Raw genomic sequence first — 72,089 nt, 5'->3', positions numbered from 1 at the left:
GCCCGTGATGATGCCCTTCCTCTAAAATGTGCAAAGAGTTCACTAAGAACATTATTTTTCCAAGTTTGAATGCGAGCACTGATCGAGTGAAACACACTAACAAAGTGGCCGTCATACTTACAGAAACTGTTCATATAATAACCGCTAAGGAAGAACAGATCCTATACAACTTGCAAGTAGTGAGCAAGCACAGAAAGACCTTCCCAGATGCCAAGAAGAGGACCTTGGCAACAACATGTCACAATGAGCAGGTGGCACCAGGGGTGGCATTCATCTTCGTGGAGATAAACCACTGGAGGGTCCAGGGATGGGGTCCAGAGCTCACAAGCCAGTGGTGCAAATTCAATGTCGGTGTGCAACCTCTAACCCGTGGACTGCGACATACCTCATGTGGAGGTGTCTCGTAAAGCTGTGACATACCTCTTATGAGCTAGATTTTCAACTATGCACCGGAAACATACTAGAAGGATCAGTATGACACAAAATTTATGGGGTATTCGGGTAACTGAGAGCTCTCATTCCCATCTCCTATCCTGAGCTCAGTTGCTAAGTTGCACCAGCACCAATGACTCAAAAGTACATGCTGTGACGCAGTTTCCACAATATTATCACCCCAGGAAAGGCAGTCATGAGTCAAAATTGTTTTGAATAACATATAATCAAATGTAAGATCAGTGGGAGGTAATGGAACAGAAGTAAGGTGGTAAATAATGGATGTACAAATAGCACCCTAAGTTCGTATTGTAGCTTGCGGTTGCAACCCACCTGGCAGGCGGGGAGACTGGCAAAAGCCTGGGTGGCACCCAAGAGTCTCAGGTAATGCTGGTATGTGCAGCCATATTCTTTACCTTGACAACATAGGATTCCCTGCTGATATCATTTACAACTGTTGTAAAAAATTCAAATCACCAAACTGTTCCCTGCTCCAACCTGGGATATTTCTTGCCAGTCTGGACAGCAGCTCATTTCTGTACCGTTTCACTACTCTAGTTGAGGAAATTAAACTTCAGTCATAATGTTTTTGAGTAAGTGGTAATTCTACATATCTAAAATTTCAGATACTACCAGATGACTTTATCTTAACTATCATAACAGACTAAACTCTGAGGTTATGGAAGTATAATACAGGGAATAATATTTCCAAATTCTTTGCCTTGGCTTCAGAGTAAACCACAGTACTAGTCTTGAACTTTTGGTAACTGTTTGGTTGGCCAAGTAAGAAATGTCTCGATTTTCACTGCAATAATCATTACACAGTACTACCTAGTAGCCCAGATGAAAAACTGTTTCCACCAGGAGAATGAACTCACGTTATGTGAGTGAACTCAGGAGACATGTAACGTACCTCATATGAGAAATATTTTTACCGACACACCATGAGGTTTCTCACGGGACTGGTGCCATTTTTCATCTCTATTCCCTGGGTGGAGCCATGAAACAAAATAACAGTTGCCACAGTGAACGAAATTCATGCACTTCATGATCCATTTACGAAGGTGTTAGCACCCAAGGAAAGCTTAACTTGTCTTGTAAAAACGTTTTTTGAGGACGGAATCAATTGGATGGCTAACAGTGACGAATGAAAGTGAGGGAAAAATTAAATTTATTATCAGAAATAATGCATCACACACGAGTTACGTTATCTTGAACTATCTGGAAACGTACCTGTACCTTCAGGAGTGAGTCCTGTCCGTGTATTTGCCAGTTTTCTGCCAAATAGGAAATTTCCAAAACGGTAACCCCGTATTTACTGTCAGTTGACCAAAATTATTCCATGGGTGTATGTAATGCCACTTCCAAAATGATGTTCATCTGAAATACTTCTGCAATGGTAGCTAAACTGGTCATATTGCCGCACCACTGAGCTTGCTTAGCACCCCTCCTTGCCTCAGTTCATGGGTTTAATTACATAAACAAGGAATGCATATCGTGAAATACCAGTCAAAAGCAATAATTACTTGGCAGAAAAAAATGAACCTGGTACTAGCAAATATTTTAGCTAAGACATAGACACATTCGGTGTTCAGACAGCATGTTCGACCTTCATTAAACTAATGAGGAAAGTGACTCCTAGTCTCAGGAACATTGTTTGGTATTTCAGCAATCTAATAGTACATTACTCTATCTAGGAAGACCATCTAAAGGATGTAAAGGATTTATATGAAAACTTAAGAGCTCATGGTCGAACAGTAGTCCCTAACAAATGTGTCTTTGTCTTCCCCTCTATCAAAGACTTGGGATTTTCTTTAAGAGATAGCCAAAAAATTTGCCTCGCCTTGAAGATAAAGGTATAACAATTTCAATTATGAAACCCTGAAACCAAGAAACAACTGACATTTATACTAGATTTGGAACCTTTGTATCTCCAATTAATATCTTTTTTAAAGACGTACAGCAGCAACAACCTAAGCTGGAATGAGAAATACCTAAAGCATTTTCAAGCTTTTAAGAGGAGTCTTGTCTGAGTTCCTGTCGTGTGTTTCCCTGATTATTTAATAATATTAAAGAACAAATGCCTCTAACTCTGGTCTTGGAGCATTGTTGCTGTAAGAGTGTGGCAATGAACTGAAGCCTGTGGATTATACACGTAGAACACTACTGGATCTTGAGTGCAGTTACAATGCCATGGAGAAAGAATATCTTGGGTTTGTATAGGCTGTTGGTAAGTTCAGAATGTATTTGTTTGGTAAAGAGTTTGTGCTCCAAATTGATCAGAAACCCGTCTCTTATCATACCATAATGAAAAATTCTTATGAGAGATTAATCAGATGGGCCCTAACACACCAAGAATATTCATTTCATATTGAATATGTTAAAGGATCCCATAATGTTGGTGCTGATATATTAAGCAGATGTCGTTCTGCTCTTAGACTCAGTGCTTAAATGGTTGAACTAGTCGGTACTTACTCTGAAAGATAATTTCAGTTTAACTCTGGGGGGAGGGGGTCTTTGTCAGGGGAAGTACCTAGTAGTGATGTATTGAAATTCCCAGTGCCTCACTTCACATGGCCCTCAGCTGGACCTCTCATTTTAGATCATTTGCTAAAACCGCTTCAGAGAAACTTGGAATATTGTAAAGAGTCCGTAACTTCGTCACTGACGAGCATCTAGCTTTAATTTATAAGAGACATGTGTGCTCTCAGCTTGAATATTGTTAATCCATGGATGGGATGTGGAAAGGCTGCACTAAAACAACTAGACAAAATTCAGAGCAAAGCTGCTAAAATTATTAACAACCCTACTATTACAAATGAACTTCCTCCCCTACAAATAAGAATGAATATTGCCTCCCTTGCATTATTTTATGGAACTTTTATGGCAAATACTTAGACGTAGTTGTTTCCATTGTGCCACCTCTCCATTCCTTTCCCCATGCCACACGGGCATCTGGTGGCTCTCAGGACTGGACTGTCACACTGCAATATTGCAGAACTTCTGCCCTTCAGAATTCTTTTCTTCCCCAAACTGCATCTCTTTGGAACTCGCCTCCCTAGAGCGGTTTCCCCCCAAACTTCTACCTACGGCTGTTCTAGTCCAAGTGTTACAGTTTTTTTGTATGGAGGACACCTGTAATATAGTGTATGAATTATTTTGTAATTTTTTTTTTTCCTTCCTCTGTGCTGTTACTTAAAAATAATACCAAGAAGCTTTGAATGCTAAGAACTGTGCATCAAAATATTTCATAGTTCACTGAGTGAGTAATGGGTTTGAGCAATATTGTATAAATGGTGGGTCGAACTTGTTCACGACTTCACCAATGGTAGGGTGAGGGTTTAGTATGACAGACCTCGTATTGTGCTGAGACATGCCATACTGAAATGTTCTCCCCAATGAAAGTTAACATTTTATACCTAAGGTAGTGATTTGGATTTCAGATTTGTTATTATACTTCCCAATTTATTCCCAGTAGTGGAGACACATAATTGAATACTATGCGTTATTGAAAGACTGATTTCCAGCTTTCTACGTTTGGAGCAGCAGTGTTGCGAGCTGCAGAGGTTGCCTAGGGGACCTTTTCTACCAGTGTGAGAGCTGTCTTGACTCACCAGGGTCTACATGCAGCCTTCCATTGTGATGTGTCTCCAGCATCAGGGTTTAATAACGTTACTGTTTAGTCAGCTGTGAAACCTTTTATGGTCTTTTGTTTTTATGCACCATATTTTTTTTTTTTTTCAAGTACACTGTTTAACTTTGCAAATATACTTCATTATCCCTGATTTATATATCGATTTTCTACACTGGTAATGACGTGATGCTGTGTTTATCAATCCAAGCATCATCATTTTGGCAGCAAATGCTTTGTTATTTGAGACTGCAAGACCGAATATGTACTGGTCTTTGTAGTGTATTTGGTGTCGGATATGGATATCCCAAATGGTGACCCTCACGGCTTCCCAGTTGCCGTAGTGAAAGTGATAATGGACAAGTACTTCAGGGCTAACCGCATTGTGTTCACTGGCAGTTTCTACATGTATACAGTATTGACAGAGCATCTACATGGCCATGGGACAGGAATGTGCGCCACTGTCAGACCCAACAAAAAGCACTATCCTGCCTTCCCCACAAAGACCGAGCTGGGAGCATCTTGCCCCCCCAAAATGGTAATATGTTGGCCAGTCCATGGCTTCATAAGCGGAAAGTCAGCATGTTCATTGCAGTTCATTAATGGTGAGATACAAGCCACTGAGAAGCAGAACTGTAAGACCAAGGAGCCAGTGGTCAAGCCTTATGCAGTCAATGATTGTAACATAAAACATGCCGCTCACTGACATGTCAGATATGCTGATCGGTGCCACTGATAGTTGAAGGAAGTGCTTCATGTGGTACAAGATCTTTGTACACCTTCTTCGTATCACTGTACTCAGTTTGTTCATACTGTTCGGGCAGGTTGTTGGCATAGGTCTTTCCCTATGCAAGTTTGATAATGAAATAGTGCATGAGATGCTTGAATAGTAAGGCCGTGTGCAGCCAGCTGAACTAAAGAGACAGTGCTGCTGTTGTGCCTCACAGTGTTTCCCTGTCAGATCAACTCTCACGCCACTGCATGGTGAACCTGGTGTACACACCTGCAAGGAAAAATCTGTACTGGCAGTATCATGTCTGCCTGAAGAGTCAGGGATAGGAGCAAGTATGTGAGGAATGCACATCCAATGAGTGCAAGATAGCACTGAGCACTGACTGCATCTTCAATTATCACACCGAAGTAAGGTGTTATGCACTGGTATGTCCGACGATTAAAACAGTATAAATATATAGAGAAAATAAGTGTTTTTTTTTCCCCACAGGATGGACTTGTAAATGTTTTCGTAAACTATAATACTAGAAAATATAATGCCGCATACGTGCAAACTGGGTTTGTCGTGATGGTCAACTTTTTAGTTTTGCTAGTTCCTCTAGTGCAGTGAAAACATATGCAAGGAAGTGACTTTTCTCCGGAGGAGTTTAGAATGTATGGAAAAGTGTGGTTATAAGAAAATGAACTCAGGTTACAGGTTGCACAATTAAAGTGCAAATTAATGATACGGTTTTGCAGTACTTGTAGTGCAGTAAGATCTTAGCACGGGTAAAAGAAAACTGCCTCAGGTGACAGTAAAAGTGACCATGCAATACAAATACAAAATAATGTTACAGTATGTAACAATTTATATATTTGTGATAGTTTGTTGTGAAGTAAGGAATGAGCAAAATAAGTACTATAGAAAATAAGGAAAATACCGGTGTAAGAAAAAAAAATCAGGAATCACTTAAGGGACCTCATATGACACAGAAAACATACTCGCAGGAATGTGAAAGTGCTCCTTTGTGACAAACAATGTGTAATAAACTTTGAAACTTCATATCTCTGCCCCATTCCACACACCAAAGTGCAAAGTGTCACTCTGGAAAAGACAAAAGAAGTGGGTAGATACTTCTGAGTTTGCCACGAATACAAGGGGTGATGATACATTCATGTGGCTGTAGCAGGAGCCAATGGAGAACAGTGTTGAGGTCAAGGAGGCAAAGGGTGTTTTTGAGCAAGGAATCTCTGTCTGAATGAGGCAGGCGTCCAACCTGCGTACCATAGCAGTCGACTCATCTGCTTGTATACACAAAACCTCATGAGACTCTATAGTTACCTCCATTCATTACCTCGTAACTCCACAATGTCTCCAACTAGATACCTGGGGTCACATGCAATGGAGAGAAGGATTCGTGAGTATTACAATCTTTAAAAGTTCTAGCTGTTGTAGTTACTCTGCTATTGTAGGTTGAAAACAGACAACTTTTGGAAATACTCCTGCATACAGGAAAGACTCAGTTCGCTTGACAATATCGATGATAAAAAAATAAAACATTTAAGGGTACAAAAATTATATTGACACTCATCAAGTTTACAAAAAAACGACTAGTTTAAGGTGAACGATTTCCTTATTCATCATCTCCATTTGGGATAACACTGTCTTCAGAAAGGTACAAGTAAAGCGAAGATCTGAGAAGCATCTCTCCAAGAATGGAGGGAACCTATAACGCCTTGTAATCATTACTATTTTGCACATGGTCCACAGAACTGATTCCAGCAAGAAACATTTCATGCTGAGTGAAAATACACATACAGCTGATGATCAGTGGATAGAGAGACTTGCAGAAAGAAATCCATCCATAAAACAATCCTACATTGCCCCATGAGGAGCGTAGGCGTCCGGAGCTAGGCAGTTGTTCCCGACATTTAAGATGAGAGTGACCAGCCTCACTCATCCCTGAGTGGCATTACATGAGCAATCAATCCCAACCACCCCTTGGATATAAACCTTCACTGGATGAATCCGACTGGTGCGCAATACTTACCCACAAAGAAAACATCAAAATTTGCCAAGAAGTGGAGGCATTGCCAAATAAAGCTTTGTGCACCCTGAAGTCGTCGTCCTTCTCCAGCCACCAATATTTCAAAAACTTAATCCCACAGACAATTCAGGAGCATATAAGACAAATAACAGGGAAACAAACACTACCAGCAGTTGGTATTTCAAGCCAAACTATTTCAAGAAGCTTTAGCTATGTCCTTGATGTGAAATAAAACTTTTAAGCTCTTGTAGCTTCAGTGTCCTAGGGTGAGGGGTTGGGGAGAAAAGTGATAATGTGGGACTTAACACCAATTTAATATTAAACCAAAGAAAGCCAGTTTGTACATATGTAAGCCTTCTGTAAAACTAGAGGAGTGTTCACTGTATTTCTGGACCATCCAAAAGGCACGACAAACTACACAGAAATATTTATATCATGTAGCTGTGTACCATTACTTAGGTGGGATTAGGGGAAGGAGAAGGAGGACGGTATGTAGAGATTCATGTTTTCCCTTTCGCTTTTAAAGCAGAGAGAGAGAGAGAGAGAGAGAGAGAGAGAGAGAGAGTTTGTAAGTGAAATGCATGGCTTGCCATGCGATGTCAGAGGCCTACTTTAAAAACAAAAAATTGCATTTTTTGTCCATTGCTTAACATTTTAACCGTATTTTTACCCTCCACCTGACAAAGTCAGTGGAGGGTGTTCTTATCACTAGGATCAATAGGTGTCCGTTCGTAAAGCTGGGCGGCAGGGTGGCCGGCTGTGCATAGAGATTTTGTTTTTTGGGCCTGAACTCGGAAAGTATTCATTATAATGTAGAGTCATGAAATTCCACATAGTTATGTGTCTTATAGGAAACTGGTTAATTTTGATAGGTAGAATGCTGTGTCTTAATTAGTTTTTTATTTTTTATGAAAAAGTAAAAAAATATATATATCCAGAGATTTCAATGGGGCCTGTGCAATGAATGTGCAGGGCCCATGTTATGTGTCCTCAAGGCATTCTCCTCATGCCCACCTTTAAAAGAAAAGAATGCGGGGATGGGGTGAGGAATTTTATGCTCTTGGTTAGGTGTGAAGGGAAGAGGGCAGTATGTGCTTGATCAGATGAAGGGTTGCAACTGCGTAGAGTTGCTATGTTTCTATTTCAAGTATACAGTATATATATCTATATATTCTATACATCTGGAGGCTCTAAACATGATATTCACATGACAATTCTAGTGTTTCAGTAGTGCAATATAGACTGCATTGGAGTTGCTGTACAAGGCTGATTTGGAAACATACCTGATAGTAGGCGTGCCCCAGGGAGGATCGAGCATTAACACTGCTAATGATGAATTGAATGGGTAGTCTAATCAGAAAACGTGTAACTCCAAATTTAAGCAGCTATTACACAGCACGTTACACTCTACACTCTTTTATGGTTTCCCTTAACAAACTTGTCTTCTTGTATATGAGATTATAACCTTTATTATAAGATTGTGCTTTAATGCCGCTGTTCAACTGATGCTTCTTTAAAAGATGTTCTTCATGATATTGTATTAATTCAAGAATGAGTAGAAGAGTGTCTGGAGTTAAAAGTGAGAGGTCACACATCCCCTTGCATTATGGTAGGCATACTGCCTGTTTGCCAAGTTCAATTGCTCAGCTGAATCTTTGTAAAGAAAAGATAAGCATCAGTTAGAAAAATAAAAAGGCACCTACAGTATAAGGTTATACTTCTATCAAGCCGAGCAAATTAGATAACTCAAACATACAGTTCGGTGGTAGGACACAACACAAAAACTTAATCTCAAAAACCATTAAAGTTACTGCTGACCTATGCACATCGATGGTTAGTTTATGGAAAAGTAGTAGGTCTTCCATAAGCGACTCTTATATGCAGTGAAGAAGGAACCAAAGGCTAGAACCTCGCAAAGTTGTTCCCTCCAAGAACGAAAAAACAAATTAAAAATTCATTAATTTTGAGATGCCTCGACACGTTGCTCTTAAAAAGCTGCAGTTCTTAGGATGAATGGTATACAGGCAAAAGAAGACAGTTCTAGATTTGTCTTACTGCATACATGAAGGGCTGGGAGTACTGATTAACTCTTGCATTAATAACCGCACAGCTAATGGTTGTGAGTTGCCCCCATATGTGCTCACTGTAATGGGGGAGGGATACAACCATTGAAGTACTGACGGAAAAGAGATAAAGATGCACCATTGCACCTAAGAGAGAGGTTGAAGGGAGTCAGAAAGAGGCGGGGCGTTAATGAGATGAAAAGCCGGTGATTCCACTACTTCAGTTCCACCCCTTTGAGAAGAGATGCACGCAGAAAAGCCCTCTCTCACACAAGAGACTTGTACTGCACACAACAGTTAATAAAACCTTTGTAAAAATTCAAAAGCAGTGCAGAGGCGAAGAAGGCATGAAGTTGCTTAACATCTGATATCTTGCAAGCAGATTTTGCAAGAGAGGTAATATAAAGTTACAATGAAATCTCCCGAGAGACTGAAACCCCAAGATTGTTGATAAAAGATACAGGATTGTTGAATATTAACGAACATTCACGTGGAAGGTTTTGGAATGTTGAAAGATGTATGAGCTGAGTTTTCGATGCATTAAGCAAAATAAAGTTACTTACACCTCAATCAAAAATATGTGCCAAGTCAGAAATTAGGTATACCATGGTTTAATTCCATGTTTATTGAAAAAATCTGATGTGATGGATGGTATGAGAAACAGATTGAAAAGATGGGGACTGGAGTCATCAGCATACAAGTGGACAGTGTTAGATTTACAGCACAGAAGGCCTCTTATGAACTGAGGGGCCGTATGATGGAAGGGGTTCACAGACCACCGGGCAAGCCGGCCGGAAAATGCATTTTTGAATAACACTGTATTCACCCATACTTTATCATGTGGCCTTGGATGAGAACACCTTCTGCCACTGGAAGTATGGTTGAGAGTCCTTCAAAAGGTATTGAACATCATCCTAGTTATTCGCTATTCGCCCAGGACTGGCCATGAGCGTGTCTTGGCTATATGTGCGTGTGTTTGTTGCGGCCAAAGAGAATGTAGCCAGGCCACAGGCCTTACTGATTGGCTGGCCGTATGTGGCGGTGTTTGGCGGGAGTTTTGCCACACCATTCATCAGTCCCTACCGTTGCCCTCTGTTCGAAGCAAACAAAAAGGAATCTCACTGTCTTACACTCATCTTTTGCAACTTTTACGGGGTTTCGTGTGTAAGTATCCCGTCGTGCTGGTAGTGGTGATGAAAGTGTTCCTGGGCACTCGGGATTTGGTGAAATCAGTTGTTTTTATTTTTTTTATATTTTTTTTAAATCCTGCCCATATGACCATTTCAAGGGGGGCCATAACACATTCATATTGTTTAATGGTACTTATTTTATTTTATTTTATTTTATTTTTTTGCTTAAGCAATCATGTTTTGCCCGAAAACTGGTTGAAAGTTCAACAAAATTATATATATATATATATATATATATATATATATATATATATATATATATATATATATATATATATAGATAGATAGATAGATAGATATTATTATTATTATTATTATTATTATTAAAATCTATATAATTATTATTATTTTTATTATTATTATTATTATTATTATTAATTAATATTAATTTCATAGATATGGCCAAAACATTATAAGAATCACAATTTACCTTTCCTAGAAAGAAAAGAACGTTATACTGCACCGTCAAAATTTAAAGAGTTAAGGTTGCAAGAATGTTGCTGAACTTTGAATCTGCTTTCTGGCATTTGACTTGGCGTGAGAACACCTTATGTCGCGCGACCCCTCAGTTAAGGGTATAGAGTGGTGAGAGGACACAACCTTGAGCATCACACTATTGTCAGCTCTAAAGAAGATCGGTTGCAGTCTACAACAGAAGCTATAAAACGACTAGAAATGAAGCTAGAGATGAAGGCTTAGATAGAAGAGCAGAAACAGTAAAAGGGCAGTTTTTAAATAATATATTTTTTACCAAACTCGGTCAAATGCCTTTGAGATGTAAAGTGGAATGGCCAAGCTTTCATCAATGTCCCAAAAGGAGGATGACAAGGATTCTGAAAAAGTGAGATCACAAACTGGGCGTCCCAGGCGGAACCCATACTGGCAATCAGAATGAAGGTTTGATAAGTGTTATAAAATACCTTTGTTAAGAACAGATACGTGAACTTTAGAAACAGAGGGTGTTGCAGCAATAAGATAATAGACAGATGCTTGGGAACGACCACCATTTTTAGGGACAGGCTGAATGAGTGAAAATTTCCACTAAGAAGGACGTGTGCAGTTCGACAAACAAATGTGAAAAAAATAACCTAAACGGGGTGTAAGCACAGATGCACAATTCTTGAAAATAACAGGAAAGGCCATCAGTTCCTGAGCCTTGACAGTATTGAGAACAGTATGGGCAGAAAATGTATCAAGTGGAGAAATTGTATTGTCAGTCATGACGAAGTCAGGTGTACGAACTGGAGGAACAGCACCGAAATTGATCACGCTTTAACTGGAGGAGAAAGTCTAGGCATAGAGTTTAGCATTTCCACAGAAGTAACACCTGCAGAGCAATCAAAGCAGAATCGAGGAGAGAAGGAGGATGAAATAAAGCTGCTAAAAAGTTTTGACAATGTGCACGGAATGGGGAATTTTTTAAATTAAACGATTGAGAGCGTTTAGTATGAATGAAATTATTCTTGGTGCAGCAAAGACCAAGCTCAGCATGATGCTGGGCAGAAAAAGAAGGGAGACAAGATTCACCGGAGGGTTGGCGCTAGTACCATTTTTTGGCCTCCTCTTTGTGTGGAAAGCGTTAGAAGGAGGTTGGTTAAACTAAGGTTTTGTTTCTGTACATTAGCCAGAGGATGAGAGGAAGGAATGTATGTCTTCATACCCGAGGGAATACCTTTTGTAATGCAGGAGAGACAGATGTCTCTCGGCCATGGAATCAATATTCATTCTAGGAGTGGATAGGAAAGACTAGGATGGCGGTGAGAAAATCGTTGGTAAGATTATGCTGTAAAGACGGGTGTTGCAGGTAGGCTTCTAAGATGCAAGCAACAGGTGGAGCAGCAGAAGGGAGTGGGTGAGGCTGATGAACGGGGATGAATGTGGGTGGTGGGGTAGAATGGGATGAGCACATCTTGTCAAGATGGACAGTGTATGAGGATCGGCATTGGTGGTGGGAAAAGAATTGTTTTAATCATTAAGCTGAGAACGTTCTTCCAAATTAATTCTGGCTAACGTCAGACGATTTCATTCAGCTAAGAAGTGAGTGCTGAGGGAATTACGATAAAGCTTCCAATGTGGGGGCTAGAAAATAGAATAGAGCGGGGGGAGACGGGTGAGTGAGATAGACAAGAATGGTACTGGGTGGTGAGCTAGGAAGGGGGCGATGGGTCACTGTAGGTGGGCAGAATTGGGTGTTACGTTGAGTCATAATTTTCTAAAACCAGAAAAACGACTAGAAGAAGAAAGTAATTAGGTGTCCATCTTGTATACTGATATCTGGCAGCGCAAGTAAAACATTGTAATTGCTGTGAGGGAATAAAAAATGATGACTTCACACACATACAACAGCAGCGGGGTGATCGGGGAGTCGGATTTAGGTTCCAGTGTTTTAAACTTTTTGCCTGCAAGGAGATCTCTCATCTGATCATAACTGTCTGATAATGACCTAAACGAGGTCAAGTCATCTGCTCTAAAGGTCAGGAAGTAGGATTTGGCCCTACTTACAAAGAATTCCAGTTATGAAAGTCTTGGGGAAAATAGAATGCCAAGTTTCACTTAACTGATGTAGACAAAACAAGTGTTTGATGTAGACCGACTTGCTCAAAAAATGAATCGGCTTGAGTCGTCTTGGCCTCCACTATCTGAATCCAAAATTTCAGAATGAAATGTTAGCTCAAGGTATGTTTTGAATTAAACTCGTGCATAATTTTGGCCTTCCCTTTTTCAAGCTTTGACCATGCAATATTATTGTGGGATTCAGCGCCTCTGATAGGTGAACCACTAGTAGGGATGAGTTTATTTGAGTTTTGGAAGGCTTTCAGTGCTGGGTAGAAATGGAATTTCAACTTTTTTTTTTTCGGTTGATTTTTTTTTTTTTTTTAATGTGTCCGACTCTGGGTATAGGCTTCACAGCCTGCTATCAAGGCCCAGCAGTCCTCCTACATACCATACACCTCTACACGTCACCACTTCGGCGCTAACACCCACCGTCCATATTGAATACATGCTAGGGCTGTCTCATACAGGACTGGTGTATTGGTATTAGCGGGGGTATTTTTACGACATGTCGGCGGGTCTTCTAGTAGATCAGTAAAGCCTGATTTAATTAAATTCAAATCCTTAAACTGTTCCCTGCCCCAGCCGGGATTTGAACCTGGGTCCCTTGGGACTGCAAGCCACCTCTCTACCTACTGAGCCACCGCCTCCCCCTAGGATCACTTTCAATTAACAAAGTTTTTCTACAGATTTTATATCACTTTTACCAGTATTAAAAGAAAATGATTTACATGTTTTTGCGCTTAAGAAATTTCAAAGTGCTTTTCAGAAGAACTCTTCTTTTTTGGAATGGGGTCCATATTATGCCGGCTTAATTTTAACAAATACCCTGGTGTTAGCCTTGTTGAAATATGGAAGTGCACCAACCGGAGCAAAAGGGTGTCTTCTGCGAGAGCAGAGGTCGCTGTAGGACTGAGAGTCGTAGATCTGGTAGTGAAGAGTGTAGAATAGAGTGCAGTAGAGTTCAGGGTGGAGTTAAAGCAGCCAACTGTAGACAGAGGCAGTGGAGGTGATTTGCTGCCCTTCAGGAACTTGGTGACTGTCAGCCATACAGAAAAGACGAAAGATGCAAGCAGCCCCAACGTCGCACCCTGACAGACCCACGAAAAAATAGTAATTATAAATAAACAAGTAAATGAACAATTCGAACAATAATAAAAAACAACAAAAACATCAATGAAAATGCTGCTGCTACTACTACTACAACAACTACTACTACAACTAATAATAATAATAATAATAATTAATAATAATAAAAATAATATTAAACATGAAACAGGCGTCTACACTGTAAGTGTGGAACGTGTTTGAGCGAGCGAGCGAGCGAGTCAGACAGTCCTGAATATTGACTTGTGTGGCTCATCATCTTCCTCTGATTTCCTGACCTGAAAATACTAAAAAGAACTTATTAGATTACACCAGAAATATTCCCTCACACTTCCTATAACCAATACTCCTCTTGTATTACTTTTAGGTCTATGGCTTGGGACCTAGCAGGTTAGTAATGACTGTATTTTGCTCACTCACAATAATTACTTTCACCACATCTCTGGGTGCGCTCATTTCAACCAGAGATCAGAAATTCAGAGTTTCTTTCGTCGATCAGGGTATTGTATTAGTTTGACTCGGATTCGGTAAAAAAATGTCAAAAAAAGCCGAACAAAGGGTATTATATGTTTTGACAAAGCAAAACCTGGTTGCTTTCAGCAATCATCTGAAAATACTGCTGCGGTACTCATGCAGCCTTAGACAGCTACATCTTGCGCAGCCAGCTGTTACACTAATCTGCCTTATAAAAAATCGTTTCCTCTAGTTAAGAAAAAGCTATTGGGAATTACGGGTTGTCTATGGAAAGAAAACAATTGAGGATTATTATGCGATTTCCAAATTGCTGTGTATATTTCTTGTAACTTCAAAATTTGCTGAAATATCCAAAAAAGTTCGCTAATGTACTACAGAGCTTTCCTCCCTGCCCCTGCCCACATTTCTTGCTAATGCGATAAATCTTTCGCTCGGGTACATATGTCGGTGGTCCAAACTGTGACTAAATTTGGTGTTCTCGGTCGCTTCGCTCGCTCGAACTTTACCAATGATAATAATAATCGACATATTATCACTTCGAATCCATTCGCATATTTACATTTCCTTCTTCCGAACACCACACTATTATATTTACATAACAGAGTGGCTTCTTGCACTAGAAGAGTACAGTATGGCTTTTATCAGCACATGCACCAGACAAAGGTGTCCCTAATTTAGCTAACTTGTTTGATAGCTTGGTAGTTTGATGATGGAAATAAGAGACTGACTAGGAGAGTATGCGAGTGAGATGGAGAGAAGAGTACGAGGAGGATGACCCAATTTTGTGATAGAGAACTGGAATGGAAAGTTGAATAAGAGAAGGGGCGTGAGTTGGAGGGAAAGCAGCCAAATGGCAGAGAACAGATAGGTAAATGGATAGATAAACAGGTAGAAAGAAGATGAAGAAAATATAAATACATCACTGAATGCATGGTTAATACATGTTGTATTGGAAGTAATTAAGCGGGTTCCTTCTTATAATATATACCTATTTTCTTTGACTGAAAATCATAACTTTTATGTGATAAAGTGTTAAACGTTCGCTAGCCGCCCAACAGTCGTTAAGTACATAATGTGTGAAATATTGACAGTCTCAAGCAATAACGGTGAGTCAAATGCTTGATTGAGACTACTTCCTGAACGATTTATTTTGTATATTACACCTTGACATCATCTTATAGGTAATTTATATCGTATTATTACTGGCTTAGTTTTGCATCGATAACATCCTTCAGGACTGGAAGGTGAACATTTCAGAATAAATCTCGAAATGAGAGGTGTAACAAAAGGTCTCGAACCGACTTAGAACATGGGCCGTATTCTGAGAGGCGTGTCTGGTCGCATAGCACGTTCTTTAGAGATATACTTGATATGTTTCACATTAGGCTTCTCTTATATGCCATTTATGTCATTTCATTACAATATTTTGATAATCAGTTTTTTTTTTATGCGAGGAAGAAGGAACCAAAGGCCATGAGCCCGCAATAAGAGTTCCCTCCAAGAGAAAAACAAAATACAAGAGAGAGCCAAATTCAAGATCCATTCATTTCGAGATGCCTGGACACACTGCGTTTGAAAGACTGGAGATCATAGGCAGCAGGAAATACAGACAGAGGGAGACAGTTCCAGAGTTGTATGCAACATAAACTAATAGGGAAGAGGCAGTAGGAAATCACTGAAATTCCAGGTACAGGTTCTCTGCATTGTACTCTACATGGCACAGGACGCGAAACACTTCTTCCCGTGCGAATTGCTTTGCTTCTTATACCTCAGCCTTCTCTTTTAGCTTATTCATTTTGAATTTGAGTTTCCATCAGTAACATAAAGAATCCTGAGAAGCAAAGGGTAAAATAAGTCACTAAAGAAGAGGCGTTACGGTATCACCAAAGCCAACTATGAATTCTGCCCTATATCGGAAAACTGAGTAAGTGAATTAACGTAAATGAGGAGCTGCAGATCATGTTGACGGATGGTGACTAGAACGCAGAGACGACCTGCACACGTTCATTCCACACACACACACACACACACACACACACACACACACACACACACACACACACACACACACACACACACACACACACACACACACAGAATCCCGTTCCCTGACAATACTCTGCAAGTATCTAATTTCCTGAACGTGGTAGGTGGGGGCGCCCATCATCCACTCAGTTTCTGTAACGGTACACTCTGTTAGAGTAGCTCTACAATGAGTGGCAAGCCAAATGATTTCCTGCAAACCAGGAAATGATTTAGAACTCTGGGTGATACCTTCATAACTAACCGAACAGTGTTCGCTACGTGACAACAAGAGGGTTGGCGGAGGGTTAGTCCCCGCCCCTGAAAACAACTAACTGATAATGCAAACAGAAAGCCTCGGACCACGACTGATCAACCGGTGACGACTAAGGACCGAACAAAGAACATGGTACGGATTTCAACATGGAATAAGGGCTGCGAATGATGAGATAAAAGAGATTATTTAGGTGCTTCAGGATGCAAATGTGGACATACGTGGAGTAACTGAGATAAATAAAATAGGTAGGAATGTGAGAGAGTGGGAGGATGGATGGGGTGTATGTGCGGGAGTAGGTGAGAATAAGAGGGCAAAAGAAGGGATATGAATTGCTGTGTGGAAGAGATGGAAGGAGAATATAAGAGAGTATGGATCAGTTGACTCAAGGATTGTGTGGGTAAGATTGAAAGTAAGACTACAAATGTGGTCGACTTTGTGTGTATGCACCAACGCAAGATCGTGCAACTAGTGTGAAAGAAAACCTTTAGGCAAATGTGCAACTGTGCATGGAAAAGTTTGAAAGGACTGAGAAAGTCTTTTTGACTGAAGATATGAATGGAAAAGTAGGGACTGTGAAGGTGGATAGAGTAGTTGGTGAGTGGGGTGTGCCCGCAGAAGTGGATGAGAATGGCAGTGCCCTAGGGAAGAGGTTGGTGATAGCCAATACTCTCTTTAGGCACAAAATGATCCATAGGTCTACGTGATGAGTGATGAGAAAGGTGGGTGGGGAAATGAATGAAAGGAAGGCAATGATTAATTGTGTTTGTGGATGACAAAACGAGAAGATACTGTAATATATACAAGAGCGTACGGACGTTGAGGAACTGGACTTTCTTATCACCACATGGTGGCGGTGAAAGTCAAGGTTCAAATGCAGTGAAGGAACAGTAGGACGGAAGGACAGGAGAAAGTAGTTCAAATAAGGAAGGTTCAAAGAGTCCAAGAGGTTGGAAAAAAATAAAAAAAGCAGATTATAAGAGATGTGGTGTAGCGATTGGGTTAATATGATTTGCAGCAGAAAGAAAAGACGAAAGAGGGTGCAAGGAACAGCATGGTGGCCTGAAGAGGCGAGAGAAGCTGTGGCGCAAAAGAAGATAGCATTAGTGTGTGAATGGAAACCAGGGGCGCAAACGAAGTTGAAAGGCGGAAGAGAGTTTTATGTAAAGTTGAACAGAGAGGTGAAGATATTAGTAAGAGTAAGAAGAAGGTGGATGAGGAATTTGGAAGGAATCTGTTGAGATCGAAGGAATCTAAGAAAATGTTGTGGAAAGAGGTAAAGAGAGTTTGACAGGGTGATTAAAACGTTAGTTGGAGAGTGAAACATAAAAATGGTAGTTTGCTGGTGGAGAAAGGAGAAAAAGTGAGCAGATGGAGAGAAAACTTTCAGGAACTGTTAAACATAGAGAATGAAAGTGAAGCGAGTATATGTGCCTGGGGAATGGCTGGGAAAAGGAGAAAGGTGACAAGAAAGCAAGAAATCAGTAGGTTCGAAGTAGTGGAAACAACGAAGATAGGCAAAATGTGGAAAACCCCAGGATATGATGGTGTCTGTGGTAAAATGCAGAAGCATGGGGGAAATATAGTAGTAGAATGGATATGGAAGATGTGCAGACTGGCCTGGGAAGAAGGTAGAGTCCCGGAGGATTGGAAGTCAGGTATAATTATTCCCCTGTACAAAGGAAAAGGGGAATAAAAAGTGTGTGGTAATCATAGGAGCATGTTTCTTCTTAGTGTAATAGGAAAGGTATATGGTTGGATACTTGTTGACAAAATTAGGGAAATAACAGAGGACTTAGTTGGGGAAGAACAGGCAGGTTTTAGGAAGGGAAGGGGTTGTGTAGATCAGATATTCATTCTTAGGTCTTTGGTGGAAATATTTTTAGAGAAGGGAAAGAAGTTGTATGTGGCCTTCATGGATATGGAGATAGCATATAACAGGATGGATCGACGAGGAATGTGGAAAATATTAAGAATATAGGGTGTACATGGGAAGCTGTTGAATTACGTGAAGAGTATGTATGAGGGGGCAAAGGCTGCTGTAAATGTGGATAATGAACTGAGAGAATTTTTCTGTCTGAATGTTGGATAGAATCAAGGATGTGTCATGTCACCATGGTTGTTCAATCTGTTTATGGATGGCGTTATACCAGAGATACAAGGTAGGGTGGTGGACGTTGGAGTGGCCCTAATTAGAGAGGGCAGCGTTTGGAAACTCCCTGTGCTGTTATTTGCTGATGACACTGTACTGTTAAGCGAAGATGAAGGGGAATTGGAAGGCTTGGTGAATAAGTTTGGAGGAGTGTGCAAGAAACATAAATTAAAGGTGAACGTAGGAAAGTGTAAAGTTACTGTCTTAAAGAGAATTGAAGCCACTGGATGTACAGTGAGGTACGTTGATGACCAAATGGAAAATTTGAGTGTGTTTAAGTACTTGGGTAATGTGATGAGTAAGGATGGAAGTTTGGAGGGTGAAGTGTTTGAAAGGGGACAACAAGGAAGAAGGGTTGATTCTTTGAAAGCAGTGGTAATAAGTAGGGAAACAAACTTGGAAATAAAAAAAAAAACAGCATGCCAGCATTGTGATACCAACTCGAACGTATGGATGTTAAGCTTGAACCTTTTTGGAAAGACACAAATCAAGAATGAGAGCAGTGGAAATGAGTTATCTGTGGACTTACATGGAGACACAAGCTGACAAAAGAGGAAGTGATAGAGCGTTGTGGTGTGGATGTGGATGTGATAGAATGCGTTGGGAGAAATACACCGAGGTGGTTTGGTCATGTGGAGAGGATGGAGAACGAGAGACTAACGAGGAGAGTGTATGTGAGTGAGGTGAAGGGGGGAGAGAGAGGGGGAGGCCAAGGACTTAATGGAGGGATGAAGTGGAGAGGTATATGAGAGAGAAGGGTGTGAGCTGGAAGCAAGGCAGTGAAATGGCGGGGGACAGGGCAACATGAAGGAGATTTATTTGTGGCCACCCGTTACGGGATTAAGGCATCTGGCAATAGACTGACAGATAGACAGATTTTCTGAATGTGTAGATACATCTTTTATTCTCTTTAACCAACATCTCAAGGAAAGGGACCGTCTGTACGGAACCACGCTGCTGTCTCGCTGTTGACCAAAAGAAGGACGATGCCAGAAATACTCTCTCTCTCTCTCTCTCTCTCTTTCACCGTCGATACTGAATCACACCACTACCTTTCCATTGACCCAGGGTAGGAAGATGCCAGCCAAAAACGTGCCCGCCAGGGGTCCGCCCAGAGCACCACTGATGAGCTGAAGTAAGGGAAAGATGTTGCCCAGGATGCTCATTAAGAGACCCGCGCCCACCGATATCACCCCGACCAAGGCAGCTGTGGAAGAACGACTGTAATGAGTAAAGACTTTGCTGTGCCAATAGCTATCGGTCTTTTTATCTATCCATCTATCGATCTATCTGTATGTATGTCTGTCGATCTACTTATCCCCCTGTGTATCCATCTATATCTAGTTGTATGTCTGTCTTTCAATCTATCTGCCTATCTTTCTATCTATCTGTCTACTAATATATCTGTTTATGTAGCTAAACACACACACACACACACACACACACACACACACACACACACACACACACACACACACACACACACACACCTACAGCCGGAAACGTATATTCGTGTTAGGCCGGTAGTTATGATAAAAGCCTGAGAGTCTGGCAATACTGTATGGAGAAGAGTTGACAGATAAACATTTAATGGCCTATGTTTATGTTTAACATTCGGAGATATATATGTTCGGAACACATTGTTCTTAACAGCTGGTAATACATTCGGAGATATATATGTTTGGAACACATTGTTCTTAACAGCTGGTAATAATCATCTGAAATGAAGAATGCAATAAACTTATGTTATGAAATCCCGCATGAAAATATACTACACTCAGTGCTACTTCCCTTCTGGTCTCTCTCTTTGACGTGCATGTAACGCCATTGTGATGTGGGTTTGTATTATGGAAGTAGTCAGTCAACCTTTCATAATAATTACGTATCGTACTCTAGATATACTCAGATCAGTCCATTCCTAAAGGCCCAGCAGTAACCGTTTTCGTGGTGCGCTAACAAAGTGAGTTCACATGCCACACGTAATATACACATATGCCACCAGCTGTAGCTTAATTGCCGCATACCCACGATGTTCATGAGACAGGGAGATCTAATGCAGTATGAAGTAGTAATAATAGCAAGGGTGTTTTTATGGCAGGACAATTACACTTGGATTCGAACCTGCGTTATCAGAATGAGTATTTCAGTACCATGACCAATCGGCCACACGTCCCTCTGCAGTATATACGCGTAAGGCATATGGTTGAATCAAACATCTCTCCCTTCTCATTCATTTCCCACTGTTTACTTACTCCAGCTATTATCAATCATTATCAAGCAATATTAGTGATGCTTCTGTGCCTTGAGTCACTGAAGTTGATAACCCTTACAGAGATGTCGATCACGGAGTGTTTCTAAGTCAATGTGTTTTTTATTCCCTTACTAGAAGTGTCAGTAAGAAGATATAGACCAGTATTATGTTTTTCTTGTCGAACTGTTTGCGTCCGGAGTTTGTCACTTTGCTACTGGGAATATAAACTCGTATTGTAATAATCTGGTTTTAATATGGATCGTCAATACTTAAAGATTATGTAGACAGGGATGTTGGCGTCGTAGAATAATGTAGCTAGCGAAACGAATGGAAAGGAGCGATCTGGAAGAGAGAGAGAGAGAGAGAGAGAGAGAGAGAGAGAGAGAGAGAGAGAGAGAAGGGAGAGAAGGAGAGACGGCAGGGATAGAGGAAGGGGGAGGGATAATTGTCGGGGGAACGACAACTGTTGAGAGAGGAGGAGAATATTATTGAGAGTACGGATAGGGGAAAGGGTAGTGGAGAGGCCAGAAAAGAATTACACCGAGAGTATAGGACTATGGGTCACAAAAGTATCGGTGCACAGGGGGTCCGATGCCTACAGCATACATTCGTAGATTACCAACGTCTCACTGTCTAAGAACGAAGTATGTTTATATAAAGATATCATTTGCTGTATGTTTGCAAAAGGATATTGCTAGTTGGCGATATATAACACCTCCCGACATCAGGGTTACCAACGTGTGGTAGGTCGGACGCTAATATTTCAGTGACCTTTCTTCTGTGGTCCCAAATGTTTCACGCATATTGTGTACCGATATTTTTGTGACCCATATTTCATTCTCATACAGCATTTAATAGCATAAGTTTATACATTCTGCGTTACTGGTGATAATTATCTACAATACATAAATAATACTGGGTTCCGAGCATAGTTTATCTCCGAATGTTAAACAAACATAGGCCATTAAAATGTATGTCTTTCAACTTTCTCCATACAGTATTGCCAGACACACAAGCTCTTATCACAGCTGCTGACTTAACGCGATTTTATGCCTCCATCTGTACATCTAATGGAGGTGAGAGAACCAATACCAACGCCAATATATTACAACTGTTGAAAGATTACAATAATAGATCCACAAGTAACGTAAATATCCTCTCAAAAAAAAAAAAAAAAAAAAAAAAAAAAAAAAAAGGCAAGCAAATGAGGGCAAATACCAAATTCCAATGGTCATTTTTGGGTTGTTCATTACAGAGAAGACTATGAGTATGATATCTAACGATTGAGATAAGGATAGCAAAGCAAGAAGGCTCCTCACCCCCAGGAAACCTAAAGAGAATTAGGAATAATTAGATAATCATCAGAGCAGCTCATGGCAGTGTCAAGCGATTCATCATTATCATCATCATCATCACCTTCTTCTTCTTCTTTTTCTTTTCTTTATCTTTCTTCTTCTTCTTCTTCATTCATTCATTCATTCATCATCCAAACCTACATTGCCCCATGAAAAGCGTAGGAGTCCGGGTTAGGCAAATTGATCCTGGCATTTAAGATGAGAGTGACCAGCCTCACTCATCCCTGAGTGGCATTACGTGAGCAATAAACCCCAACCACCCCTTGGATATAAACCTTCACCGGTTCAATCCGATTGGAGTGCCGTAATTACTCACTAAACCACCAGGCACCAATATTTGGTTATATGCTTACCACCCAGCGTTGCAAATTGTTTCCTGGTGCATAGGAAACCATTTGGCTTGTCACTCGGTGTAGAGTCACCCACAGGCAGAAGGAAGAGGAAAGAATGAAGGAAAGAAAGACAGACGAGGGAGTGTACAGTTTGGGCAGAAGGACTGGGAAAGAATGAAGGAAAGACAGACAGAAGATGCTGGAAGGAAATAAGGATGGAGGAGAGGAAAGGGCAGACACCCGAGAGCAGCACTACATCGAGTGAGTGGATGGTGAGCGCCCCCACGTACAATTATTATTATTATTATTATTATTATTATTATTATTATTATTATTATTATTATTATTATTATCATCATCATCATCATCATCATCATCATCATCATCATCATCATCATCATTTTTTCTTCTTCTTCCCGGTAACTATTGTCAGACACATCATCATCATCATCATCATCATCATCATTTTTTCTTCTTCTTCCCGGTAACTATTGTCAGACACATTTGTGATACTCTACCAGTAACTTAAAAATTTATATATATGCCACACAAACCATTTCAACCGCAGTCGTTGACAACTTAAATGTCGCCAGGAAGAACAATGTGCCTGGGAAAATTTTTCAGAAAACAATGCAATGACATTCAAAATCTCCCTACGTGTTAAGTGAGGTCGGTGGAGAACTAATGCCCCTCCCTGTAAAACAATTAACTCTAAGCCTTGGCCACCCCGTTTGGGATTCATGGCGTCTGGCAATGAATGATTGAAAAACATTCTAAAACCTTTCAGTCCGACGACGTCTTAGTACTGTTCGTGCCATTTCTCGACAATTTCATTGAATGTGGAATGCCCCTATTATTGAAGGCTCTGTCTTACCCCTATGATTTAAGGGAGTGGGTTTAGAGATGAATAAAATCGTCCTAAGTTGGCATAATAGAATAAAAGAGACACTAGCTTGTCACTATCCCCGAGGGAATGCAAGATCTCCTCCACACAGATACAGTACACTGACATGGTTTTGTTCAAATTTCCTTAATGATTATTAAATATACAAAAACATAGTCTCTCAAATCTATGTATATATAAGATTCAATATTTGATCCTTAAAATTCCTTTAAAAATGTTTGAATAAAAACAAACATGTTTGGTGCAACTGGGTCAAGGAACAAATGTGCTAAGCTTGAAGCGAACTGTCGAAAAAAATAAGGCAGTGACTCCAAGATGAAAAGAAATGTTTGGTGGAAAGAAGAAAATTATGGAGGAAATACAGATGCTCTAAGCACTTCGATTTAGGAACCTGAAAAGTTAGCACAGTGAAGGGCTATGAGAACACAGTATACGGATCCAAAAACAAGAAACGGTGCCAAGGCACAGCAAACCCGTCCCTGGCAACCCTTTTCATGCTGACGTATGAACACAACAGGATATCTAGTCAAAGATGTCACATATCAAATATCGGGTAATCTGGGTGAAATTAACAATTCTATACCCATTTGAAATTTTAGGCCTGACCCACCTGACATTGACTTCCCTACCGCTAAGTGGGAGGTGACCCCCCTGATGCAATAAAGCATGTTATAGGATGCAGATTTGAAAGATGCACCTTTAGGTTTTGTTTTCATGTTGATATAATGAACCTGAAAGGCGTTATGGAAAAAAACAATCTTTTTTAATTTTTTTTGGGCCTACAGCCATGGCCTTGGCCCAATTTGGCCCCAAATTTAATCAGGTGATTAGAATGTCATAGCCCATCATCCCTGTAATTTTAGTCAAAATCGCACCAGTAATTTTCGCGTAAATTTGTTAACAGACAGACAGACTAACAAACAGACAGACAAACCGAGTGAGAACAATACCCGTCTCCGAGCCCCTCCGGGGGCGGGAACGGGTAATAGCTTACTACTTACACAATAATCTGACAACGTTGGTGGCAGCTGTGTTGCTGAGTTGACTGAAGTAAGGTCTGTGTTTGAGCACGTCCTCCCACACTGTGCATGCCACGGAGTTGAAGTAGGAGGACAAGGAGCTGAGGAGGGAGTAAAATAGTATAAGAACGTACAGTTAGAAATAAAATTCCACTTAATATTTCGTCTCCTTTGCTATTCACTTTCCTGGCTCATATTCTTATGCTGATTGTGGCTCCCCCCCCTCCCCCACACACAGACAATTCTCTAAGATGGATTAAATTCTTTTTCTTTCCACAGACGGTTTTGTTTGGCATGATTTATCAAAGAGGAAAATGGCTTACACGGGTGAAGAGAATGCAGTGGAACAGAAGAGGAAAGTCTGTCGCTAACTGTACACTTGTGATCCATTGTTTCTAACCATCCTCCTATCGTAATCCTAGGCTAAAAAGATGCCACAGGGAGGTGTGCTGACGGAATGAACGTTTCTTATCGGTAGTTACATTTTTTTTTTTATGGACTGCACATTGCAAATGGCTCACCGGGCAGTCTAGCCAAGATTCGAACTACCGCTGAACTACTGTACTCCCAATATGTATTTTATATTCACTCACCACAGTGAGGGGATACAACTGGATAATTCTGTTCAGCTATGAAGAAACTTTTTAAAGGGAATGAGTTCAATACTACTTGCATTAACCCCTTCTACATGGAAGGCCTTTCCAAAGGTTAATGAAAGGGACACAAGTGCAGCCAAAACTTTAAGTCATTACATACACGGCACTAACGTTGCAAAACAGGGCTTTGTTCTGTCTCAAACTATGGCTATGATTATCCTTCACCAAAGAGAAGGACTGAAGGGCATATAGAAACTATTGTTCACTTGTACACAGCCAGCCAAATAATAGTCATAATTCATTGTCATTTTCCATCCTAAAATAATGGATCAAGAGCTTTAAATCATTGTACTGATATTCCACTTCACTCACCTTATACTAATTTTCATCAAGACAATTGTTAAATAATTCTGACATCAACTCGAGGTTCTATTCACTCGGGTTTGTTCAGAATTTGCCCTACTTGCCCTCAAAAAGCACATGAAGTTCATTTGAAAATGGCATCTTGAAAAGAGTGGCTACAGAAGTACTAGGGAAAAATAAGATATCTTAGTGAAGCACTTAACCCCTTGTACCAGAAACCTTTTTTTTAATGTATTTTAGTTGCCTTTTTGTAATATTATAAGTGTAACAAAGAATTTGTTTATTCAATTGTTTTATCTTGATATACTTAGTTTTCCACGCTGATTCTAATGGTGTATGTTTTGTATGTCTATCTCAAGGTTTTCGTCAACAATTGGCAATTGTTACTTCCAGTCTTGTTACCGCACGCTGATGTAATGGCTGACGTATCGCTTACCACGTCACATACACACACACACACACACACACACACACACACACACACACACACACACACACACACCATGTACTGTGGTGAGACTGAAATGATCTAATGCAAGGGTTCTTAACCTGGGGTCCGTGAAGGTCAGAATTATTATAAATTATTGAGAACACACACACACACACACACACACACACACACACCATCTGCGTCCATGCAGATGTTACTGATAAGACCATTATTGCATCATGCAACGTGGAACGAGTCACATCATTCGGTGAGCTAGTCTCACATTGCTAGTCTGGCTGGTCGACGTGTTTTTGAGCTGTTCCTAAAGGTGTTTCTAGTGATGAGAATGACCAGTAGACGTTCTTGCAGGCTGTCAGGCGATACATTTTGTTATGTATGTGGAGAATATATTGGACCGAAGATTATCAAACAAAAAATCCACCTTGATACAAAATTTGCTAGTGCATACAAAGCATATTTTGGCGTGGCAATGGGTGATCAATATAAGGATTGGGCTCTGCATTACACTGCTGGTAGCTGTCGTTTTGTGCCTGAAGCTTAGCCATGAGGAGCGAGAAAAAAGATGCCTTTCACAGTTCCGAGAGTGTGGCGAGAGCCTTTGAATCACCTCGACGATTGTTATTTTTGCTTGGTTGATATAAGTGGTGCAAAGAGCATTAAGGGCAAAAAGAACACAGTATATCCAAATTTGCCTTCTTTGATCTCTCCTGTGCCTCACAATAATGAGCTGGCGATTCCTGTCCCTCCTGTGGACACGCAAGTTGTCTCTGACCACGAGGATATCGCCGATGATGGAGGGGAAAGTGATGATGAATCGTTTGATGGAGAATGTTCCGGAGACACTGCACAATTTCCCAGTCAGCAAGAACTAGATGATTGGGCCGAGATTTAGGACTCACCTAATCCAATGCTGAGCTGCTGGCGTCATGTCTACAGTAAGTGAATGGAACTTGTTGGATCCCAGCTGCAAGTTGAGTAACAGGAATCGCCACGAAAAGTTTGCATTCTTCTTCAAATTTTATAAAAAAAACCTCGTTGTGTTATTGTTTTGATGTTTGGGGTTTGTTCCAAGCCATGGAAGTGGATTACAAGGCCTCAGAATGGCGACTTTTCGTAGACAGGTCCGTGAAGAGCCTAAAAGCTGTACTTCTGCGTAACGGCAATGAACTCCCATTAATTCCAGTTGCACATTCTGTGCAAATGAAAGAAGGCAATGAGAATGTGAAGACTTGTCTGACAAAGATCAAGTACTCAGATCACAATTGGCTGGTATGTGGGGAATTCAAAATGATTTCATTCCTACTTTGAATGCATGTCGGTAATACGAAGTAATGTTTTTCATGCTTGTGGAACAGCCGGAGCGATGCAGAACATTACGTGAGGAAAGACTGGGCTCTCAGAGAGAGTCTCAAACCAGGCTCGTGCAACGTTCTGTGAGCTTCACTGATCTCCAGTGAGAAGGTATTACTACTGCCACTACACATAAAATTTGGTCTTGTGAAACATTTCGTGAAAGCCATCGACAAGGATGGTGATGCGTCAGTCAATGTTTCCCAAGTTGTGTGTGGCAAAAGTGACAGCTGGCATATTCACTGGGCTGCAAGTTCAAAGGATGCTTGCAAGTCGTGAACTCCAGGGTAAAATGACCGATAATGAAAAGCGCACTTGGAATGGAGGGGTTGTGGAAGGTTTTCTTGGCAACCACAGGAGACCAGATTCCGCACATTTCGTTGATGACCTGATCGGCGCATTCCACAGGCTTGGATGCAGAGTGTCAATCAAATTGCACTATCTGCATTCCCATCTTGCTTTCTTCAAAAGCAACTTGGGTACAGTCAGCGAGTAGCATGGCGAACGGTTCCACCAGGACATTCTGTTGATGGAAACCAGGTACCAGGGCAGGTGGAACGAGGTGATGATGGGCGATTAAGTTTGGGATTATTGAACGATTGTCATCACAGCTACAAATGAAAGTCAAGATCAAAACTGCATTTCTAGATACTATGTGCCCTGCATTCCTTGTGATGTTACTGTTTGCTCATTTTCTAGTTATAATCATGATATACACCCGACAATATCTAATTTTTTGACATTCTCAATATTTTCGAAATGGTAACAAGTTGCAGTTCCTGCTCTTGTATGATACATCACTCCTGTAACTTTAGATTTACACAAAAACAAATAGCATATACGGAATCCACGCATTGACATTGATCAGAAAAAGCGTAAAAATCAACATAAACAAAAAATTGGTTTAAGTTTGTTACACAGTGTTATCCTTTCATGCTGCATGACTTAAATATAAATTTCAGTTAATTTCTATTAGGTAGCAGACACTGTAAAGCTACGAGTAAATTTAATCGTGTGGAAGAAAAGCAATATTGAAAAAAGTAAATCTCCAAGATGCATATTTTACACTCACCTGGGGACAACAGTAAGGACAGGTAACACAAAGGAGCCATGCATGAGTAAGACAATGTTAATAGATTTTATCGTCTGAAGTGCCTAATTCCCTCTCTCCCCTCCTTTTTTGTTGTAGTTGTTGTTTATCTTCCTCCTAAAAACGTATGCACCGCGGGAGAGACTAGTCAAACTGAAGGAGTTAGATACTGATTAAATGACCTCTCATTGCTAACCTTTCGTTCCAAGCTAAGTACACAGGTGCAGTGACAGCAAGAACTGGATAAATTATACATTGTGCCCTTAGGCTGAAAACTTTATGGAGGATGATGGAATGACAATCACGCGCACATAAAAGTGTCTCACACCAAGAGCTACGTTAGTTGCGCTGCGAACAGTTATGTTTACAACGTATATGATGCATCTCAGCTTACTGAGTGGAGTAATTCACACCAGAACCTTTGCTATGTGGCGCATTTAGTGTAGCTGTTGGCGTGATTTACCTCACTAAGTAAGGACAGTACTCTAAGTGGCATTAGATATATTAAAACTCCTCTTCCTTTATGATTTATTTTGCAATTTTCACCTTAATATCCTCGTGTATGTTGCTGATGTTAAGCGATGTAAATAACATAATTATATAAATAGTATACAAGAGAATGTTTAGGTGCGAAACACATAATAAATGAAGAGGTGCTACGAACCCACTTACATGGAACAAAGTTGGGATCTGCAAAGGCCAGTTTAGACACCCACCTGAGGACAGCACTGGTGACAGCGGCCACAAACACTCCAGGGACGCCAGGCACCTGACGCAGCTTGTCTATCACCAGGTAAGGCAGGATCTGGCCCAATATTTAGCAAGGGTTTTATTGTATACTACTCAAGGTCGCCTATTACAACTTTCCTCCTGTACACTTTACCTTCTATTGATACGTTAATATATTATAAAAGATAAGAGTCAGGTGTAACAGCAATAATAAATCCGCAAGAAAATAATGTTAAGAAAACATTGGATCCTGCCTAAAATACGACCCCCAGCAGAACAGACATACAGAGTTAGTAAATGAGCTGAGCAGACATACATAAATTTTAAACACATCCTCAAGTATCATGCTTTATCCACCACTCAAAGTGGAAAAACACCAAAAAATTGTATAACTTATTTTGGATACGCACATGACTTTTTTTTTTTTTTTCTTACAAGCAACATCTTTGCCAAGGCACCTTGTGAACTCATTGCGCTAAAAGCACTCACAGGCAATACCTGCGAAAAGAATATCTGAAAGCTGTCTATAAGCATCTCTTTTAAACTACATTGAATGTAGCTAACACAAGGTGAGACAACTTTATACATAGAGACGGATAAGTTACATAAAACACAAAAAAGTCTTACGGATGTGAAGAAGATACACTAACACCAAGAAAATATCACTTTCATTCAGAAACAGAAATTTCTAACACAGGATTATACAGACACAAAAGGCACACAGTCTCTTGTTTTCAGCAGCCATTTGGCTGCTCTACATCTACTTCAGACTCCTCTCTCGCTTGTATCACACCACTGCATGCCTCAGTCTCATCCTTGGTCTCACGCATCCCCGCTCCCCCTCCACCTTACTCATATATATCCCCCATTGGAGCCCAGTGTCCTCAGTATTGGACAGAACTGGGAATTTTCAAACTTTAATAAAGTAGGGAGCCCCCGGGTATGGACCTATGAGCTTCGGGACTATGAGCCGATAGGCGGAGGGTGGTACGCTTAGTACCCTCACAGTGCAATGCCTCCCCCAGCAACTCTGGGATCCAGTGGGTTAATGACTGGCAAATCTATCAGTCGTTTTAACCCATTGGAGCCCAGTGTCCTCAGTACTGGACAGAACTGGGAATTTTCAAACCCAAATAAAGAAGGGAACCCCTGGGTAGGGACCTATGAGCTTCGCGGCTATGAGCCGATAGGCGTAGGGCGGTACGCTTAGTACCCTCCCAGTGCAATGCCTCGCCCAGCAACTATGGGATCCAATGGGATATTCTTCCAGATACTATCTGTCTGTCTAATGCCAGACGCCATAATACCGTTAAGGGTTGCCAGAAACAGTTGTCCACCATGTTGCTCTGTCCCCCTTCATTTCATTGCCCTGCTCCCAGCTCACACACCTCTCTCTCATATACAGCTCCACTTCATCCCTCCATCTCATCCTCGGCCTCCTTCTACCCCTCCCCTCTCCACCTCATTCACATACAGTCTCCTTATTAGTCTCTCGCTCCCCATCGTCTCTACATGTCCAAACCACCTTAGTGTACTAGTATTTCTCCTAATGTATTCTATCACATCCTCATTCACACCACAACGCTCCTTCACTTCCTCATTTGTCAGAGTCTCCATGTAAGTCCACATGCTTCCCTCAAATAACTCATTTCCAGTGCTCTCACTCTTGACTTGTGCCCTTCCAACAAGGTTCAAGCTTTGCTTTCATACGTTAGAGTTGGTATAATAATACTGTCATGCAGCGAATTTCTTACTTCCATGCTCACTTCCCTGCCCCTTATTCCTTTAAAAGAACCGGGAACTTATTTTCATTGTTGTACCCGTTCAGGCTCTTCATCCTCCAAACTTGCATCCTAACTCATCACACTATCCCAGTACTTAAATGCAATCACATATATTATTTCCTCATCATCGAGCCTCACTGTACATTCAGTTACTTCATTTCTCTCGAAAACCATAACTTTAACTTTACTCATTCCTACATTCACCTTTAAACTTCGTATCCTAAACACTGTTACACTCTCATTCACCAACCCTTCCAGTTCCCCTTCGTCTTCACTTTAGTATCATCTGCAAGCAACAGTACAGGGAGTTTCCAAAAGCTACCCAAGATACACCTGTCGAATAAATAAATAATTAAACAAGAGGGCATTCAGTGAAGCGCATCACTCAGACGAGCAACGGAAGTTCCAAGCCGCTGTTCGTATTGGGTTAGGTTTTCTTACCAGTGATTAAGGTTCGACAATTTAGTTTTTTTCCTGATCCAGAATCTATAATACGATCCAGATCAGTTCCATAAGTTAACTGACTGTTCCCTGGGACATAGGCTATCTGCCAACCAAATTTGGTCCAAATGTCTCTTTTAGTTTTGGGTAACCCTGCTAACAGACAAGCAAACAAACAAACAAACGGGCGAAAACATACTCTTCTTCTCCGAGAGAATAGAAAGCGACGAGCAAGTATGGTGAGCATCTTCGGCCCCTTTACTACACCAATATTTAATATATTATTCATAGCACAGGACAGTGAAAGAAAAGCATTGCAACATGACTCGTTACATTTGTCCACTAGTTCTTGGTCATTTGCCATGGCTTTCAGCGCTGTTATTATATGATTTAGCTTGCGGCTTGACAACTTTTCAAAATACGAGACAAGTGCAGTGTCGGTTTTCTATACCTGTCTGAAAGCCGTTTCTGATCTTCCGATTTTTTTGCAGTTTCACAAATGTTCCGTCTCCCATGAATAAAGTCCATTGCATCACCTGTGACCTCCATAGAGGATTCGGTTGATCCCAATATGGGAATAGTGAATAAAATGACTGACCGGAAAAAAAGAAAAAACAAAAAAAAAAAAAGAAGAAGGACTTGAGACTGCTGTGCGGGATTATTTAGCTTCCTTTGTAACTCACCGCAATTTACTAATCTGCTATTTTGAAGAAAAAAAAAAGATTGTCTCATGGATAAAATGTGTTGCAAGCTGTATGATGATCCACATACTCATCGTTACTAGTGGTGTGAAAGGAATAATTAACAGAGGATTCCTGGTATTCGAAGGTTTATATTGTGTGCTCTGGTCGATGATTGATCTTTGCAAGCCATATTCTGTCCCCTGCTGGTATAATGTGATCCACTAGGCTGTCTGGAGGAGAATAGTGCTGTGATGGCCTTGTTTATGGGAAGCTCAATAGATGGGAAATCGCAAGAAAACAGTTATCACAAACCGCAATTGGATGAACAAAGGCAACCAACGCTGCATATTTCGCATATTTTTGAAAAACTGTCTGGAAGCACGCTTAACCATAAATTGGAAGTGCTGAAAAACAAAGCTGAAAGATAAAGTACTCTTTAGTAAATCAAACTGTAATAGTTTTATTTCATATTCTTTCTGAACAATACACTGCATGTTATGTCCGTGTACAGGATGGCATTGTTTATCATACTGACCACATTAATGATCTATTTTCTTTCTTTGTAGTAGGCGTAGAATTTCAGAATTATAAAACATGAGAATAGCACAGATAAAGCCGTTCGGTACGAGAGGCGTTTCCTAGGTTAAAATTTTTAGTGATAATTGCCATCATATCGAGTGTTTCTCGTGAGCTGAATAATATTACCAGTTAGTAGAAAAAGTACCATACAAAAATGGTCCCTATGTTGAAGGAATTAAACAGAGGCAAGTTGTGCTGGCTCTATGAGTGAAGATAAAAATATGAATCTGCAACCTCAGGCATAACTTTGTTATTGTATTCTAACTGACTAAAGTGATTTTAACACCTCTTTCTTACAGAATTATTTAGCAAATTACACATCGGTAGCCTTCTCTAGATTATTAATGAGGGTTATACAGTATCTACATTTGAGTGAGATGAACAGAACACAATTGGATATTAAGATCTAATGGGGAAAAGTAGTTGCTAATGTGATCTTTGTTGGAACTTTCATTCTTTTCCCCTTCTAGCAGCAGCAGCAGCGGCATCGGCGGCGGCGACGGCGGCAGCGGCAGTGGAAGCAGCAGCAGCAGCAGCCAGTATCAACACGTTCAATCGAATGGTTTCCAAGCTTGGGTCCATGGTCTCCTGGAGGACCACGGTGCATTTTCAAGAGGCATGGGTTAACTTTAAGTAGCTGAGGCCACTGACGATAGAAGTTTATAGTATTTTCAAGAGTCTTTATTTGTGACAATTTTTTTTTTTTTTTCTGCCACCCGTCTTTTGCAGAGTGTACCTTGAGGCAATAAAAGATGAAAACGTCAAACACAAAAGCGATTACCATACACTGCAAGGTAAAGGAAAGATTGCCAGTTTGGCTTTAGCAAAGTGGCTCATTGAATTTTTTTTTCAGTCATCTTTACCTTTCTCTTCAAAACTTTTTTTTTTTTTTTTATCAGATTAGTTTAAGCAACTGCCATAAAAAGCATAACGCATGCAGTGGATATTTATAAACTTCTTATGTCTCAACCACTGATTCCCCACTTTCTAGCATCAATGCAGTTTCAACCGCGCCACTAAGTTTTCAGTTCACTTATAAGGTGTTTATTTTGGTGCATTTATTTATTTTTTTTTTTTTTAGCACTCGAAGAGTAATAATCTCAAACCCACTGTGCTCATTAGAGTGATGCTGCTTTGTTTGCTTTTTTTAATTGATTATATAGATAGGGGCCACAAAATTACGTTCATAATGCCGAGGGTGGCCAACAGATGTATTTATTTGGTGAAGCGGAACCACAACGAAAAAGTTTGGGAACCACCGACTGATCATTTAACTTATATTGCAGTACATATAGTACAATATGCAGTAGTAATGGTAGCAGCAATATCATTATTATTATTATTATTATTTGTAGTAGTAGTAATGGTAGTAGTGGTAGCAGTAGTAGAAGTGATGGTAGTAGTAGTAGTAGTAGTAGTCGTGGTGGTGGTGGTAGTAGTAGTAGTAGTGGTAATAGTAGTAATATTATTATGATGATGATGATCTCAACTATGAGAGCATCTGTGGGTGTGTGTGTGGGTGTGTGTGACGGTTTCATATCCTTAATCAGTTATGGAGAAATAAATGAAAGGATAAAAGAAATATATACGGAAACACTAGTATTTTTTGGAATTTTATATAAAAACAGAAAACAAAATTATATCAACAAATCGCTATGATGAAAGCGATTATTATAATTTTGAAATAGTATCATACCCAAATTCGTCGGGAAACAAACCTAGAGTTCCAGGTGTATATGTGTTCCAATTGCTACGGGTCACAGAAACAAGTACAAATTTGGAAGACTTTAGTACAAGAATCCCACAGATCATAAGAAAATTATTCAGTAAAGGATTTTCAAAACAGAATTACGCAAGACATTAAAGAAAGCGTATCATCGTCACTATAACTCCTTCAAACACCTGCAACGAGAAATACACTGTCTTACACGAGAAATATTTGACACTGCCACGGATACAATAGTATCCAATGGCCGTCGACGAGCACGAGCACATAATGCTCACAGGATTCCCCCCCCCCCTGGCTCTGTAACAGCTTAAAATCGACTATAAAAAACAATTATACCTGCCAATCTGGACCCAACTGGATGCGACTCCATCGACCATAACAACAACAAACTATTCCTCTCACTTACAACAACCAATTATCCCTACAAGTTAAGATTCAACTGGTTATGACGTAATCGACTATGACAGCAACAACTATTCCTACCAAACCGAACTCCACTGGATGTGGCATATATGTCCTTCTTTTCATTATGTGAGTGTATGTTTACCGAAATAAACAGTTTTTATCCGATTACAATCACACTTGATGGAAGGGTTTGGATTGAGAGTCGGCCAATGAATGTACCCATTGAATTTTTAGAAACATAGGTCAAAATCACAGCACTCGGCAAAATCTGACTAATCGAAATGAACTTAAATAGTTTTTATCTGATTTTGACTAAACATCGGGGATGGACTGAAGAACGGCATGAATAAAGAAATTAAGTTTTGAGAACAGTCAACCATGGGTAAAGATAACAGGATATGATAAAATTTTTACCTATGTCTCTATGTGTGAGCAAAATATATAAAACTGTTATGATCATATTTGGATGAAACGTAGTGGATTTTGAGAATCCCCTAACAGACTGTCCTTTTGTAGATGAGGACAATAGATCAAAGATCAAAGACCTATATCAAGTTTAACTTAACAGTATATTTATGTCTTCTGATATCTACGCTACAAAGTTTTCTAGCAGGGTTGACAAGAAGACAAAAATACGAGGTTTCGATCTTGAGAACGAATCAAAGGTCAAAGTCACAGAGAAAGGTCAAATGACAAAGTTAAAGGGCAAGGTCAACTCAAACAGTATTGATCTCATTTGGATGTAACCCGGTGGAAACGTTAAGGGTTAGTCGAGAACAGAGGACTTCAAGTTTGAGGGCAATCAGTGAAAAGTTCAGTTCAGATGGCGAGGTCAAAGTTGGACTCATGTGTCGTGAATAAATAAAATAAATATTAGATAAATGGGTCAGTATATAATTCATATGGGAAGATCAGTTTTAACAGTCTTTAACCCCAGTAAACTAAACAGTGATTAAGTATTCACTCGAAGACAAGGGTAATTAGATTTGATTTCTGAGAATAATCTATCAACGATCAAGGTCACTGGGAAAAACTGAAACTGAAAATCACTAAAGAATGTTACCTCAAACAGTTTTGATGAGATGTGAAGGAAACTTGGTGGTTGGGTTAGGCACTGGATCTCCAATTATGAGTCGTAGGTTGCAAGAGGAATTTTGATGGGTTGTGGAAATATAGAATTTGCCTAATGCTTTCACTGCATATTCTTTGCCTAATTCTACCTATCTATCTATAGCCCGACGCCCTTATCCGGCAAAGGGTGGCCGCAGACAAAACGCCTCCAAGTCGCTGTCACCCACCATTTGACTACCCTCCCCCCAGCTCACCCGCCATCCCTCATATACCTCTCAACTCCATCCCTCCACCTCATCCTCGGTCTACCCCTCCCTCTCTCTCCCTCCACCTTACCTACATACACTCTTAGTCAGTCTTTCATTCTCCATTCTCTCCACATGTCCAAACCACCTCAGTGTATTTCTCCTAATCTTCTCAACCACATCCACATCCACCCTACAACGTTCCTTCACTTCTTCATTCGTCAACCTGTCCCTCCAAGTCACTCCACATCCTCCTCTCAAGTAACTCATTTCCACTGCTCTCACTCTTGACTTGTTCCCCTCTTGCAAGGTCCACGCCTCGCTTCCATACGTCAGGGTAGGGATCACAATACTATCATCCAGTGACTTCTTAACTTCCATACTCACCTCCCTATTTCTCTTCACTACTTTCAGTGTACCAACAACCTTCCTTCCCTGCTGTACCCTTTCACGCACTTCATCCCCCAAAGTTCCATCCTTACTCATCACACTACCCAAGTACTTGAACGCACTCACACTCTCCATATCCTCACCTAATTAATATTATAATTATCATTCTAGTTCATCCTGCGACCTCCTTGTGACTGCACATCCTAGTGAACTGCTGCTCCGCCCAACCTCACTAAGTTGGAACCTACCCAATGCTTTCCTTGTCCCTACTGCTTTAGGGAGTACATAAGGATATCCTGCTGAAGGAAGACGATATGTTTAAGTGCTGCCTACTGTGTAATTAAAGACTACGCTCAGTTTAGTGATTAAAAGTAACAATGAGGCTATTACCATGTTCAGTGAAAGAAAGAAAGGGTGGGAAGATGAGACTGGCCAAGTCAGCACAAAGGCAGTTTACGTTGAGCATGTGGGAGCCGAGGTGCTGGGCTAGGCTGACAACTTAGAGACAAGGATGGTTAAGGCAGAGACCTGGCTATAAGACTGTGATGGCTTCCAAGTAGTTAGGCAAGGATACAAGGCTAAGGTGGATTGCCAACAGTAACAGGAGTGTAACTGATAGGAATTAGCTTCCAAAGTTTGGAAGCTAAAGTGCAAGAAGAGCCTAACATCACACTCCTAGGTGATTCATTGATAGACATCAGAAGTTTTGTACAAAATGTTCCGCGAGGAAACATTTTTTGCTGTCCTGGGGGTTGGATGCAGGACGAGTTCAAGAGAGTTGACGACTTAGCAACACCTCAGAAGATTCAGTCTTTGTTGCTGTGGCAGGAACTAATAATGTAGCTTCAGGCAAGTCAGCAGAGATACTCAGGAAGTACAGGGACCTTATCTGGAAGTTGGGACCTTATCTGGAAGTTCAGAAAGTACTTATCTGTGAGCTACTCCACAGGTTTGATACTGAATCTGTTATTCTTAGTATGATGACTGGAGTCAACAGTAGGTTAGAGGGTCTGAGTAGGAAAGACGGTGTATTGTTTGTTGATGTATGATACAACTTTAGCCATGAGAGGAGAGGCGGCCTTCGTCTAAACAGGGTAGTGAATGCTAGGTGAAAAAGGTAGTTCTAGAGGAGTTATCCTTGCTTTTAATAGTGATAATGATGCAAATAGTGAGGCAGTTAATGGCTCCCTTGGTCCTACTACAGGAAGGTAGGTGAGGTGATATCAGATCACAAGTCGCCTCATATAGATCTGACTTCACCTCGGGTATAGACAGAGTGTCAGGGGATTTCTGAGGAGGGGAGGCATGTCGCGTCAGTGAACTGTAGCAGTGTTGTAGTTTCTATTGAGGATGTGAACCATTAAACAGGGCCAAATGCAGTGTGTCTCACAACGCTTCTGGAACCTGCTGTACTATGAATATCATGTGTAGGAATGGCTATCTATCTACCTGTCTACTGCCAGACGCCTTAATCCAGTTGTGGCCACGAATAAATCGCCTCCACGTCGCACTGCCCTCCCTCTATTTCACTGCCGTCACCCCAGCACACACACCCCTCTCTCATATGCCTCTCCAGTCCATCTCACTCACATACACTCTCCTTGCCAGTATCTCGCTCTTCATCCTCTCCACATGGCCAGACCGCCCTAAATACATTTCTCCTAACGTTTTCTATCACATCCACATTCACACAACAACAACGCTCCTTCATTTCCACATTTGTCAGTTTGTCCCTTCATGCAACTCCACATGCTCGTCTCAAATAACTCATTTCCACTGCTCTCATCCTTGACTTGTGTTCTTCCAAAAAGGTCCAAACATCATTTCCGTATGTAAAAGTTGTTATCACAATACTATCATGCAGCGACTTTTTTACTCCTACAGGTATGTTCACTTCCCAAACACTGCCTTCGTTCATTCGGTCTGGTACAATATTCACTGACGTACCTTGTATCTATTTAAAAATCCCAGTCATATACAGATTGGACAACCATGGAGACACAATTATCACATCGCTGTTTCGATCCAATAAGGAAATGGAAGAATTCACTTAATTTACCGTCCACAGGCACTGTAGCCTTAGCACCCTCATACATACCTTTCACGGAATTTAACAAATTTTCCATTTACGCCATATATTCTTAGTATTTTCCTCATTCCTTGTCTATCCACTCTGTTGTATACTTCTTCCAAATCCATGAAGCCAGCATACTATTTCTTTCCCTTCTCTAGAAACTTTTCCATTAAAGACCTAAGGATGAATATCTGATCCACACAGCCTCTTCCTGCCCTAAAACCTCCCTGTTCTTCTTCAACTATATCTTCTGTTATTTCCCTAACTGTCAATAAGTATCCTACTATATACTTTTCTTATCACACTAAGAAGACAGATTCCTCTATGATTACCATTTTTCCCCTCTTTTCCTTGGTACAGGGAAATAACTATACCTGACTTCTAATTCTCCGTGACTCTACCTTCCTCTCAGGCCGATCTGCACATTTTCCACATCCATTCTATTATATCTCCCCCATGCTTCATCACTTCACCATATACTTCATCAATTCCTGGGGCTTTTTCCCATTTTGACTTTCTTCATTGCTTCCACTATTTCCATCCTACTGATCTCTTCCTCCTTTCTCACCACCCTTCTTCCCCCAGCCATTCTCCAGCCATTTATACTCACATTACACTCATTGTCTATGTTTAACAGGTCCTTAAAATGTTCTTTCCATATGCTCACTTTTTCACCCTTCTCTGCTATCAATCTATCATTTTTATCATGTACTCCGTGGCTAACTTCTTTATCATCCACTCTAACTGTCTTTACCTCCTTCCAGAACATGTTCTTACATTCTCTCCACTTTACTGTACACTCGAATTCATTCCAAATTCCTCATCCACTCTCTTCTTACTCTTTCATACTAATCCTTTCATCTCTCTTTTGATCTCAACATATAACTCTCTCTTCAATCTCTCAATTTCCTCCATACCTCCGTTTCCCATCCACTCATTATATGCTATCTTCTTTTGCACTACAGCTTGCCTCAACTCTTTATTCCACCATGCTATTCCCTGCACCCCCTTTCGTCTTCTCATCACCCCGCACACCACGTCACATGCTGCACATGTTTCTTCTGTGAAAATCTTGCACACACCTTCCACATCCTTCGTCTGCTCCAAATCATATTTACCCAATCGCTCCTCTACTTCTCTCTTTTATTCTGCATTTTTTCCTTCATCTTGCAACCTTTCTACCCTCTTTCTATGGACTACATCCTCCTGCCCTTCCCCCCCCCCCTCTATTCCTCCACTGCACTTGAACCTTGACTTTCACCTCCAAGTGGTGGTCTACTCTCCAAACCTCCGTATGCTCTTGCATCCATTACATACCTTCTCATTCTGTCATCTACACCCACATAATCCATCATTGCCTTCCTTTCATTCAGTTCACCCACCCTTCCCATCACTCACCACATATACATGTGGATGATTTTGTGCCTAAAGAGGGTATTGGCTATCACCAACCCCCTCCCCAAACAGATGTCCACTCGAGCACTGCCATTCTCATACACTTTTGTAGGCACACCCCACTGACCAACTACTCCATCCATCTTCACATTCCGTACTTTAATATCTCCAGTCAACAACACTCTCTTATTCCTCTTAAACGTTTCTATGCACACTTCCACATTTGGCCAGAATTCTTCTTTCACTATGCTTACACGATCTTGCTTTGGTACACAGACACACAATCTCCCACGTTTGTATTCTCACTTTCAGTTGTACCCGCACAATCCTTAAACCTACTGTTTCATTCTCTCTTATATTCTTCTTCCATCTCTTGCACACAACAATACAGACACCCTCTTCCGTCCTTCCATTCTCACCTACTCCCACGCATATATCCCATCCATACTCCCATTTTCTCACTTTCACCTCGCAGTTCAGTCTCAGTTGATCCACATATGTCCAAATTTTCACCTTTAAGCACCTCGACAATCCCTCTGTCCTTCACCTCATCATTCGCACCCCTTACATTTCATGTTGCATTCCACACCATGTCTTTTGTTCGATCCTTGGTCATCACCTGCTGGTTCGTCCTGATGCGAGGCTTCTTGTTTGTTTTTTTTAGTTACCGGTAGTTGTTTTCCTGTGAGGCGCACTAACCCTTGGCAAACCATTTGTTGACACGTAGGGAACACGTATTGGCCGGTTATAAGGTTACCACTTAGCGCGTTATGATTTCCTGGTTTACAAGAAATCATATGACTTGCCACTCAATGTAGAGTTACTTGAAACAGAGTACCGTACCACTACACTGAGTGAGTGGATGACTGGCGCCCCAACAGAATGCAATTAGTACAATTTTCAAACAATGAAGATTTGTTATACTAATGCTTCCACCGAAAATCCAGACATGATTTTATTTACAGAATCGTAGATAAACTCTCGTGACAGGCACCTCATGGGACAAGTACAGCTACAAAAACTTGAAAAAAAAAAAAAAAGTGACTGCATAAAGCCGGCAGGGGTGTTATGATATTCGTAAAAAAATCACATAAAAGAGTTCAATGAACTTTTGTTGAATCACAGGATTCCTTGCACGTCCGACTTTTCAAGCAGGCAATTTCTCTTATAGATTATAGAGACCATTAAAGAAAGACGAGGATAATAATAATTTAGTGTACGGTGGGAAAATATCAGCCATAAATAATATGTAGGCCTACGGCATTATCTTAGATTTCAGTAATCCAAAGATCGATCGGAGTGATTCGTGTACAGTCAAAGAAGGAAGCAGGTTGTTAGAATTGGTAGATGATGCATTTTTACCTTAGGCAGTGAAATCACCAATCTGTGGTGATAATATATTCGATCTTGCCCTAAAAACATACACTGGTCCGTCAATATGTGCAATGGTGATGTATATTATTGTAACAGCAACAAATATATCATCAGATCTGAAATTAATAAAAACTGCAAGACCAGTATAAATAGCCTCTTTGTTCCTATCTTCATAAAAATCACAGTCGACAATATAAGACGCAAAACTAACCCGATTAACTAATTTCAAGTAGATAATATCGAAGATATGTGGAAGATTTGCACTAATAAACTGATGCCGGGCGAGTGAAAAGTTTTGCCGAGAATAACGCGTAGAAATATTTGCAATAATATGCCGGTTTGCGTGTCAAGGCAGGGTGCTAAAATCATTGTTCGCAGGAGAAAAGCATATAAAAAATGTTGACTGACAGGAAATCACGACGATGATACCGAATAGGCCTATTTGAAACGACAGTGACAATGCAAGAAAATGAAGTCGTTAGGAAAACTAAACGGAACGATAAGGCAAAAAAAAAAAAAAAAAATCACACGAAGCAAAGTCAAACCCGAAGAGCCATTTCCATTATGCATGGAGTAAAAAAAGATATATATATATATATATATATATATATATATATATATATATATATAGAGAGAGAGAGAGAGAGAGAGAGAGAGAGAGATATATAGATAGATAGATAGATAGATATATATATAGATATATCTATCTATCTATCTATCTATCTATCTATATATATATATATATATATATATATATATATATATATATATGTAAATGATGGCCATCTACTTAATTCAGAATGCAGTGACGTTCATGATATTGAAACGACAGAAACTATATTGAACTGTCCATTTAACAGCGTTTTCACATAAGAAAATAACGTAAATCTGTCAGTCCAACGATCGATTTCCTCAGGCTCAGAAGATGTTGAGCTATAAGTCAACGAACTGACAGGACAAGAATAATTAAATTATCTTATGTAAATCGACCAAAAGAAACCAAAAGGCCCAAACAGCGTATTACCTCGTGTGATTCGATAATGTTATGGGCAGTTAACCTTCCTAGTACAAATATTTTAATAAATTATTGAGCAAATGAGGATTACTTAGTCAATCAAGGCTTGCTAATATATCAGTTGTCTTTTAAAAAGGCGGAAAGTAATATATAGTAACAGAATGTGCATAATACGGAACCTGATCTGGTATAATTATCTTGCCAGCACTGAGAGGGTCACACTGGCTGTATGTGGCGTAAGCTACAAGACCCGAGAAGAAGAACAGTGTCCACACACAAATCAACCCACCGAGGTACGACCATGCTACTCTGGAATGTGTAAGGAGTTGCTATTAGAATCATAGTGATGGACAGTGTCATTATCATCATTTATATGAAACTCAGAGTGTATCATCATCATCGTAACAACAACATCTGAATCATCATCATCATCATCATTTACATCATCATTATCATCATTATCATGGTAATCATTATCAAGAGAGGCATGGCAGCAGCAGCAGCAACAACAGCAACACCTGAAACAGCATCATTGTCAACCACTGAATCACGATTATCGTAGTCAGCAACTTCATTTTCTTATCATGGAAATGATCGTTATCATAAACCTTATCAGAAATATCACTGTCAGTATCTTTCTGCTTCTCCTCCCTTTCCGCCTCCACATCCTAATCATCCTCATCATCACCACCACCACCATCAATATCATCGTTATCACCAGCAGCAGCCTCGCATATCCACGTTATATTATGCCATTCCACCATTTTCCCTACTGTGCTTTATTATTATTATTATTATTATTATTATTATTATAAGCTGCGCTACATCAATGGCGAAGCCTGTTGGTTTCGTATATTCTTCTTCTTCTGTTCACTTATTTTGCTTAGGTCTTGATGATATTATACGGGAAGGTACCTTAGGGTAACCCAAGTACTTGTGCCAAATATAAATGATCTTGACCTGTTTTTGAAGGTCATATACTCACTTTTGGTGCAAGAATTCCATCTTTGAAACTGAAATATCTCACAAACTGAGATGCAGCTATTTCGCTAAATATCCTATGGTAAAAAAGGTTGCTGAGAATTTTGGCTGAATATTTTGTCATTTAGCCTAGTGGAAAGTACAGAATTCAAATCTGCTCAGTGTTTTCTTTGTCCCACGAATTAGAGAAAGCCACAAAAGCTTTAAAGCTGCAACTGTACAGAAATATAGCTGTGGTCTCTCTTACTATCTAAAACAATATGGTTACAGTAAGCATACAGTTAGCCAGTTATTTGGACATATGTAAAATGTATTCATGCTTTCTTCCACACCTTTGTTTTCAGATTTTGTTGATATTACACAAGAAGCTACTTTAGGTTAATCTATGTTCCAAATATGAATGACCTTGAACTAGTTTAAAAGGTCACAGATTTGGTTATGATGCCAAAATTCCATACCTTATATACTATAAATAGTTATGCTGAAGCTTCCTTATTGTGGCTACACAATAAAAAAAAATAGGAAATTAGTTATTATTATTATTATTATTATTTTCTCTCCAATTTGTTCAGCTTCATAACTTGACAAAAGAACTGATGGTTGCCACTGTATATTCAGACGGAAGGCATTAATCATTCCAGCCGGATGACGATTTCTTGATTTTATTCTTGCCACTTCCAGATACTTTCTTTTAGTCTGTTTAAGAAACAGTTTTTAAACTAAGGGTGTTAGATATAGCTCTCACTGACTGGTTACTTACAAATCATCTCTCCTTAGATGAATAAATTCGTCTATAAGTTGTGAGAATATACCAACAGAACACGTCATATGACTAGAGGAACTGTTACAGGAGACGACATGACTTATTCTTCATGACAAGAGGATAAAATCGGTGGAAGGAAAACGAAAAATAATACTCTCTAGAATCTCACTATGTATTTCATTTTATTCTTTTTATATTCCTTCTGATCGTTTTAACTTCAGGTGATCAAATATTGAGGGGGACAGATAGTCTTCACTGATCCCAGCACCACCCGATTTGGCCCCGTAAGGTAAATATATCGTCTTAAGGAACATGATAAGTACTGAAAAATATGGTCCTCTGTTAAGAGAAATTTATCAGTTGTATGTACTCCATCCCATCGTATCTAAATGAGTGTACCTCTGTGAAACAGCGAGTGAGTGAACGGAGATGAGACGTTGATGCACGGGCTGGAAGAATGCAAACGTGATGAATGAGTTGGTGAAGCCCATAACCACGGTGGACCAGAAGGTGTGGCGGATGTACGGGCTGGTGTTCATGCTGTACAAGAGAGGGAGGAAGGTTTTCGTAAAGACAGACCGAAGCAGATACTGTACTACTCTACCCTCGACCCTAGGAGTTAGTGATACCAGAGTATGTGAAATGTTGCTAAACGCTTGCCAACTAGCTACACAGACAGGAATCACTTACCTCCAAGTCTAACCAAAGAATCATTGTTAAAAATTTTCATATATTATTTCACATCTTAAATTTGTTTCCAACTCTTTCTTGCAACTGATGAGAAGCGATTTTCTCTAGTTGGCAGCTGATTTAGCTTCTAGGATGAAGACAACTTATAGGTGCACTTTACCACAACCCCCCCTCAAACTGGTATCACTCATTAATAACGCAAAGTATTGGCGATGAGAAGAGGATGTCAAAGGGGAGATATGATGGTAACCACAATCACGTACAGGTTTGAGATATTGGTAGAATATGGGTGCGAAAATCAAGAAAGAATGAAAAGAGAGTGCATACGTGTACTGTATGTTTATGCTCATATTAACGTCTGTAAGAGGAATGCATGAAATTATACTGATGGTGCATGGGCATGAATTAACTAGAGTAGCCTATGATTAAAATTAGTACTCATAACGTTGGTGAAACCTTATATCAGATCGTGTGACGGAGGTAAATGTGGGGTTATGGGCGTTAAGAACGTTATACTTGATCAATATTTACATGGTCTAAAACCTGCAACTATCTCTGTCTTGACCAGTGAGTTGTTACACGAGTTTACTCTTCGCTAAAACTGTTGTCTCTCCATCTTAATAAGTTAGCTGTAACAAGACATTCATATTCACCAAATACTGCTCTCTCTCTCCAACTGAATGCTATGATATGAAATCATTAACACTAGATGCCAGAGTGTTCAGTCTGATTCGGAAAATTCCTGTCTCTCCATCTCAGTGTTGTTCTATAAGAAGACATTAACACTGGAATGGTGCATTGTTTTGTTCACATTAATTTGACCTTAGATTGCCGTCTCTCCATCTTGGATGCCAGACTTTAGCTAGAGATTAAAATATGGATATGGTTCTATTCACGAAAATAAGGATGTAGACCCACAGTGTTATACTATTCTGCCACTGAGCTACGAGACGTAAGCTGCAAAATAACGAAAATATCCTCCCAAGTTAAGGTGGATTGACTATACCAGCAGTATTAAGTGATGAAGTAAGCCTGGACTGTAGGAGATAAGGTATATTAACGTATGTGTGTAAGATATTGCCAAGGCATGAATATGAAGAGAATTTCGAGGCTAGACGGTTAATTGATTACAAAAGGTAGCGTAACATTGAAGGATTAGACGCAGAAATACCCTTGAAAACAAACTCTAAAACACACACACACACACACACACACACACACACAGTCAAAAAACGCTATAAAGTCACACACAACATTACTAACTTGAAGAGCTGTAGACGCTGACCGTGGTCTGCAACTGCCCACACATGGCCCAGACCGCCCAGCTGCACACAACACAGCACCACCAGCGCCAGCACTCCACCCAGCATTACGATGGTTTGCAGAACATCGGTATACACCACGCCCCGCGCGCCCCCCTGTACCACCCGTAACTTTGTCAGTATGATCACATAATTATGTAGCCTGTTCTTACTCCACTGCTGAAGAGGAACTCCTTCACAACCTACCACAAATATGATTCAGCAACGAAATCACCTGGTTATACGTACAGTCAAAGACAAAAGTCGCGTACTAAAATCTGGTGAAAACATCTGCTGAAAAACTCAGGCTTTGGTGCGCTCTGTTTTGCTTCATACGAGCGGTTGGTAGCACTGACATGACTTGCCATTTGCCACAGGTGATGAGCCTGTGGCTGTGAGCATATTTTTTTTTAAGGTAAATAAATGAATATAGTTGTGTCTTTCCGACTGCTAATATTACTTTATATATATATATATATATATATATATATATATATATATATATATATATATATATATATATATATGAACGGTTTCCTATCTAATCTCGTATTTTATACCATATTAGGAACACTACGATTCAGTTAGATAAAGACATGTCCGGATTTTGGTTCTACATCTTTCTTAATTTAACTTCTGTTTTGCTTAAGTTGGTTATCAGGTGTGATTGTCATTACTCATCAAACAACGGGGTTACATATGAGGATCGAGTTAGTGTATAATGATAATCAAATGTTTTCCTATGAGTTGAGAAATGAATCCCACAGGCTGGAGTTTGAACACATAATCCAGGAAACCGTAGTCTATACTCAACTATTCGTGTGTGTTTTTTTTCTAGGTTAAAAGTCACCTCTTACGAAGTAAGCACTGTTTATAGGTGCAACCTTCCATCGTTGTGATTATTTCCTGGTCCTGTATTGGTGAGGTAACACAAGTGCACCTTGAACGACGACCCGCTGTCCGTTGTACTTTCCTCCCGAAAGTGCCTAAGACACCTTTCTGCATCTCTGCTGACACCGAATGTTTGCACTATCTGTTCGGGATTCTTCCCTCCTAAATAAAGGTATATTTTGTCCTCTCTTAGCTTCCCAGTAGCTGGGCGCATGTTGTTTGCCCACACAATACCAAGATATATACTAGGTCTGCCTGTCGTTTTATGGTAAGCTGTAAGATGTAACGGCCAGGCAGTCGTCGCCTGACCGAATATGGTACACACGTCGTCTCTCGGACACAGCAATTCTCGAAAGTGGATATTAAGGCTTCGGAATTTCCTGGGTTCTTTTATACTGACATCTCACCAGCAGCAGATATGAAACCTGAAAATAGTCAGGCTTGCCAACCACGAATATGTAGCTGTGGTAGAGCTCTCATAATGTTCATGTGTTACTTTTAATCTTCGACCAAAACCGGGACATGACTTTTGTCTTTGAGTGTACGTCCCTCAACTACCTTCCTGGACCCGAAACGACGATGGTGGACTGCATGAGCAGGCTAGCTTTAGCCTACAGTCCACCCGGTTCATATTCGGTTGAGCCTGAGGCCACAAAAATAACGTCCTAGCTGCTACAAGATGATTTTGTTCATCTTAAGAGAAGGCTCTGAAAGTGAAAGGGTATTATAAAGACTGAATAATTTGTCCCAGTCCAAATAAAATCGTAAGGAATTTGGTAATTATCAGTGTATCTACGCGAAATTATTATTAACACTACACAAACCTACCCTAACGAAGTATAATCAAATCAAGAAAGCCATGCTACGTTTCCATTACAGTGAACCTAATAACCATATAAGGTGAATATTGCTTTTGTGATACTGAAAATGTTACATAAAGTTGGTATGGGCTGATGACACTAATGTCAGTTGTGGTTTGTTTATTAGCATCAATGTCTTCACATGAATAAAAAATATATTACTCGATCCACCTCTCAATAAAAAAAAAAAAACTAAAATCAGAGTAATAAATATTGTCTCACAAAATATATTGTACCATGTTATAATGCTTCCAGCGCCGGTTATGAACACTTCCAGACATTAGGTAGTCGCTTCATTATGATAAATAAGAATGCAGTGAGCAACGAGTTTTGAAACCTAGTATTTCAGTTTTGGGAACTCAACAAATTCTTCAAAGTCAAGTGTAAGAGTTTCAGTTAAGTGCGAATTGATCATAACCTTTGCAGCTGTAAAGTTGTAGACTTAATTTTCAGTTCACTTTCGTACGCGAAATAACGAGGAGGTGGGAAATGTCCATCGAAACCAGGTGATGGGATCATCAAAGCACAATAAACATCAGCTAAAAGGTGAATCGATAATTCTTTCCTGAATTGTACACAATTGCCCAGTGACCATGGGACAAAATTTCTGAAGTGCTAAGTCAGTGTAAGTCACCTAGAACTAATAATATTTAACCATTTTTATAGGTTAGAGGGCTAAACACGTACTCCCATGGGCATCAAACTCATCGGTGTTCTTGCCAGATACGGAACAATCAGATTACACTGCAGTCCTGCGCTCTGTTCATATCTGAAATAAGTATAGATGCTTTTATGCAAATAATTTTATGCAGTCCACTTTTGCTATCCATACACACAAACACATGAGCGAAAAAAAAAAAAGATCAAATCGCCCTCAACAAGCACAGGGTATTCCCTTTGTATAGCGTTTTGAAGTCGTATGGTCGTCCGCTGTGAAACTGTCATGCAATCTCATAGTCAATCACTGACTGTGTCTACCAAGTTTCCTGCCTTGCAATCTCCTTAAACGACTGCAGAGAGGTCTTGTGTTACAGTCATACTGGCGGTGACACAGTATATAATTAATGACTGCCAACATTCCCAACGGAATGTAAGGTGGTCAACTCATGAAAATCTCTAGCACTCAAAAAGGTGAATGTTTCCACTCCTATTCGCAAAAGCTGGTTAACTGTACAGATTCGTGTTGCAACATTTCACTAAATATGATTATAAGGTTTGGCAGATGATCTCCATAACTCCTTTAAAAGAGAATATAAAATCAACTGATGAAGAAGGATGAATGAAGGTATTTGTCCAATATTCTAATGTAGTAAAAAGATATGAATGAAGAAGAAAGACGTTGAAAAAATACAGTGCAGGAACTGAAACAAAACATGGCCTGGCACCATCGGCTATACATTTCACTGTGAAAAACAGCGCCGAGATTTAAAAAAAAAAAAAAAAAAGGCTGGATCTGCCATATTTCTATCAACAACGTAGATGACACGGTTCAGGGACAGTGCAGTAGAAAGAATGGAATAGGTGCTATACGTCTGAATAAAAGAATAGACCTAGCAACGCATGCCTTTATTTCAAGCCATCTTTTAGAAGGCACGTACAGTCGACCAAGTAGAAAGTGCGAAAAAAAATATTGGGGTATATGGAGGCATCTGGCATTTCCCGGTAGTAAGTCCACGTATTTTTATGAACGGATCGCTCAGAACCTAGAGCCTGTGTAAGGTGGACCGTGATTGGCTGAACTTTTGAGTGGTGTGAAGCAAATATTTTCATCATGTTATATGTAAATCAAGGTTAATTAATAAGTGGCAAGAAACAATGTATAGATAATACTACAGTATTTAATGATCGAACATGGAGGATAATAGAGTAATAAGCGTCAGCAATCTGTAAAGCGTAACTGGCAACATAGCACGGAAGAGCAGCATGTCAGCTGGTAGTTTCGTTTATTCATAATATTCGAAGCAGTGGAAACGAAGTCTAGTGACTCAGATTAACAGATTCTGACCTCTAACGAAGAGAACCGGCAATGCTTTCTTTAACAAATGTGATATTGGTATTACATTTCATCACTTTCAAGGGTTATTATGCTCTATGACACATGATATCTGTTAATATGCATATGACAGTAAATTAATACGAAACTATTTCTTGTCTAACAACGTTTTATATTTCACCAAATATATTGAAATAGGAAGAGAGAAGACTGTACTAAGCCAGTAAGACCTTGTAGCACAAGGGAGAAGGAAATAGAGAGGGACAGCAAGCACGAGGAAAAATGAAAAAAGACGAGCGACAGTTGAAGAGCTGAAAAGGATTGATTCGGGACCATAGGGGTGCCAAAACCCTGTATCTCCCAAGTCTCTGCAGATAATACCCCCTCACGGGACTCATTCTCAGTATAAATGCATTACATTAGAAACGCAAGAATATAGTAAGATAATCAACAACTTTTATATATTATGAGACGGTTACCTTAAAATTCTTCCTAGCAGCTCCACTTAATTATTTTCACGTCCATGAGGTGCATAAAACATCGTTTGTAATGTCAAACAGGGACTAGGTAACCAATTATCCAGTTTTAATTTGCAGCACCTAACCAGCACCGATCCCTCCCCAGCAGTGTTTGGAGAAGATGGTAGGAAGGAGACAACAATGAAGACAGTGGATTGAAGAGGCTACCAAATGAATAACTAGCATCAGTCAACACTGGCAGCCGTGGGGTTGTTCTCTCATTATAATAAATAATTATGTTGCTTGACGTTAGTCAGTCCCCGAATATAGGTTAAGTTGCTAAGCCCCGTCCACAGTCTCGCCTATCGGGCAGAAACTGGCAGACTGTGCCCTCATCGGACACAGTCTGTCAGGCATAACTGTGATGTTGTCCAAACTGCTGAGTAGCTGGTCAGGCAGTAAAGTCGACCTCTAGTCGGTAGGTGATTGGCAGCGATTGAGTGCGATATGACCATGCGCAACGCAGTTGAAAAGAAAAAGAAAGAACTCAGTATAGCATATAAATTGGTGCAATTGTAAAAAAAAAAAAAAGAAAAAGAAAAGAAAATGAAGAGTGCAGAAAAACAATATGGTTAAAGAGGAAACTTTTTGAGGATGGCAGGGTCCTTGGCTCATGCCCGGCGCCATACCACCGGGAAATGTCTGATGAGATCCCTCAGTTACGGGCACTGGCTGTCCTAAGGTTTGCCCATCAAAGTTGCCACAAAGTGTTCGATGACGGGCTTTAAGTTCATATGATTCCTTTGCCTTTGTTTGTGTATCGCTTACCGGCATCACTACCGAATGCCAGGATGTTTACCGTGTGCGATATAGCTGCGAGATGAGCATGGCGCTGATTCCAACACATATCTCACAACGGTTTTATCTCCTTTTATCTTTTCCAAGATAATTCATCGCAATCATTAAATAGGACATGTTTTCTAATGTGGTGAAAATGAATACAGGGACGGCATAGTAATAAATTATGATAGTTTGTTTTTGCCTAACATATATATGTCACAAATGTTGATAATGTTTCAACTCTACTTACCTATGTATCATCACCGGTAGGCAGAAAAATATCATAATTTACAGTAAGTTTATTTCCTGACAAAATATTCATTCCTCATAATATTATAAAATAATGTTCTCTCCGAAATAACGTGTGATCTTTGTATGACAAATAAATGATACTCCTGTTTTATTCAGAAAACTGTCCAAACGAATATAATATCATGACAACATCATTGGATGAAATTATTAACTCATAAGAAATCTGCCCCTTTAATTGCACTCAATACTTTGTCCAGAGACAATTACTGGTAATCACATCGTGAAGGCGGTCAGGTAGTGACGCCACATGATTGTGAATGATGTGAGACTTTCTCCTGAGGACCTCCCACTCCTTCATCATGTGACGCAACAGCCGCTGTGGTGTCCTTTCCTTGTTGGACTCCCAAACATTAACAATATTGGCCCAAACGTTCTCACTGGGATTTAGCTCAGAGCTGTTGCTAGGCCAAAGGAAAAGTTCTAGGTGGCGCTGATTCTCCAACCATGTTCGAACAACTCTCGCAGAGTGCACGAGACAATTATCGTGCATGAAAATGTTGTTCTCAGGATACGGATGGGTGTATGCACTGACAGTAGGCAGCATCACCTCCTCTAATACCTCCAGATGGTGCTCAGCCCTGAACCTTACCTCTATCTCTGTGACCTCACCAACACCATGGAGACCAATCCACCCTCACACGTTACATGTTACGTGACAACTCCGTGCCTATGCGTAAATGTGCTCCCGAACATAACTATAAAACATTATGCCCTTGTCAGTTTTGATAATACATATCAATTACATCAATTTCTGTCTTTATATTGTAATATACATTCCATAAGATGTACGTATTTGATTACACATAACCTGTCTTAAATAAAAATTCTCTCTCTCTCTCTCTATGCTTATATCTAAATCTATATCTCTGTCTATCTCTATATCTGTATCTCTGTCTCAATACCGATATCTCTATCTCTTTACTGATATTTCTATCTCTATACCGATATTTCTATTCTATACTGAAATTTATCTCTATATCGGTATCTCTATCTCTATACCGATATCTCTGTCTCTGTCTCTATATCGATATCTCATTCTCTATATGTCTCTATATCTCTATCAATCACTATATATATATATATATATATATATATATATATATATATATATATATATATATATATATATATATATATATATAAAACTATATCTCTATATTGATATCTCTATCTCTCTTTATCTATCTGTGTTTATCTCAGTCTTTATATCTCTGGATCTCTCTCTCTCTCTCTCTCATCTATCTATCTATCTGTCTGTCTATCTATATATATAAAACAAAATATATCTATATCTATCTCTATCTACCTGCCTTTATCTATATATCTATCTATCAATCAATCAATCTATCTATCTATAGATAGACAGATAGATAGATAGATACAGATATATTCACTCAGCTACAACTTGTTCTAAGTACCGGAAAGAGATAAGACCACTTCCTTGAATTATTTATGATATGAACGTTTGGTAAATTGGACTGTTTCAGTTTCAATGAGACTCACCTCGTGTTGTTAAGCCTGTAGCAATGAAGTTACCCATGGTAGGTTGAGAAGGTATTCTCATCAGAAAAAGATGACTCTCCCCCAGTAATCCTGGTAAGGAAACAAATACTGACCGTGTACTGTTACATGGTGTGGGCATGGGAGAGAGAAAGAGAGAGAGAGAGAGAGAAAGAGAGAGAATTTTTATTTAAAATAGGTAATGTGTAATCAAATAAGCAAGTAAATCTTATGGAATGTATATTACAGTATAAAGACAGAAATTCATGTAATTGATGTGTATTATCAAAACTGACAAGGGCATAATGTTTTATAGTTATGTTCGGGAGCACATTTACGCATAGGCACGGAGTGGTCACGTAACATGTAACGTGTGAGGGTGGATTGGTCTCCATGGTGTTGGTGAGGTCACAGAGATAGAGGGAAGGTTCAGGGCTGAGCACCGTCTGGAGGTACTAGAGGAGGTGATGCTGCCTACTGTCAGTGCATACACCCATCCGTCTCCTGAGAACAACATTTTCATGCACGATAATTGTCTCGTGCACTCTGCGAGAGTTGTTCGAACATGGTTGGAGAATCAGCGCCACCTAGAACTTTTGCTTTGGCCTAGCAACAGCTCTGAGCTAAATCCCAGTGAGAACGTTTGGGCCAATATTGTTAATGTTTGGGGTCCCAACAAGGAAAGGACACCACAGCGGCTGTTGCGTCACATGATGAAGGAGTGGGAGGTCCTCAGGAGAAAGTTTCACATCATTCACAATCATGTGGCGTCACTACCTGACCGCCTTCACGATGTGATTACCAGTAATTGTCTCTGGACAAAATATTGAGTGCAATTAAAGGGGCAGATTTCTTATGAGTTAATAATTTCATCCAACGATGTTGTCATGATATTATATTCGTTTGGACAGTTTTTTTTTTTTAATAAAACAGGAGTATCATTTATTTGTCATATATAGATCACACGTTATTTTGGAGAGAACATTATTTTATAATATTATGAGGAATGAATATTTTGTCAGGAAATTTGTTCTATGCCTACCGATGATGAGATATAGTAGAATAAACTTACTGTAAATTATTATGATATTTTTCTATGTCTACCGGTGATGATATATAGGTAAGTAGAGTTGAAACATTATCAACATTTGTGACAAATATATGTTAGGCAAAAACAAACCATCATAATTTATTACTATGCCGTCCCTGTATTCATTTTCACATTAGAAAACATGTCCTATTTAATGATTGCGATGAATTATCTTGGAAAAGATAAAAGGAGATAAAACCGTTGTGAGATATGTGTTGGAATCAGCGCCATGCTCATCTCGCAGCTATATCGCATACGGTAAACATCCTGGCATTCGGTAGTGATGCCGGTAAGCGATACACAAACAAAGGCAAAGGAATCATATGAACTTAAAGCCCGTCATCGAACACTTTGTGGCAACTTTGATGGGCAAACCTTAGGACAGCCAGTGCCCGTAACTGAGGGATCTCATCAGACATTTCCCGGTGGTATGGCGCCGGGCATGAGCCAAGGACCCTGCCATCCTCAGAAAGTTTCCTCTTTAACCATATTGTTTTTCTGCACTCTTCATTTTTTTTTTTTTTTTTTTTTTTTTTACAATTGCACCAATTTATATGCTATACTGAGTTATTTCTTTTTCTTTTCAACTGCGTTGCGCATGGTCATATCGCACTCAATCGCTGCCAACCACCTTCCGACTAGAGGTCGACTTTACTGCCTGACCAGCTACCCAGCAGTTTGCACAACATCACAGTTATGCCTGACAGACTGTGTCCGATGAGGGCACAGTCTGCCAGTTACTGCCCGATAGGCGAGACTGTGGGCGGGGCTTAGCAACCTAACCTATATTCGGGGAGTGACTAACGTCAAGCAACATAATTATTAATTAAAATGAGAGAACAACCCCACGGCTGCCAGTGTTGACTGATGCTAGTTATTCATTTGGTAGCCTCTTCAATCCACTGTCTTCATTGTTGTCTCTTTCCTACCATCTCCTCCAAACACTGTTGGGGAGGGATCGGTGCTGGTTAGGTGCTGCAAACTAAAACTGGATAATTGGTTACCTAATCCCTGTTTGACATTACACGTTGCCCTCATCCGATTTTTTCATTCAACCTGAGTGTTCCTTGTTGTTTTTGGTGTGATTCGATCGATTTTGACCTTCATTTCTAACGCAAGTCGCTAGTTTTTGTTGAACGCCACTAGCGACTTCCGGTGGAAAGGACCGGTCCAAATCAACAAAAATCACACTAAAAACAACAGAAAACACTCAGGTTGGATGCCTGTTATCACGTGAAATGTATTTTTTTGCGGTTCTTCCCCCTCCCCCCAAGAATACTGGGGGACCTGTGAGAAACCGGGGTGTTGGGTGGGGGAAAAACGCAAAAGCGAGTGATTTCTTACTGGAACTGTTATCAAAATCAAACGAAGAACACTAAAATCCTTCGGAAGAAAATAATTTTAAGCTTCTTAGGGAGTTCAAAGCCGGATGGGGGCTTCTGCCCCCCAGACCCCCCAACCCTGGCCGTAAGTTTTGGATGGGGGCTTCGCCCCAGACCCCCCATGACATTAACCAAACCTCATCTAACCTAACCTAACCGGGTGTAAATAAGAAATAATGCATTTACCTAGCAGTTTACAGTTCCTCGTCTGCATCTGAAGAGTCGTCTGTAGCTGTAACGGCAACTGGTGACTGGCGACAGTGCAACAGTCTGATCCTCACGTAAAATGAGACTTTTGCCTTGATTTGGGTACTTTGTTCCTGTTGAAGGTAAAACACCATGCGATCGCACAAAGGCTACGGTTTTATCTTCTTGCAGGTAGAACAGCGAAATACCAGTGAAGTAATAAATTTTGCAGGCTTCCCAGTCCATGGTTGGAGACGAACTGACATTCAAATCTTGCGGACCCTAGCGTAGGGTATTTGAAATTCTACTTTGTGACTGGCTGATTCATGTGCCACGCATACGCTTTATCCACCCACACTCATGACACGCACCAACGAACACACGCAACTGTCCGACCACGGCAGGGAAAATCTCTCTCCCATAGAAAATAAGTGTAATAAATTGCATAACTCATCAACGGTTGATTTAAGACGGAAGTGTCATAGAAGAAAAAATGTTTAGAACTGCGTAAAGTGTAAGGTGAGTTAGCCACTTTTGTTGTCAGTGAGTTGGGTGTAAGTACGAAAAAATACCAATCTGTGATGGTGATTGAAGGAAGTATATCGCGTGTAACTCGTTTATTATCAATTTGCAAGAGAAATGTCATAGAAGAAAAGATTCTTAGAGAGACCAATTCTACTAGAAAATATTAAAGAAAAGTCGAAAATCGGATGAGGGCAACGTGTAAAATTTGACCGTTTTATGCACCTCATGGACGTGAAAATAATTAAGTGGAGCTGCTAGGAAGAATTTTAAGGTAACCGTCTCATAATATAAAAATGTTGTTGATTATCTTACTATATTCTTGCGTTTCTAATGTAATGCATTTATACTGAGAATGAGCCCCGTGAGGGGGTATTATCTGCAGAGACCTGGGAGATACTTACAGGGTTTTGGCACCCCTATGGTCCCGAATCAATCCTTTTCAGCTCTGCAACTGTCGCTCGTCTTTTTTCATTTTTCTTCGTGCTTGCTGTCCCTCTCTATTTCCTTCTCCCTTGTGCTACAAGGTCTTACTGGCTTAGTACAGTCTTCTCTCGTCTTATTTCAATATATTTGGTGAAATATAAAAGGTAGTTAGACAAGAAATAATTTAGTATTAATTTACTGTTTATGCATATTAACAGATATTATGTGTCATAGAGCATAATAACCCTTGAAAGTGATGAAATGTAATACCGATATCACATTTGTTAAAGGAAGCATTGCCGGTCCTCTTCGTTAGAGGTCAGAATCTATTAATCTGATTCACTAGACTTCGTTTCCACTGCTTCGAATATTATGAATAAACGAAACTACCAGCTGACATGCTGCTCTTCCGTGCTATGTTGCCAGTTACGCTTTACAGATTGCTGACGCTTATTACTCTATTATCCTCCATGTTCGATCATTAAATACTGTAGTATTATCTATATATTGTTTCGTGCCACTTATTAGTTATTAACCTTGATTTACATATAATATGATGAGAATATTTGCTTCACACCACTCAAAAGTTCAGCCAATCACGGTCCACCTTACACAGGCTCTATGTTCTGAGCGATCCGTTCATAAACATACGTGGACTTACTACCAAGAAATGCCAGATGCCTCCACATACCCCAATATTTTCTCGCACTTTCTACTTGCTCAACCGTACACTTGACAGAAAAATTGCATGGATGAGACTAACACCACCCAGGTGTCTGCCAGACATAAACTGTTTAACCATTTTTGAAAGTGAGCCAGTCTCCACAGTATCTGGAATACGAGGGAGGCAGTTATTGCAGATACAGGGGCAGCAGGAAGACTTAATAGACTGAAATAATACTACCAAAGAAAATGGATACAGTTCAAAAGAAATTTTTATAAAACACACACACACAGACACACACACACACACACACACACACACACACACAAAGAGAAGACCGTGCTCATATTCAAGGTAATAAATGATCATTTCACCCTCAAGCAGCGGGAAAAATACTGAAGGCGACGATGTAAAAACCTCTCATCGTTTACCAGCTGTTAGCACTGCGTATCCGGAGGTATTATGATGGGACAGTTCCGTGTTGTTTGGAGGTCCAACCGTTAGTCCTGCGTGATATTAGCTACGATGCGGAACTGCGTACTCGTACATCATAATAAATTCTTCTCTTGCATTATATATAAAAACAGAAAAATATATAGTCTATAAATTCCGGCTGCTGCTGGACAGTGCTCTAGGACACCCACCATCCATCACCATGAGGTGCATGAACTGAATAAGGAGCTGGCGTTTTTTCCCTCCGAAAACCACGTCTCTGCAGCAACTAAATGACCAAGAAAGAATTGGTACTTTCAGAACACCTCATGTAATGACTGATCGAGATAACCGATGGTGCAAAGCCAACAGTTTGAATGTACATGTACTTGCGAAAGTACACGGCCAAAAAGGCAGCCTTCAACATGGTGATGTTTATAAGAAGTTAACACCGGAAACAATGAATGCTCTGCGATCTAATGTGCAGCTGGAGTGCGTACACTAATTCCACGGCTTTCCCTCAGTGCCAGGAATAAGAAAGGAAATGGTTTGATTTGCAAGGAAAAATTGGACGACACCGAGGTTGAGGTGCTCCTCAGGTTACATAAATGAAGTAAATAGTGAAGAACTAATAGAGTTTGAGCAGTTTCGTCATGTAGAAGCAGGAGTATCACCGTGCAAGAAAGAGGACAAAGGATCTGCAACCTCAACTCCCTTTCCTGTTGTTCTTAAGAAACTACTGTCTGCATGTGAGGCTGTGGTGGACGTGGTGTTGAATGTGTACCACATCCTTGATAGATGTAACACAAACAGCCACGACGTTAAGTGAGATATACGGCCATGCTAATATTTTATGGAAGGAAAAACTTAAAACATGCCCACCAACTGATTCTTCACACCTTTCTCTGGACCATACTTTAGCCTCCGGTGCAGCCACCACTCTAATGACTTTGACCTACAGGGCGATATTATTTTACAGTTATTCAAGACCAAATCGACCAGCAGCAGCAGCAGTGAACTCCAGTCTTCTACCAGCAAGGAGATCACACTTTCCACACCAGTACAATGTCTGATGGAAGTTGAGAGTGGTGCAGAGACTGGCGCCAATATTCGTGTCGTGTTGATAAGGAAAGCTGACTACCCGTTCCAACACTTACTTCTGTAAATCTGCAGGTCTCATTTTAAAACCATGTGAATGCATGGCCATCAATATTGCAGGACAAAAGCAAAGTGTATTTGAATATATACTCACCGACAGTGATAGACAGACAATGATTTTCGGACATGCCCAGGGACTCCTGCCCACAAATATTTAATAATTCATGTGATCATACAGTTTATTCATATGCTTTTGAAATGTAATTGTTATCCATCAACAGTTTTAACTGGTTTATGATACTATTATGCATACTGAGGAAACTGTGTGGTAAAAATTGGTGACCCTGTTGACATACCCCTTCCCTCCATTTAGATGAAAGTTTGATGTAGAGCTTGTCTGCCATAATTAAAGCCTTCCTGTTTTCCATTTTTTGTTGTCTCGTTTATGATAAATTGCAATGCACATTTGTTGTCCTTGTTAAACACTAGGCAGAATTAAATCTAATGAAATCAAACTCTATCCACCGTACATTTAGTGGCAAGTAGTGATATTATTAACCTCGTGCATCTAATAACATATTTTGTATTCCAAACTTACTAAAAGCTCAGATTTATATTCAGCTTAGATGTTACTCCTTAAACCACATATCTTGCCCTCGTGTTCCTGAACCTGAATCTTCTGAATTCCGTTCTCTCTGGCTTCGGCTTTCCTCTCATTTTCTGACCAAATATACCTGTGCTGTTTACTTATCTCTTAATTCCAATGACTATTAAAAATTTCTCGACTATCTTACTTTTAAGACGAAACACGTCTAATCAATTTCTCCTTTCTCTGAAAAATCCATTCTAGGAAATTTCAATGTTCACCACCACAGTTGACTCTCTTCCCTTTTCACTGATGCAACTGGTGAACAAGCCTATATCTTTTCTATCCTTAATAACCTAGAGCAGCTTGTACAGCACCCTACCCGTATCCCTGACTGCCTTGGAGAGAGTTACAACATACTTAACCTCTTCCTTCCAACTAATCTTTCTGCTTGCACTGCTAATCTTTCCTCTCCATTGAGCTCCTCTGATCACAACCTTATCACCTTAACCTGTCCTATCGCTCTAGTGAGGCCTGTGGGCCCTCCCAAGAAGCATCGGTTGTGGCACATAGAGCTGCTGAATAAGAGGTCCTCAAGCAGTACTTTCTTAATTTTCCCTGGAACTATTGTTCCTTCCATGGCCGAGAGCCATCTGTATGTGCCTTGCGCATTATGGAGGTTATTCTCTCAGACATGGAAGCATACATTCCATTCTCATATCCTATGACTAATGCAAGAAAAAAAAAAGGTTTAATCACGCTTGTTCTAATGCTGTCCACAACAAGAAGACCTACAAAAGGTACCAGAGCCAACATACCCCTGAATCCCATCTCTTATATTTCTGCCTGGAACTGTGCTAAGTCTGTTCTTCGTTCTGCTAAAAAAAAAAAAAAAAAAAAAAAAAAATGTACTAAATGCTCTGAACTCTCTAATTTGAGTTCTACCCGCTTCTTCTGGCACCTTGCCAAAAATCTTTCTAACAACTTTATCTCATCATCCATCCCTTCTCTTCCATTCTGATAGCTCTGTAGCTATTCTTCTACTGAAAAAGCAGAACTATTCGCTTAGAGATTCTCCTCCAATTCCACTTTAGATGATTCCAGTGCTGTTCCTCCATCACTTCCCTCTTCTGACTTTCTCATGGCTGACATTATAGTTTCTTCAATTGACGTATTTTCTATGATCACTGGCATCAATACTAATAAGGCATATGGGACTCATGGGGGTCCCTCCTGTTGTCCTCAAGAACTGTGCGTCTGTGCTTACACCCTGCCTAGGTTAACTCTTTTGCCTTTGTCTGTCGACTTGTACCTTTCCTTCTTGCTGAAAGTTTGCCCTCATTCAGCCTGTCCCAAAGAAGGGTGACCATTCCCAGCCTTCTAAATCTCGCCTAATTGCGTCAAGATCTGATATCTCTAAAGTCTTTTAAATCTATACTAAAAAAAAAAAAAAAAAAACACCTTTCTTATTATAACCTTTCCATTCGTCAGTATGGATTCCTCCAGGGATGTTCCAACGGAGATCTTCTCACCTACCTCTCAGACTCCTGGTCATCTTCTTTTCGGGATTTTGGCAAAAGCTTTGTCATCAAAAGTTTTCGATCGAGGCCGGCATAAGTCTTTAACTCCAAAGTCTTTAATTTCCAAACTGCTCCCTTACAGATTCTCTCCTCCTATCTGTGTCTTCATCTCTAGCATCATTTTTGGTTGCTCTGTTGCTGCTGTTGTAGACAGCCCCCATTCTTCGCCTAGGGCTGTCAGTAATGGTGTTTCTCAGGGTTCTTTCTTATCACCAACTCTCTCTGTTCTATTCATCAATGACCTAAGCTGGACATCTAACCCTATTCTCTCATACAGTGATGACTCCCCCCCCCCACCCTTCATCATTCCCTTCCCTTCCCGCAGTGTCCATATCAGCAGTTACTTCAACAGACAAGGGATGAGACTATAGCACAGTTAATATCTGACTTGCCTCATATCTCTGATTTGGGTAAGAGTAATCTTGTTGTTTTCAATGTATTAAAATCTCATTTCTTACAGCTTTCAACCCATCAGAATCTCTCACAGGTATATTCTCTAATTTTTTTAGACACTCACCTCAATCCAGCATCATCTTTGATCATACAGTATGAGGGGTTCCAATATCTCAGGACTTATCTTGGAAAGACCATATTACTTTTTTGTGTGTGTGTGTAAAATCTGGATCCAAGAGATTGGTTGCGGAAAGCCAATTCATTGTCTTCTTTACGCCTGCACAGTTGTTGACTTTATACATGGGTTTTATTTGTCTCTGTGTAGAATACAATTCTCATGTGTGGGCAGGCTCCCAACATGCAGCTCTTCTCAGCAAGGTGGAGTCAAAGGGGTTTTGTTTAAACACTCCTCTTCATGCCGGCTCATTCAGCCTCTATCTCTTTGCCGCGCTGTTGCATCTTTGTCTCTGCTTCATCGCTTCTTCAATGGTCACTCTTCTCCTGAACTGTCTGTGTGTATCCCTCCACCGCTACAATGGGTGTATAGCACCTGTCTAGCAGCAAACTATCATCTCTTGTCTGTCCAGTGGTCTGATGTAAGAATCAACCATTACTCCCAATCTTTCATATATGCAACACGTCAACACTGGAACTGTCTTCCTTTGTCTGTATACTCTACTGCCTATGACCTTCAGTCTTTTAAATCCAGTGTGTCAAGGCATCTCGAAATGAACGGATCTTGAATTTGACTTACTGTAATCTTTCTTATATTTTTTCTTGGAGAAACAATTTGCTGGCTTCTAGCCTTTGGTTCCATCTTCCTTGCATAAACAATGTAGCATTCATTAACCCGTGGAGAACGATGATCGTTCAGTGGGTACCTGCTGGGAAGCGACGACTAGGCCGAAATTTCGAGTCTTACAGAATTGAATGAAACATGGTCATCACCATCTTGGACATGTTTGCGCGCATCTGACAATATATATGACCACATAAAGTCACGTCGTGGTGAGATAAAATGGCCAGAAGATGAACAGCTGGTGGCACGAGCAACTCACCCATCACCCGTGGTGAGCGAGGTAAGGAAGGGCATTGTCCGGGAAAAACAGCCTATATTTACCATGGCCTTAGGCAAAATCATGTGATTACTGTATCATCAACCCTCTCTCTCTCTCTCTCTCTCTCTCTCTCTCTCTCTCTCTCTCTCGCTCTCATCTTCTCAGAAAAATGTCCTTTATCTCTCTCTCTCTCTCTCTCTCTCTCTCTCTCTCTCTCTCTCTCTCTCGTGTGTGTGTAATTCACCGGGTCGATCAGGATCACGTGATGGTTTTGTGATCATCGGCATTTTACCCTCCCGGAAGAGAGCTGAGAGCTCATATAGTCCGATCTAAGGTCAAAGCCTTGACCTTCACACACGCACACACCCATCCTCTTGCTCAAGGAGGACAGTGACCACCCGCTTTGTCAGTGAAACTTTTTCGCATCCCGAGCAAGTGTGTGTGTGTGTGTGTGTGTGTGTGTGTGTGTGTGTGTGTGTGTGTGTGTGTGTGTGTGTGTGCAGATCCCCTAGCGCCTGATGTGTGGTTGGCGGCGTCACGAGAGGAAAATGAGGAAAATTTAAGTGCGTGCTCCACTGTGTCCGTGCGCGCATATTCTGAGCGTATATGGGGCACTGTGGGGCAGTGCTGGGTGGTATTGAGAGTTGCCACCTGCCCCTATTTCCCAGACAAATTTCAGCCACCTACTCCTCGTGGTGCGGTTTTGGTACGCCTTTGAAAATCGTGCTCATTAGAGGCCTATCGCTTTTGACTCTGATAAGACCCAAATGAGGCCTATCTCTCTAAGCAGGTTAAACCCATCACTGGTGGACATTATTTAGAAGACAAAGGAAATCATGTTCAGGTAAGAAGAATGCTACAAAATGCACATATAATGGGACTGCAGGGGTTAATAATTAAACTACATATTCTAATGGACAACCTTGGGGAGCTCCTCACAAGCAGAGCTGCTAGTTGTTTGTTCACTTAATGAACCAGCCAAATGACGGTATCGTTAAAGATAAGACGAAAAAGACCCAAGAACCTACTAATTAGTAAGGGTCATTTATGGGATATGAGGTTGCTAGATTTGGTGTGCCTGATTTCATAATTATATAATACAGTTAGGTCAACTACATAGAAATCAGCTACATTATGTCTTTAACAAGTGCTTCAGCAAGTATTTTATAAAACTGATATTGGACTTACCCTTGTCTTTTAATTATTAAGAATTTAAATATAATCAATTAGTACAGAGAGAAAAGGCAGGCTGACCAGAGTTGTGTAGAAGGTGCAGATGCTGGCGAAGACGACGATAGAGTAGGTGCTGGAGATGCTGGTGAGGGTGGTGATGGCCACTGAGGGTGCATACACTATCACGCCCATCAACATCACTGAGTTCAACACAAGGGTAAATGTAGCCAGCAGTCGTAGAGGTCTGGATCCATAACGTAACTCAAGGTACTGAAATGTCAAATGTCGTATATATATATATATATATATATATATATATATATATATATATATATATATATATATATATATATATATATATATATATATATATATATATATATGATACGAGGGCTGTGAGAAAACGATGTGGAAGTCTGTCAGATCATATGATTGTGGTATGCAAGATCAAGCTGAGAGGAGTGAGGTGGATCAAGAGACAGAAGAGCAGTCAGTTGAGAAGCTGAGGATCAAAGAAGTGGCAGATGATTACAGGACCAAAGTAGAGGGCAAGTTAGAATCAGTGAACTGGAATGAATTGGATCTGGACAGCCTGTGGAATGCATATAGGGATTGCTTAGGTAGGAATGCTAAAGCTGTGTGTGGTGTGGCAAGAGTAACAACAAAAATGAAGTGTACGGCATGCTGGGATGAGGAAGTTAAGAGAGCGGTGCAGGAAAAGAGGAAGAAGTGGCTAAAGTGTTACAGGATAGGGGTTCAGTTGAAATAAGAACTGAGTATATCGAGAGCAAGAAGCACGTAAAGAGACTAGTGAACAGGAAAAAGGAGGAGGTAAATGATGATCTGGGAAAAAAAATGAATGCGAACTACTCTGAAAATAGGAAGTTATTCTGGAAAGAGGTGCGGAAATGTAGAAGTGAAAGTGAAAAGAAATGTGATAATGTGAAGGATGCAGGTGGTAGGTTATTAACCCATGCAGATGAAGTAAGGACAGATGGAAACAATATTTTGAAAGCCTGGTGAATGGGAATAGAGAGAGCAGAGCAGCTGTAAACATGATTGGTTTGGGGGGTGTCCAGAGAAGGAATGCAGTAGCAGGAGACGTGACACTCACACAGGTGATGAGCGCTGTGAAATGGCTGAAAAATGGGAAAGTAGCTGGGGCTGATGAGATGTATGCAGAGTTGCTTAAGTGTAGTGGAGAGTGGAATGATGTGCTTGTTGGAGATATGTAAGAAGGCATGGATGAGTGAAACTGTGCCTGCAGAGTAGAAAAAGGCTGTGAATGTACCCCTGTACAAAAATAAAGGTGAGCGAAGTGAGTGCAAGAATTATCGTGGCATAAGTTTATTGAGTGTGGTAGGGAAGGTATATGGAAGAATTATTATAGAGAAAGTAAGAGATATATCAGAAGTCCTAGTGAGTGATAAACAGGGTGGCTTTAGGGGTGGCAGAGGATGTGTGGATCAAGTATTTGCAGTGAGACAGATAGCAGAGAAAGCTTGTGAGAAGGACCATAAGGTGTTTATGACATTCATGGATCTGGAAAAAGCATACGACAAAGTTAACAGAGAGGGATTGTGGAAAGTTTCGCGCATGTATGGTGTAGATGGTAAGCTGCTAGATGCCGTCAAGAGTTTTCATGATGGTAGCGAAGCATGTGTAAGGGTTAATGGGCATCTAAGTGAATGGTTCACGATCAGTGTGGGCATGCGACAAGGTTGTGTGATGTCCCCATGGTTGTTCAATATATATATGGGTGGGGTGATGAGAGAAGTAAAAACACGAGTAATGGAGAGAGGGATGGGATTGGTAATGAATGGTGATAGATGGAATATCTCAAATCTGTTGTATGCTGATGATGCCGTACTGCTTGCAAGTACTGGACAAGAACTTGGTAGGCTAGTGCAGAGTTTTGCTGATGTCTGTGAGCGTCGTGTCTTTAGAGTAAATGTAGAAAAGAGTAAAGTGATGGTTACTGAGAGAGAAGGTGACTCCCAGTGAGATGTCACAGCGAATGGAGAGAGACTGGAATTGGTGAGAGAGTTCAAATACTTGGGTACAGTGATAGAAAAGAGAGGAAAATGTGCAAAAGAAGTTAAAAGTAGAGTGACACAAGGAAGAAAAGTAGCTGGTGCAATGAAGGCCTTGATAAGAAACAGAGGCTTGAGTGTTGCAGCTGCACGAGGCTAACATCAGGAAGTGTTAGTGCCAACTGTAACATATGGATGTGAGACTATGGTGTGGCATGAAAATGAAAAGTCAAGAGTAAAAGCATGGAGATGGGACTGCTGAGGAATGTATGTGGAGTATAGAGGGTGGAGAGGACACGAAATAATGTGATTCATGAGAGGTGTGGAGTGAGGAAGTCGGTGGACATCAGAGTCGAAGAGAGTGTCCTGAGATGGTATGGTCATGTGCAAAGAATGGATAACAATAGAGTGGTGAAAAAGGTATACCTGAGAGAATCTGAAGGAGGGAGGGGGCAAGGTTTGCCAAGGAGAAGGTGGAGAGATACGGTGGATGAGTGTTTGAGGAAGAAAAGTTTGGAAGTCGGTGAGGCTAGGAAACTGACAAGAGATCCAGCTGGCTGGATGAATGTTGTGAGGAGAAGTGCATGATCACGGATTTTGGCACCCCATGTGAGCATGGCAGCATCCGGATTTCGTCAGTCGGATACGTTTGTGTGAAGCTGCAGAATGTGGTAAATGTTTTTGGTGTATCCGGTAGAGCCAGGATTCCGGGGTCTTGAATGATGAGTGAATGGAAGTGTGGCCTATTTGGATTGGGCAAGTTTGTATTGTCTGGACATTGCTACTCCTTACCTTGCCCTTGGGTGGGAAAGGAGGTCCGGATGCTGCTGCTGCTGCTGCTGATGATATATATATATATATATATATATATATATATATAGATATATATATATATATATATATAGATAGATAGATAGATAGATAGATAGATAGATAGATAGATGGATAGATAGATAGATTGTTATGTCCCCTTCCCACACTGCCAAAGGCTTCAACAGCAGTTGTACACTATAGGAAGGACGTTGCCTAGTGAGTTGTTCTTCCAATGGTCAGCCTTAGGTGCACGGCACACAGGATCAGCTATGGTGTCGTAAATTAAGACTGGCTTCCTAAGTTTACAGTCTTTATTTTCCAACTAATTACACTTAATGCTTTTCAACTTCATTTCACTGTTCTCACAAGCACTTGAGCTGTACAAAATTTACTAACCGCAATTGCACTTAATGCTCGACAACACTTCACTATTTTCACATGTACCGAAATTATACACACTGCACTGACACTGAACTACACTCAGAACTGAACTGAATCTGACTGAACTTGCTCTAGTCTCTTCCCCATCCTTATAAAAACTTGCATTATTCGAGAAACTTCTAGCACAAACTTGACATGGCAACAGTTAACAGTTACTAGGTAGGAGAAAAACAAAACATGCAAAAGTTTTCTTACATTACATAACACTGTAAATTATTTTCCATACAATCTTAGTTTCAATTACTGTAAATTATTTAATAAACACATACCAGTAAATAAAACATTATAAAGAAAATTAGCACAAAAATTATTGTACAACTTACGAAATAATTACGTTCACAAACAGCGGGCAAACTGGCAACTCTGACTCATACTGTTACCGGAACTACCGTACGGGAAATGCCGAGAAGCTTCTTGAGCACCTAACTAGCAAATCCCGCCTTTAACACTACCCCCTCCCTAGTTCTTTGTTGTTTCGGCAAAACTACACAGTATATACAATCATAATTAATCCTAATGAAACATCTGACTATACACAAAATAATCCTTAAACTTATCAGGTCTTCTATGCAGCTCCTGACGACATCCTTACTCCTCCACACAGTCCAATCCTCCTGGAAGGTCTTGGTCCCCTTCCTGATTCATTTCTTCCCTCAGGAAACTGTCACCATCCTCTTGCACTTCAGCTCCTTGGTCCTTCTCAACACTGATGGCTGCAGGAGAGCACGATTCCTCAGAGACGTCCCAGCTGTACTGTCCTGGCCCATGATACTGCCACAGACTGTTCACGTGTACCACTTTTGGGCGAGACTTCCTGCCTCCACGAATCTGATACGTTACGTTTGACAGGCGGCCCAACACAGTGTAAGGCCCGTCCCATGGGCTCTGCAGCTTCGGTGACTATCCCTTCTTTCGTTGAGGATTGTATAACCTAACTTGGTTACCATTCTTGAAGCTTACCTCACTTGCCTTGGCATCACACTTGCACTTCATCACCTCAGCTGAAAACTTGATGGCTCCTTGCACTTGATGATGTACCTCAGCCAGTCTTTCCTGAAGGTGTCGCATAGCCAGTGGTGTCTGTAGGCAGCTCTTCACCAGGCGGTCTTCCCATTAACAAATCAACAGGTAAGCGTGGCTCGTGGCCCAACATCAGTTTTGCATTGGTGTAGCTCATAGACTTATGGGATGCAAGCCGATAAGCCATCAGCAACTCAGGTAATTTCTGGTCCCATTCTGTCTGTCTATCTACACAGCACATGGCCAGTTCTTGTCCCAGTGTCCAGTTGAATTTCTCCACCATCCCATCTGATTGTGGCTCTGGTGAGGTCATCCTGGTCTTCTTGATCCCCAATAATTTGCAGCACTCATAGAACACAGCAGACTCGAAGTTTCTACCCTGGTCAGAATGTAGCTCTTGTGGCTTCCAAAAACGACAGAATACTGGTTAACCAACACCTGAGCAACAGCTGCAGGCTCCTGATCAGGAATGGCATAGGCTTCTGCCACTTTGTGAAGTAGTCCATGGCGACACATATATACCGGTTTCCTCTTTCAGTTAGTGGCAGAGGTCCAGCACTGTCCACCGAGACTCTTTCCATTGATGCACCCACTTGATACAGCTGAAGAGGGGTGCAACCATGTTTCTTGGGTCCCTTCTTGGCACAACATACATCACAGGCCCGACACCACTCTTCAACATCCTGACGCATACCAATCCAGCAGAACGGCTTAGAGTTTTCTTCACTCCCAGGTGCCCACTAGTGATCTGGTTATGGGACTCATCCAAGGTCATAGACCTCATCTTCTTCGGAACCACCAGTTGCCAATACTTGCTAAGGCCATCGGGTGTCTCCCCCTGACACTCCAGCAGTCCATTGTTCAAACGAAGAAGGTCCCACCGACTCCAGTAACTCTTGGTTGCCGGGCTTAACTTGGAAAATTTTTCCCAAGATGGTCACACTGTACTCCACTGCAGCCACTCTAGCACTGGTTGTAAATCTGCATCCTCCATCTGTATCCTCTTCAGGTCCTCTTCATCTGAAGCTGGCCCTGTCACAACAGTATGGTGGCATTTCTTGCCAAAATTTCCATTCCTACTACTGTACACTGCTTTGGTGTCTGTTCTTCCATCTTCCCGCACACTATTCATCAAGGTTCTCTTCCATTTCTTCAGTGGTTAGCTGCAGCTCCAGGGTACGCCTTATATGCCATAGTCTCCAGGTCATGAGCAAGCTGCTGTTGGGATTCTCCTCAAGCCTGTACACAGCTCCAGAATCTTGCTCTGTAAACCTCAGTCTAGTATATGGTTCCATATCCGCACTCCACCACTTCTAGTACTGATAACTGCTCCTCTCCATCATTGACATCTGGCCCAGAATTTCAACTGAGGCACCCTTAAGGCTACTAGCAAGATGCACTGCCCTCTACCTATCATCGCAACCATTCTGATCCACAAGTAACTCAGACTGTGCACAGTAAGCTTCCTAAGATACTCTACCATCAAATGCCTGAGGTTTCTTTTTAACCCACTCGCGCACGGAAAGTTTCAGTAAGTTTTCCGGTGCACAATTTTTTTTCTGAAGCCGCCCGGCCCGACTGCCCGCGCGCGGCAAATAACACGTATTCTCTCCATATTTTCGCCATCCAAACATCAATATACTGCCATGAAATCTATGTCATCTTATTCGTCGATGTTTGTTCTAGCCGATAAGCACCACACAAAAACAGGAAAACACGAATAAAACAACATTAGGCGGCCCTGAATATAATTTCGCTATGTCACGTTCACTTCCCAACATCACCATTCGAATGTTTTCCATCATACAGGAAAATGTTATTAGAAGTTTTGATAGAGAATTTCATCAGTTTTTTAAAGAGACAAATCTGGTGTTGATATGATTTGTAGTTTTCGAGAAAATAGCCAAAAACTGAAAGCCATTTTTTTTTTTTAATCAAGGAGCTCTAAAACTGAAATTTTCTTGCACATGTTATGTGTTTATTACATAATATTATGCAGAATTTCACCAGCTTTCTAATGACCTAATACTGGTTTCGATACGCCTCGTAGTTCTCGAGTAAATCGCCAAAAACGACTGGGAACTCACGTCCATACGTCACTTTTGTGATGTGCACACAGCATATGCAATATTCCCATCTATGTAACAACGAATTCTTATAATAGATATTACATTGTTATGTCGTGTACATACGTAGAATTTACTGCTCTTTATCATGGTTCTTATAGGAAATCGATACGTCCAATAGTTTTCGAGCAATTGGCTGACAAAGTGAGATTACTCATCTGAGCACTTTCGACTTTACCGAAACAGTCTGTTCCCCCAATTTTTCAAAAAAAAAAAAATGCTCCCAGAGGCTTATATTCTGCAAATGAACATACGTAGAATTTACTGCTCTTTATCATGGTTCTTACGGGAAATCAATACGTCCAATAGTATTGGAGTAATTGGATGACAAATGTTGAATACTCTTCCTCACCTGCACACGAGATAAAAAACATTGTTTCTCTGCCTCACCCAAGGCTACATATTTTCGCTCGTTACGATTTATTATTTTCTTTTTTTTACTCAAAGTATACACGTAAAATATCATAAGGTTTTTGATAGTGCTGTCAGAAACTCGACATGACCACTAGTCTTTTTGCTAGGTTCTGATACTGAAGCTGAACTTTCTTCCATCTCATATGTGTGTATGTAAAAAACATTTCTTATTTGTGGAAAAAATATTGAATTATAGAAATAGGTCATTATACAGATCAACAAAATACGGATAACTCACTTCCTCCAGAGGTGTTGAGATCCTGGCAGTAGCTTGAAGATGAGGAGTTACGTGGTGAGTGAGTGTGTGCTTGTGTGAGTGAGCGTGTGTGTGTGTGGGTGAGTGTGTGTGTGTGGGTGGGTGTGGGTGTGGGTGAGTGTGTGTGTGTGTGTGTGTGTGTGTGTGTGTGTGTGTGTGTGTGTGTGGCTGTGGCGTATTTTCTTCTCTCCTTGCAATACATTTGCCTAAAATACATGCGATGCACACAGTAGATTTCTCCACGAACATTCGCTGCACGACATACGTATGTATATGTGGCTGTGGCATATATCTTGTCTCTGACACTTGTGCTATGTTTTAGCTAAGTCAGTCAATGCATGAAATATTTCTCTGTGAACACTCACTGCAACTCTATTGTATTGGCACACAGTACACACCTTCACGAACACCCGCAGCATGTTTGACGTATATTTCACACAATTCCATATGCATTTTCACTATCAGAATCACAATAATTCCATCCCTAAACTCCTCTAATTCTTCCTTCCCGACTATAAAAACTGTACATGATGCCTGCCCCATTCCACACTATGGTTCCATAATTTCACCAAGCCAGCCACAATATCTTTCACACAAAATACAGTTTAAGCATTGGCTTCATTATATGAGTATTTGTAATCACGCCATAGGGCCTTGGGGAGGGCGAGAGGCGAAACCCTGCAACAGTAAACACGAATATCGGCTCTAAGCCTAACGCTTGATAATGGACACAATTCCTTTTCGTGACATATATCTATGTTCCATTGACAATATCACATAGAAATATGCTCACAAATATTGCATTATCACACTGAGTCCATAGGGGCTTCAGCTTGGGCAGGAGGGGGAGAATTAGTAGGAGTTTAAAGGGACAGTACACCTGACATAACCTCACCGCCTGGCTGCTTGGAAGAGACTGAGGTTTATCGCTACGTGCTGGGCCCCGTGAGGCAGCTCAGTGTTGCCAATGCCTTATCATTGGAAAGCACTGTACTTGCTACAATGCATCAAAATTTTCCGCGATTTCGTGGGAAACTTAGTTTTTGGCTAATTTTTGTGTGCTTAGGAACGCGATTCGAGTGACTGATAATGAATAAAACAATTCACATGGAACGCGAATCGCGTGACTGACACTGAAGGGGTTTGGACCCCAATTACAGCCATGCACTTCACTGGTTTGCAGCCTAAAAACTGGGGCATCATAATTAAGGCTAGGAATTAAAACTTCTGTATTCTGATTATTCAGCCCTGTAATGCTACCTTTAGATGCTTAGGATCCATCAAGATTCTCTATACACTGTCCATTCCTTTCATATGCTCCCTGTACACTAACCTGGGACTCAACAGTGCAGTATTTCTCTACAGCCTCAGTTTTCTCACTATCTTCACATGGTCAGCTACATGCTTCAACTGGTTGTCTACATGATGTCTGCACTCCGCCACTATTCCCTCACTAATCTTTAGCTGGTTCTCTACATGCTGTTTACACTCCATCACATTATTGCTTACCTCATAATTCTGCTGC

The 72,089-nt window shown here is 40.5% G+C and overlaps 1 protein-coding gene across 1 annotated transcript; it reads right to left on the bottom strand.

Annotated features, from left to right (window-relative positions):
* Positions 1-33,034: 33,034 nt before the first annotated feature.
* Positions 33,035-63,659, bottom strand: LOC145396233 (sodium-coupled monocarboxylate transporter 2-like). The gene is made up of 4 exons (XM_080269666.1): positions 63,543-63,659; positions 45,980-46,134; positions 42,462-42,591; positions 33,035-33,172 (listed from the first exon to the last, which is right to left on the bottom strand). Exons 1-4 carry the CDS (start codon positions 63,657-63,659, stop codon positions 33,035-33,037), a joined length of 540 nt encoding a protein of 179 aa, XP_080125792.1.
* Between the last annotated feature and the right edge of the window lie 8,430 nt (positions 63,660-72,089).

This window comes from Coenobita brevimanus, chromosome 35, assembly GCF_032717465.1.
Source record: "Coenobita brevimanus isolate Jiangsu-jjx chromosome 35, ASM3271746v2, whole genome shotgun sequence".
In the NCBI taxonomy this organism is placed as follows: Eukaryota; Metazoa; Arthropoda; class Malacostraca; order Decapoda; family Coenobitidae; genus Coenobita; species Coenobita brevimanus.
The sequence above is the reverse complement of the archived record's forward strand: the minus strand, read 5'-3'. Positions and strand labels throughout refer to the sequence as shown.

Bases quoted from the DNA above. Each gene is read 5' to 3' on its own strand.
- LOC145396233 (XM_080269666.1), bottom strand. From the start codon at position 63,659: ATGTTGATGGGCGTGATAGTGTATGCACCCTCAGTGGCCATCACCACC. The intron at 42,592-45,979 runs GTTAGTAATGTT...TACACATTCCAG, and splicing joins CAGCGTCTACAGCTCTTCAA to AGTAGCATGGTCGTACCTCG. The intron at 33,173-42,461 runs GTTCCGTATTAT...GTGGTCCTCCAG, and splicing joins AGATAATTATACCAGATCAG to GAGACCATGGACCCAAGCTT.